The sequence below is a fragment of the Podarcis muralis genome, chromosome 13 (assembly GCF_964188315.1).
Source record: "Podarcis muralis chromosome 13, rPodMur119.hap1.1, whole genome shotgun sequence".
NCBI classification, from domain to species: domain Eukaryota; kingdom Metazoa; phylum Chordata; class Lepidosauria; order Squamata; family Lacertidae; genus Podarcis; species Podarcis muralis.
This window is the reverse complement of record NC_135667.1, coordinates 5,145,435-5,207,121: the sequence shown is the minus strand read 5'-3', so window position 1 is coordinate 5,207,121 and position 61,687 is coordinate 5,145,435. Positions and strand designations below refer to the sequence as shown.

The window sequence follows — 61,687 nt, the reverse complement described above, 5'->3', positions numbered from 1 at the left end:
AGCTGAAGAACAGGTAAGAAATCTAATCAGTAAACGAAATACTGCACAAAAAGAACAACAGAAAGACGAGAGACGACAACCTTTAGACTGAAACAGACAAATCTGACCACCACCACCCAATTTTAAATCAAGCATATAATATTATAATTTTATGCTCAGACAGAAACTACAAAGCAAAGAGAAGGGGTTGACTTCCGCTGGATCTAGCTTACTGGTCCCTCTTAGCCAGGCATCACCTCCCTTCTAAACCACCTCTGATCCACATTCTAAGTGTGCTAGATAAATGGGGATACTTTCAGGGAGTTTTTAAAACTCTTTAAGTTAATCCTCACCTCTGAGACCTTGTTTTACCCAGACCGTTATGCTGGTGACATCCAAACAGCTCCTCCCTTCTCTGCAAGAACCTCCCCTGCCCCATTGCACTTGTTGTGGCTTCACCACGGAGTGTGAAATGGGTACAATTTCAGTTACCTGTCCTCCAAACAGATAATAGCAGAGATCAAGATCTGTAGCAGAGGCATTCCTACACTCGGAAAATTAAAAAGCCCATGACTTTTACAGCATTTGAGACTAGATCGTCATCACCAATATTGCAGGCACAGAAAACCCATGGAGAAATTGACTCCTGCCAATGCATAATGAAGTTCTCCATCCATCTCCTTTTCTGCACTATGCAGGGAACACAAATCTTAATAGCTGCATTTACCTTTTCACTTATTTGACAACCTGTCAAGCTGCGCCCTGTCCCACCCTAGGTAACTTCCTCCGAAGAAGCCCCAGGATGCCCAGAGCCAGGAGATTTCGGTGAGCAGACAGAGTCCAACTCTGGCAATGATCAGAAGACTTTTGCGTCCAGAGAGAGACCGGACCCCCGAAACATGTCTCTAGAGGTTTCCAAAGAAGGACTTCTGGGATGGGTCCCTAACTCTTCTGGAACAGAAGAACCATCTCTCAAGACATTCAGGCTAGCTGGCAAAGGAATGTGTGCCTAAGAGCCCAAAGTAGAGCTACTCGTGAGTAAAGGGTTCTTGGGGAGAGAGTTCCCCACCCCCACCCCAAAAAAAGGGAAAGAAAAGTGCACTGGAAAATGTGAGGTAACAGTCACTAGCTGACAAGGACTTGTAACCTAGGTGTTGCAAACCTCAGGATGAATGTTCAGGAGGCATTGTATAACCTCTGCCCAATGTTCAAGCATGGAAGCTCTCTCCTGTTGTTGTTGTTTAGTCATTTAGTCGTGTCCGCCTCTTCGTGACCCCCTGGACCAGAGCACGCCAGGCACTTCTGTCTTCCACTGCCTCCCGCAGTTTGGTCAGACTTATGCTGGTAGCTTCGAGAACACTATCCAACCATCTCGTCCTCTGTCGTCCCCTTCTCCTTGGGCCCTCCATCTTTCCCAACATCAGGGTCTTTTCCAGGGAGTCTTCTCTTCTCATGAGGAGGCCAAAGTATTGGAGCCTCAGCTTCAGGATCTGTCCTTCCAGTGAGCACTCAGGGCTGATTTCCTTCAGAATGGAGAGGTTGGATCTTCTTGCAATCCATGGGACTCTCAAGAGTCTCCTCCAGCACCATAATTCAAAAGCATCCATTCTTCGGCGATCAGCCTTCTTTATGGTCCAGCTTTCACTTCCATACATCAGCTCTCTCCTAAATTCTGCTTTTCGGATTCCACTTACTCCTGACCGGTGTCAATGAATTTCTGACCCCCGTCTGTCATTGACCCAGGCACGGCGGGGCTTAACTTGCCCTCTCTGCCCAAGTTTTGACCCAGTTGGAGCAGAACACTATCAAAGTTCTTGTGAACTTGCTCTCTCTCACACACCAAGAGATGTACATATATACCAAGTTCTGAAACACAAGAGCATTTCAAGTTTAAAACATGCAGCATGCGACATCTGAACATGAGAGCCTTCTTTCTGGGTTCCAGGAATTATTTCCAAAATAAATATTTCAATCATACTTTGATAAGTTACGACACATTATTGCGCCGTGAATCTCTCGCACATGTCTTCACCTGTCAGCTACGTTGGAGAGAATGCGTTTGGGAATAAGACGCATGCCAGAGACATTCCCTTGCACCACTCTCTGCCCCTCCTGTGATATGTGTTGTGCCTGATGCTGAGGCCTTCTGCCAGATCTCTTCCTCCACTTCACGATCCGAGAGCAGGGAACTTAGGCAATTGTAGACTCTGGAATTAATGGTCTTATTGGGGATGGGCGTGCAGGCCTATCCGCCTTGGTAGCTCACTCCATAGAGCGTGAGGCTCTTAATCTCAAGGTGGTGGGTTCGAGCCCCACATTGGACAAAAGTTTCCTGCATTGTAGGGGGTTGGACTAGATGACCCTGGCGGTCCCTTCCAGCTCTACAATTCCATGATTCTATGATCTGCACCGAAGTCCCACTCTGGTGGCACCAGAGGGAAAACAGATTCAACGGCAGGCAGGAATTCCCCCGACACACACTAAACAGGACAAGAAAAACTTTTACTGTCTCTCAAAGGTTCTGGCTGAATGAATGAATGATTTGGTATAGAAACACATAACAGCAACAGGATCCCCTCTTGCTTCTCTCCCTACAGCAGTTGCCTTCTTCCTCTTAAAAAGCTTTAGCAAAAACTCACTGCTGGTGTCGGGAATAGCGAGCGGCAGAGCTGATGTTTGAAGGGTTATCAGAGAAGGAGGTGTGCCTCTGAACACCCACCGCTGGGAATCCCAAGTGGGGAAAGGGCAGTTTCCCTCAGGTCCTGCTGGCAGTCTTCTTAGGAATTATCTCGCTGGTCACTGCGAGAAGGGGATGGTGAAGCGGATGGGTCTCCAGCCTGATCCAGTGGGGCTCTGAGCATGCTAATGGAATGCAACAAGTTTATAATCAAATTAAGGGCACTGGTAATAAAACCCTGCTTTAGCACCAGCCAGACATGAATCAATCCTACTAGACCCAAGACAATCCCAATTATTAAGAGCACAGAGGCTGGTCAAATACAGAGAAGTCAGAAGTCCGAATGGCCAATGTGATGACTGGGTGATGTATCTGGGGTGCTTTTGAGTGCAAGAAGGCATTTAACATGAAATTAGGGGGTGGACAAGTCTCTCAATTCTGTTTCTCTCTGTTTCTCATTTTCCAGTCTTCAGTACACATCTCCACATGTTTGCAGGATATTTTTTTTAAAGTCCCCACGAAAATTCATCAGCATCTCTCCTAATGCACATCTTTTTGTAAGCAATTTCTGTCCCTCAAATATTGTGAATTCTTATAACCAATTTCCTTTAACATGGTGCATTTCTGTACGCTATTTTCAGCAACACATGAATAATTATGAACTTTTCCTCCTAAGACACACCTCTTTTTGTTTGGGGGGGGGGGAGGCATTGCAATATTCAGAAAAGTGCAAATTCCAAAGGATAGCTGTGCTGTGGTCTGCATATTGTTGCATATTTCTTCCCCAGCCCTACAAGGAATCGAAAGATGCAGAAAGACTCGATAAAAAGATGGAGGGTTGATGAAGTGGGACATTCAAGATGGAGGAGAGTTAAAGTCATGTGGGACAAAGTGAGGGGCGCAGGGATATAGAAGAGAAGAATAACAGCCTTGATGAAAGGAGAAATCAGATTATTTTTATGGCTATCAGCAATGTAACGATTGCAGGAATGGGAAGAATCACAGGAAAATAATTATGTTAAGGGACAGAGGACTAGAAGATTTCAACAGCATGGACTGGAACGGGAGACAGGGGAAATAAGAAGGAATGACTTGAGATCTCCAGCAGAAAACTCAACCGCCTCTCTCCTGTTGCCTCCACCTACTCTAAAAACCTGTTTCTTAACTATAAGAACTAAAGGGAGTCCACAGATGAACAAGCACCTTTCAAATCAAGGTTTCTTTCAATACAGCTATTCCCCTTTGGAGTAAAGTGTTGGGATGCTCTTTGCCTGAATCTTCCTTTTCTTTTTAATGCTGCAAAGTCAGAAAGCACGCCCTCATAAACCGACCCTGCCGTTTCCATCCGTTGACTCAAGGCAAAATGGCCGGCTGTCGAGGTCTCTCTCTTCGAAGCAAATGGAGGGAGGTACAAACAAGCGCCATCGGTTGAGGCTTGTTCCTTGGCACCCCTAATTCTTAGGAGCCCAGCCACAAAGACAGAAGGTTAAGGTCTGTTTCTGTGCCGAAACAGAACCACCTCCAAGTCCAAATGCGGTCTCACAATTCCAAAAAATTTCCAGTACATAGAGAACTACGTGTCCAGGGAATGGTTAGAGTGGAACTTCTTCCTAAAGTCTGGATTTCTATGTATAAAAAACTGGGAGGGGGGCGTTCAATCATACAAGCTCCTGCATGCCACCTAAAATGGTATAACCCAGACCCACAGCGTTGTATCCAAATGTTGGCCCTTGTCAGAGCAGACCCAATGAAATCAATGGACATGACTCGCTTTGTTTCATTGATTTCAATGGCTCTACTCAGAGTTAATAGTTAGTTGGATACAGCCTAGATTGACCATCGCAGCACATAGGGACATAGCCAATTTTCACGGCAAAAGTGTGTTCTGAATGCCCCCCGTGCAGAACGAGCCGCGGACTGCCTCTCTGCCACCTATGCTAATTCTCCTCCTAAGCTCCTCCTTCCTTCTGGAACGTTCCCAGCAAGAGAGATGGCAGCTATAGCGTTTAACCCTGGGACTCAAAAGTTATAAGGCTCTCTTGCACAGTTGCTACCCCACCTCCAGATGAGCTCCTTACATGCAGCTCAGACAGGTGTGAGGGTTGGCTTAATCCCTTCTCCGCTTCCCCCAACATGCCAGTTACAAGATCACGGCCGGGGAGACGGGGAGGAAGAAGAGCAAAGCAGAACAATTGAACTGTACTAGCTCAGATCCAGCACCTAGTCATGCTTTTTAGTCATCTCGATAAATCAACAGAACTTCTAAATCCCATCTGTTTTAATGGGGTGAAAACGTGACTTAACTTTGGCTGGTCCGAGCCCACCAACTGCATCTACTGAAGGAAGTGAAATATATACACTCCCAATCCCAACAGGCAAAAATGACCACTAAGGAGATTATCCCCCGCCCCCATCCTATTCCAAAATATACAATGCCGGGCGCTGGGCATCACATTTTCCATCACTGAGCCAAATTCCTGCAGGATCCACGAAACACAATGTTCACTCTCTTCCCCCAAAATTCCATCCTTCATTTCTTGTCCCCTCTGGTTCCTTTTGGTCTACTCTCTACCCACCAGCTCATCACACACCTCCTAAGGAAATAAAAATCCCCCCTCCTTTCTCTTTTACACGCTCCATTTTTCTCACGGCACCTAACATTGGAGACTGCAACGAAACAGGCAAAAGAGCAGCCATGAGGAAAAGGAGGAAATTGAAGGTGTTCCATCTCCTGGTCTCCCTTGACTGAACTCTTGTCCCAGTCGTGAACCCTAAAAGCAGACCTTCTCTTGTCCACCCCCACCCCCCCGCTTTCTTTATTGGCTTAACCCACTAGGACATGGGCTGGGGGGACCACAAAGGGTTTGGAGGGGGTTCCCGGTTCCTTCTCCAGCCCCGATCCGGGGACGCATGCCCACACCACACTCGTCAGCCTACAGGCGCCACACTCTTACCGAGACTTGGTCCGCAAGCTACTTCCAGCGCTTCCGAAAAACAGAAGCAAAAAAATATATATATTTCTATCCCAGCCGCTAAATCCGAGGGAGCGGAACGAAAACCAGGAACCGGATAGCGATGAAGCAACTCCAACAGAAGGCAAATGCCAAAAGTCAACCCCAGAGTTCACCATCCGTTCCAGGGACACTGGCTTGGAGAAATGGGGTTTGCCCCGGCACCACAGAGCTCCTCTCCCCGCCCCAGATCTTCCCTGTGGGGCACAGGGAATACGGGGCACCGGTGGCCACTGGGTGCTGGGTCCCTCTCAGGTCCAAGAGCAACACACTGGAGCTGTAATACCTGGGTGTTCGTGATCTGTCAAGGCTGGTGCTTGGCGTGGGGGGAGCAGCGCGATCAGGAGGGGGAGGGGGCTGGATTTTTGTTTTTTTTATAAACCCATAATCCACGTTCGCTGTCTCTTACAGCTAATCAGATTAGGTTCTCATGGAGGGGGAAGGTGGAGAGCGGGGAGGGAGGGAGAGGCCATGACAGCCATGTGTCCATGGGTGCCCGGGGAGGAGGGGGGGCGAGGTTTGCAGTCCACAGCCCGGGAGGTTCAGATGTGGCAAGTCAGGAAGATGAGAGCATCTTGGGGTGAAGGCTGGTTGTAAGAGTGGAGTGTGTGAAGTGTGCATAGTTAAGTGTGCTGGGGGGGCGTGTGCAAAGGATGGGGTGCTGGTGTGAATTTGGGGAGGAGGAAAAGAAGAGAGGGGGGGCAAAGGCTCACACAACAGGAAGCGGAGCAATGCAGCAGGGGGCAGAGTCTCCAATGCACAGCGATGACCAGGACATTTTGAGAAGAGGACTCCGGCAGGTGAATACTTCTTTCCTTTGCATAGCAACCCGAGGAAGGCTTGGAGGAGAACAGAGTCCGAGAACGCTCTAGTCAGGACATTTGAGTTGTCTTGCTTGTGTGTTCTGTGCAAAGGAAGCAACAACTGACAAGCAATGAGGGGGTTAACAGAGATGTCAAAGGAGGTAAAGGGTAGTTAACGGGAGGCAAGGACAGGCGGGAAGCAGTTATCAAGCGCAGGTAAGAGATTTTGCAATCTGGAGGCCGCCTGTGTTGCAAAAGCCTTGGGATGTTGCTGGTGCCTCCGTGGCTCATCCTACGGCTTGCGTGACAACACTGTTGGCTGTAGGGATGGGGCGTGGGGCTGATGTGTGGAGCCCCACCACCACCACTGGGGTAGCTTCTTAGACTTCCATTTCTATCATACGAGGAGGGGGGTGTTTCAAAGGAAGAGCTTGGGAGGTCTGCATTTAAGGGCAGCTATGTTTGAAAGCAGTGGACGCGGGTGGCGCTGTGGGTAAAACCTCAGCGCCTAGGACTTGCCGATCGTCAGGTCGGCGGTTCGAATCCCTGCGGCGGGGTGCGCTCCCGTCGTTCGGTCCCAGCGCCTGCCAACCTAGCAGTTCGAAAGCACCCCCGGGTGCAAGTAGATAAATAGGGACCGCTTACCAGCGGGAAGGTAAACGGCGTTTCCGTGTGCTGCGCTGGCTTGCCAGATGCAGCTTGTCACGCTGGCCACGTGACCCGGAAGTGTCTGCGGACAGCGCTGGCTCCCGGCCTCTAGAGTGAGATGAGCGCACAACCCTAGAGTCTGGCAAGACTGGCCCGTATGGGCAGGGGTACCTTTACCTTTATGTTTGAAAGCAGACCTGCAAAAAGCACTCGGAACAGGTAGGTGGCATTTGCACCAAGAAGACCTGTGAAAGTGTGGGCCCTGTGAATTATGTCGCTTTCCGTGGAGAACTGCCAAGGCTCCAACTGCTTAAAGACTCTGAGGATGGGAACTGTGAACTCCTCCCCGGAGTCATCAAGCAGCAACTGCACAAGCAGGAACGCAAAAGGAGGTTTTTTTTCTGCTCTGGCATTCAAGAAAAGGTTTCCTGAAATAAACAAGTGAGGGAGATTCACGGGGAAAGAACTGCGGTGCAGCCAGCCTTATAGCTAAGAGCAGACCCCAGGGAAGCCTCCTCTCACCACTAGGCATCCAGCACACACCCGTCCAGGGAGGACCTCTTTTTTTTTTTTGCTCTAGGAAATACCGATTAGAGCAATAAAGTCTTCTGGAACTGAAGTCTCCAGTGTTTAGAGGAAAGTGTGCTATTTACCCGGGCACATGCTTGTTGATGTGATTTTTATTTGGAGGGAGGTCACACATTGAAATGACAGCAGGGAATATGTGCACACGCGCTTGTGTCTCTCACGCACAATCTTGCACCCACTGGTGAGAATGCCTGTGGGTTAAACCAGAGAGCCTAGGACTTGCCAATTGGAAGGTCGGCGGTTCAAATCCCCGTGACGGGGTGAGCTCCAGTTGCTCGGTCCCTGCTCCCGCCAATCTAGCAGTTCGAAAGCACGTCAAAGTGCAAGTAGATAAATAGGTACCACTCTGGCGGGAAGGTAAACAGCGTTTCCGTGTGCTGCTCTGGTTCGCCAGAAGTGGCTTAGTCATGCTGGCCACATGACCCGGAAGCTGTACACCGGCTCCCTTGGCCAATAAAGCAAGATGAGCGCCACAACTCCAGTGTCGGTCACGACTGGACCTAATGGTCAGGGGTCCATTTACCTTTAAAGCATAAAAGATGGCTGTGTATATTCCAGGACTGCGAGAAAGGCTGAATTTCACAAATGGCCTCGCAACTGAACTAACCACCAGCAGAAACAGCATCTTTTGGTCTCCCAGGAATTCTGCACCCCAAATTTCTTTTGGGGCAGAAAAAACTTCAAGGATTCCAACAGAAATGTTGCCATGGGAAGGAAAGGGGTTGGGTCTTTGCTTAATGTCAACAGATACGGCAGAGGGAAGGTAATGCCGTGAGCAGGGAGGAAAATAGCTTTTATTTCCTTTGACGGTGGCAGGAAGCCAAACAGAGAGAAAGAGAAAGAGAGATACGGAAACCGACTGCTCAATATTCCTTTATTTTAAAAAATAATAACAGTGATAATACAAAAATAATTAACTGTGCAAAAAGAGAGTCAACTTACACTGCAAAGCCAGGTGTGTCTAAAACAGCACACTCAGAACAAAGCACTTAAAACTTCAGGATGCAGCGTGTTGGGAAAGAGGCCCAGAAAGGTTTCGTTAAGGCAGGGAAGGCCTCTCGCCCCCTGCAACCTCCCACATGCACAACTGCAACCAAGCTGCTTTGACGGGTGAACCAGGTTGCCTTGAATCATCGGCCTCCTCTCTCCAGAGAACGAAATGGCTGAAGTTGACTTGAGGAAGGGAGATGGGGAGGAGGGCAGGAGGAGGGACGGATGCAAAGGGCACGGAGCCCAGCGAGGGCCGTCGCCTTTTGCTGGGAATAAGTAAAAAAGAGGAGCTGGTGTTCCTGCCACCTCAAGTCTCTCAAAGCTGCAGGGTTTAAGAGAAGGTTTTGTTTTTCCAAAAAAAAGCAAACCCACAAAATCCAACACGCACATTCCATTTTTTAAAAGGCAACATTTTAGACTCCAGGTTGGAGCAAATGGTTGGAGGGTAAAACTAGAGATTAAGGCGGGGGCTTCAAACCAGAGAGCAGCTCCCAGACACCCCACCAGAGGCCCAGACAGGTCAGGGAAGGGGAGGGGGAAGGTCAGCGTGGTAAGGAATAAACAGTCCAGCTGCGCCAAATATCATCGCCACACGCCGCCGCCGCCTCCTCTGCTGGTGCGAGGGTTCAAGGCAGGCGTGCTGGAGGGCTTCTTCCCAGCTTTGGCGGCGGCCTGGGGTCTCTCGCGCCCAAACCCTGAAGCACCTACGCGGCGTGCAGAGGCCATCTGAAGAAGGAAGAGGGGGTGAATGACAGTGGCTTTTGACAGACACCCGTTCCTCGATATCGACAGACCAAAACCTCCTATAAGATTTAAGCTTTCTGCTCCCTGGTTCGTTAACCTGCCTCCCCACCCCTTCTCCGCTGTTCCTGAAAATTAAAGAGCAACTCCTACCTCAGAATTTCTCCCGCCCCTTCCAAAAGAATGGCGCGCGTTACCTCTTTCCTCATGGCGTCAATCAGCTTGGGGTTGGGGTTCCGGCGCGCTTGCAGATTTGCATCGCCTTTGGCATCTGTCCTGAAGCAAAAACACCCCCACCAAAAGGAAAAAAAGAAAGGGAAGAAGATGGGAATGCTTCTTCAGAACAGAACCTAGGCATCCTGACCCTGCCGCCCACCAAAATCCTGTACAAAATCCTGCAGTAACAGCAGCAAGAATATTATTGGCCCAAAAATGGAAGCAAGAAGAACTACCAGCATTAGAAGAATGGAGGATGAAATTGATGGACTACGCAGAATTAGACAAGCTAACAGGAAGGATCCGAGACCGGCGGGACCAGAGGTAAATTTACTGAGTATATGAAAAGTATTTGTGATGATCAGATTACGTTTGTAGGACAACAAGAAGTTCTGTGAGGAGTAATTTAAGAAATATTTAAAAATGGAAAGGGAGAAATGATTTGCTAGAAAATGTAAAGGCAATATTAAGTTAAGAATTGCAGGAGAAATAATCAAGGCGGAAGGCTATCAGAGATGCTGAAGGAAATCCAAACAAGGACATATGTATAATAATTTGTGTGGTATGTCTTAAAAAAATTTGCATGCTAAAAATTAATAAAAAAATATTATAAAAACAAAAACAAAATCCTGTACAATGAAATTCAGGCCCCTTCTATAAAAAACCAGGAAACCCTAAAGCCTGTATCTTTCCTCTGCCCTGCACCGCAGAGGGCATTTCTTGAGGAGCCCTGTCCAAATCCTGACACCCCCCAAAAAAGAGGTTGTTCTCAGGAAAATACACACACCCCACACACACCTCAGCCTTACCCATTCTGGCCTATCTCGCGCAAGTATTTATACAGGTCCTCTGGAGAAGGCACAGCCCTGCCTTTGGCCTGGTGGTGCCTCAGCAGGCGTGAAACTTCAGCGACCTGTTTTGGGGACAGGATTCCCCCCTCGTGGGCTGCGGAGGAAAAAGGGAGAAAATCAATCAATCTTTATTACGGTCCAGAGACCCAACAAATCATTACAAATCAATACACAATTCATACAGCCTACCTCCAGGTTAAACAAGCATTTTGTTTAGAATATAGGGCTCATTTGTTCTTGCAACCACCAATAAAAACTTTGCCACTGCTAACCTTCTAGCATTTGTCCGGTCTTCCAGTAGGAACCTGACATAGTGAGCCTCTGATTTTCCCGGGAAAGGTACCAGCAAGGGTAGTATCAGTTCAGCCCTGGCTTGCTCATATTTTGCAGGTTCAGGGAATGGGCCCACAGAATTCATACTAGAGGGGTATCCACTGCCACTCATGGGGTAGCCAGACACCAGGGTTTTGCCTTGGGTGCAAAGGGGCAGGGCTGCTTCCGGGTTCAAGCAGCCTGGCCTGGCCTACCTACCTTTGAGCAAAGGTACTTTGGTTTTGTGGACGGCAGTACTGCTGGGCTGCTGGATGTGAATGGTGCTGGCAGACGCCTGGGCCGGATCCCACAGGGCTGTGGACCGTTCGTGGTAGGACAGCGACGTGCCTGGAAAGGAAGTCGGGAAGATTTTGAGCGCTGGTTCTTTATTTACTTGCACCCAGGCCAAAGAGGCAGTCCCCACCTGCAGGCTTACAGTCTAAAAAATCAAAGCAAAAGCCCGCAGTGCACAAGCGAAAGGCAGCAGGGAGGGAAGAGGAAAATCAAAATGGAAACACAGCCACTGGTTTCTAAACACTTGTTGCAACCGTGACTGGTTGGCACAGCTCAGGGGCAGGAGGTGCGTCTGGCAAAGCTGGTGAAATGAGCCCCCTGAGCGCTGTCTCCCCCCACTGCAGCAACTGGATGGCGGCTGTGAGAGGGAGAGACCCACAGAAGGCAGGAAGGTGGAAAGCTGTTCTGAGTCTGAATAACTGGTCTCTCTAGATCAGAACTGTCTCTGCTAACTGGCAGAAGCTCTCCAGGGTACTGATCTCAGAGTAAGAGTCGAGGAAGATCACTAGCAGCAGTCCAGTGCTCTGCAAACCCTGAATGCCCTTCCAGCCACTGCCTTGAACATGCCAGCGACCACCACCCATAGGGAGATGCACCACCCCCGGGTGTTAGGATATAGTTCCGTTCCACCTTAAAAGGGAACAGGCAGGACTGTTGTGTGTCACATGCCGGTTTACTTCCAGCACTTGCTGGGAACTTCCGTTTTGTATACTGCTTTTGCTTCCTGCTGTTTTGCTGGAGATGAAGGGAAGCAGACATGTTTTCCTTTGTTCCTGAACTATGCTGAATAAAATGCTGTACATCATGCTTACACATTTCTCTGTCCACCTCTTCTGCTGTGAGAAGATTTACACACTCTGCTGATAGAGCGTACATGGGTCTCTAAACGTATCTGAGGCTCGTGTCGCTGATTGATGCTGTTCCAAGGGAGACCGACTGCCGGCCGGTGGCTGGAGCCAGCTGGGGGACTGCCTGATGCCCCCATCTTCCCAGCAGTATCCCAACAACAGGTGGGCGCAGCAAGGGGTTGGGGAGCGAGCGAGGGACAGCCAGGAGCCACAAGAGGACCGCAGAGCTCCCTTGTGCAGAAGGAGAAGGGGCCTGGGGCCTGCTCTTACCGTACTGCGTCTGGTTCGTGGCAGGTGGTGGGCTGTCCGTGGAGACTCCTTCCTGCTTCTGCGCAGCAGTTTCATATGCAGAGCGGTCCAAAATCTGGAGAGTGGTGAGGAGACAGGAGTTAGGTGTGCATCCTTCCCTCCCTCCTACACACCCATCTCCTCCTTGGCCAAAGGAATCAACAAGGAAGCGGTCTCCTAAGACGTTTATGCTACAGAAATAATTAACAGCCAAGGATTCACTGTGGGTAAGAACTGAAGATTGAAATAAAATAAAGTACGCCTAGAATAAGTGTCTTTCAAGCAACCTGATTAAAAACAAAATATTTATATTTAACACCAGCATGATGCACTTAAAACTTATTAGAGTCACTTAAAACTGAATTATGTCCCATCTTACCATGAGTCAAAGGGTGCTTTTCTGTGTAAAAAAGAGCCACTATCAGGATTCTGAAGCTAAGTACAGTCGTACCTTGGTTTTCGAAGAGCTTAGTTCTTGAACGTTTTGGCTCCAGAACGTCGCAAACCCGGAAGTGAGTGTTCCGGTTTGTGAACTATTTTTGGAAGCCGAACGTCCGATGGGGCTTCCACGGCTTCCGATTGGCTGCAGGAGCTTCCTGCAGCCTATCAAAAATCATGCTTTGGTTTCTGAACGTTTTGGAAGTCGAATGGACTACCAGAACGGGTTCCGTTCAACTTCTAAGGTACAACTGTATTATAAAAGGATGCAAGCCACACATTACATACCCTCCAACATTCCTCAGATGACAATAGGGCATCTCTCTCTCTTTCACACACACACACACACACACACACACACACACACACACACACAGACTCTCCTCGACCCCCCCATTTTTATGTCCCCACAGAGCATTTCCTATCAGAAGAAGGGTGAGGGCGGCTACACCAAAATGATGCACTTCCAGATGAGACGGCTTGATTTGAAATCAGCCCAGCCTGCGAGGAAGGACTCCCATCATCACAGCTCCCTCCCACCCCTACAGACTGAAAAGAGAAAGAGCAGAGATTAGGATCACAGCGACACACACCAAACGCAAGTAGTAATTCAAGTCGGGCTGAGGCACTTGAGCTCCACCCTCCAAACTGCTCTGCTGGAGGGTCTCTCCCTCGTGGCCTGCTGCCTCAGTCACGGTCTCATCTGTGTCATCCGTGAACGGGTGCTCTGCCAGGTTATCAGGGTGGAAAGGCAGACCTGAAGCAGGCGAGAGAGAGAGAGAGAAACAGAGAAATATGGGAGGCCCAGGTTTAAATATCTGCTCAGTTGCAAAAGCCCACTGTGGGCAAATCACTTGCTGCTTTCAGTCCCCTTGCATTTTAACTTTCTTTTTTAAAAACCACCTATTTCCAGGTAAAATTCAGCGATTCTTCAACTGTGATTCCTGCACTGCAGGGCTTGGACTAGATGACCCTACAATTTCTATGTCAATGTGGGTTAAACCACAGAGCCTAGGACTTGCCGATCAGAAGGTCAGCGGTTTGAATCCCCGCAACGGGGTGAGCTCCCGTTGCTCGGTCCCAGCTCCTGCCAACCTAGCAGTTCGAAAGCACATCAAAGTGCAAGTGGATAAATAGGTACCGCTCCAGCAGGAAGGTAAAGGGCATTTCCGTGCGCTGCTCTGGTTCGCCAGAAGCGGCTTAGTCACGCTGGCCACATGACCCGGAAGCTGTACGCCGGCTCCCTCGACCAGTAAAGCGAGATGAGCGCCACAACCCCAGAGTCTGTCACGACTGGACCTAATGGTCAGGGGTCCCTTTACCTTTATGCCTTTATGAAGGGCAGCCATGCGGATAAAATATTTCCACAGCATGAATGCAAGTCAAAGAAGAGAAATTGACGGGCCTGACACTTTGGCCTATATATGCTTTCAAAAAAGTTGCAGTTGTTCCACAATGACATGAACAAAAGTCCTCACAATGGGTGGTATTAAGTGGCGCTACGTTTTACTCGCGAGCAGATCCATTGAAATTACTGGACTTGACCCAAGGCGCACCTGCTACAGAGCTGTCCACCTGCGGTTCCAGCTGCTGGAAGCCCGGCTGGCTGAGGAGGCTGTAGTTGAAAACGTGGCTGAACTCCGAGGAGAGACGCCCCATGTCTGGGAGCAAGGGGAGCAGATGGCGGTAAGCATCCTGCAGGGACTTCTCGGGGGCATCCGGTGGACCCCGTGAAGAGCTGCGCTGGGCGGCAGGCTGGAGGGGGACTGCCTGCGCCCACACCGACCCCTCGCAGTCCCCCGCCCCTTGGCTGCTCCCAAGAGATTCCGCCTTCTGGGTCTTCGCCAGCGATTCGGAGGGCTGCGGAAGCTCCAGGTTGGAGGGGGTGTCCTATGGAAGGAGGGTAAGGGGTTAAAAGACAGCAAGCTCCGAAGGCAGCACTGCTCAGTCCCCTCCCCCTCAATAAAGCACCCTGCAGCTAAAAGGAAAGTACCGTATTTTTCGCTCTATAAGACGCACCAGACCACAAGACGCACCTAGTTTTTGGAGGAGGAAAACAAGAAAAAAAATATTCTGAATCTCAGAAGCCAGAACAGCAAGAGGGATCGCTGCGCAGTGAAAGCAGCAACCCCTCTTGCTGTTCAGGCTTTTGGGATAGCTGCGCAGCCTGCATTCGCTCCATAAGACGGACACACATTTCCCCTTACTTTTTAGGAGGGGAAAAGTGAGTCTTATAGAGCAAAAAATACGGTAGTCGTTCTTCACGCAATGGAAACTGAGCAGCAACATGAATCTCTTCTTAACGAAGAATTGAGCAACAAATCTACAGGGTTCTTAGAGCCTGGTGGATTTTACAAAGGATCTGCTCAAAGGCAAGGGAGCTCTGGAAATTTTGCAACGTTGACCTTGCTGCGATTCACCAGTGTTCGAATCCCCACTTAAGCCATGAAGCACAATGGATGCCTGGATCAGTCGCTGCCCCTCAGCCTAACCTACCTCACAGGGTTATTGCGAAGATAAAATGGGGGCGGGGGGAGAGAGAGCCCTGCACACGACCTTGAGCTCCCCGGAGGAAAAAGTGGCATTAAAATGCAATAAATAAGCTAACTAGGTTGTGGGATATTGAACGCCAAGAACTAACAGTAGCAGCAGAGAAAACATGCTCCCCTCTTTATTTTCAACTTTCTTGGGCACATGAAACTAACCACAATTACCTTGAATTTCTGCTTAACCCTCAAGAAAGAAGGGCGTTTTCGCTGGCCAGGTTTAATTCAAATCCATCCAACCTCCTTTGGGGAAGGTTCTCAGGCAGGGGGGAAGGAGAAAGAACTTGCCCAGGTGAAGACCACCTGGTGGAAACCCTTACACATATGGTTCTTAATTGTAAACTGTATGCTGATCTCCGCCAGCAATTTCTAGAACAACTCTGTATCCCCAAATGGAAACCAGTCAGAGGTCATACATTTTCTATTACTGGGGAATGATCAGGATCTCACCAAGTTAGTGGCTAAATATCTCTATTTGGTTTTTTGTCGTCGAAATACACTGCCAACGTCTGGTCTCCCTGGAGACCAAGAGATGTGACGATAGACTGCTCTGCCTCCTTTTTTTAAGCAAATGTTTTGTGCCACTGGGGAAGTGGTAATTCTGCATTGATTTGTTTTGGATGCTGTATGTGATGCCAATAAAGGTTTTACGATTGTTGTTGTTTAGTCGTTTAGTCGTGTCCGACTCTTCGTGACCCCATGGACCAGAGCACGCCAGGCACTCCTGTCTTCCACTGCCTCCCGTAGTTTGGTCAAACTCATGCTGGTAGCTTCGAGAACACTGTCCCACCATCTCGTCCTCCGTCGTCCCCTTCTCCTTGTGCCCTCCATCTTTCCCAGCATCAGTGTCTTCTCCAGGGAGTCTTCTCTTCTCATGAGGTGGCCAAAGTACTGGAGCCTCAGCTTCAGGATCTGTCCTTCCAGTGAGCACTCAGGGCTGATTTCCTTCAGGATGGAGAGGTTTGATCTTCTTGCAGTCCATGGGACTCTCAAGAGTCTCCTCCAGCACCATCATTCAAAAGTATCCATTCTTCGGCGATCAGCCTTCTTGATGGTCCAGCTCTCACTTCCATACATCACTACTGGGAAAACCATGGCTTTAACTATACGGACCTTTGTTGGCAAGGTGACGTCTCTACTTCTCAAGATGCTGTCTAGGCCTGTCATTGCCCTTCTCCCAAGAAGCAGGCGTCTTTTAATTTCGTGGCTGCTGTCACCATCTGCAGTGATCATGGAGCCCAAGAAAGTAAAATCTTTTTTACGATACAATACGAATAAATAAACTGACCAGGATAGTGTTGTGAAGCTGCTACTGCAGGTGAGGCTTCGGAAGGTGGGGGAAACTGGTCTAAGGTCACTCAGTGAGTTCCAAGCCCAAGAGTCAAACCAAGAATCCGAAGCTCATTCTCCCAGCCCCGCCTTCACCACCCTTCAGATGCTTCAGAAGAGCGGAGCAATGTGGTTCAGGTAAGACACAGTGTTCACGTACGGCAAAGGGATGTGGGGGCAGGAGTCAGTTTTAGCAGTTACTAGAATCATAGAATCATAGAGTTGGAAGAGACCACAAGGGCCATCGAGTCCAACCCCCTGCCAAGCAGGAAACACCATCAGAGCACTCCTGACATATGCTTGTCAAGCCTCTGCTTAAAGACCTCCAAAGAAGGAGACTCCACCACACTCCTTGGCAGCAGCAAATTCCACTGTCGAACAGCTCTTACTGTCAGGAAGTTCTTCCTAATGTTTAGGTGGAATCTTCTTTCTTGTAGTTTGGATCCATTGCTCCGTGTCCGCTTCTCTGGAGCAGCAGAAAACAACCTTTCTCCCTCCTCTATACTAAATCGTGAAGCTGAGGCTCCAATACTTTGGCCACCTCATGAGAAGAGAAGATTCCCTGGAAAAGACCCTGATGTTGGGAAAGATGGGGGGCACAAGGAGAAGGGGACAGCAGAGGACGAGATGGTGGGACAGTGTTCTCGAAGCGACCAGCATGAGTCTGACCAAACTGCGGGAGGCAGTGGAAGACAGGAGGGCCTGGCGTGCTCTGGTCCAGGGGGTCACGAAGAGCCGGACACAACTAAACAACAACAACAATAGTAGTCGCTGCTGCCACACACCCCCCAAGCTGACGCCTTCTAAAACTCCCAGCCACGGCTGAACTCCAAGGAGAGACACCCCATGTCCAGAAGAAAGGGAAGCAAGTGGCGGTAGTTGCCAGCTGGGAGTTGCAGTTTGGAATGCTAGGAAGCCGCCAGCTTCAGAAAGGCTGATGCCGAAGAACAAGCCTTGCTGAAGAATAACCAGGCATGGCTTGTGCCAAGGCAAGTCCTACTTCAAACTTTTTTAGTTGCGATGGGAGTGACAGCCCAAAACATCTGGGCAGTGGGTTTTTTTTTTAAAAAAAAAAAATTATTTTCTGTTTTCCCACGTGGGCAGTGTTGTGTTGGCAAAGGCTGCCCTCACCACTCTTCTCCTCAAGCATTTACGTTTCCAGTTAGGGTCAAAGCCAGGAGTGACAGGAGTGAGGACAGCTCTGCTTACGGTGCCAAGGAGGCTCTCACCTGCTGATGCTGCTGCTGGGCTTTGGTGTCGGGCTGTGGGGAGGCTGGGCTGCCACTGGTGAAGAGGCGCAGGGCCTCGTTCCAGTGCGCCTTCATCATAGCCTGGAACTGGCTCATCATCTCCGCTCGCTGCATCTCCAGCCGCCGAGACTTGGCCTGCAGTTCCCGAATCTCCTCTTGCTGCTTGGAGATCCTGGGTGGGGTTATGGGATAGATGGGAAAGACACCATGGTTCTAGGACAGCCTTCCACATCATGGAAACAGTTTCATAATATTCAACATGGTGATATATGGCAAATATATGGCAAATCACGATGTGTGTGCATGTGCTTCTCTCCTGAGTTGTGTCGCCCCATTGCACTGAACTATAAAATAACAGTTAAGGTAAAGGTAAAGGGACCCCTGACCGTTAGGTCCAGTCGTGGCCGACTCTGGGGTTGCGGCGCTCATCTCGCTTTATTGGCCAAGGGAGCCGGCGTACAGCTTCCGGGTCCTGTGGCCAGCATGACTAAGCCAGAGCAGTGCATGGAAATGCCGTTTACCTTCCTGCCAGAAGGCAGTATCTACTTGCACTTTGACGTGCTTTCAAACTGCTAAGTTGGCAGGAGCAGGGACCGAGCAACGGGAGCTCACCCCGTCATTGCGGGGATTTGAACCGCCGACCTTCTGATCGTCAAGTCCTAGGCTCTGTGGTTTAACCCACAGCGCCACCCGCGTCCCTCCACTGTACATAGTTCCATCCTTATTTGAGACATTGTGATATATTGATATACCGCGACGTTTAGCTGGTGATATATCGCAATGTTGAAAACCAGACACTGCCCAGCCCTCCTTCCCCTTCTCTCTGGCTCCACACACATCTTCCCCAGCACCCCCAGAAAGACCTCCCCCTCGCCCCGCTTCCAGGCACCTGCACTCGTAGTCCTCCGCCAGGTGCCTCTGCCTCTCCTCCCTCTCCGCCAGGTCGGCTTTGAACTGGGCTAACTGGCTGGCCAGCTCTTTCTCGTGGTGGCCGCTCAGCTCCAGCAGCTGCTTCCTGCCAAGGGAAGGAAAGGGGTCAGACTCCGAAAACAAGAACTTCTGGTTTAAAGCCAAGACGCTGACAGCTCCCCAAGCAGCAGCAGATCTGGGAAAAGGCAGGGATGGGCTCGAGAAGGAGCCATCTTGAATCCACTCATCCTCACTCCGTTTCCCTAGCACAGTCATTAACTGAGGGCAGGGAACCTTAGGGAAAGGCTTTATTATGAAAGCAAGGGGAAGCTCTTCCCCCCTCCCCACCTGTCTCAAGATAAAGCCAGTGGCTGGCTTGATCTAACAAGAGAACACGAGAAGAGCCCGGGCCCTAAGGAAGTCAGATTATCCTCCAACAGGGCCAGGGCCTTCTCAGTGATGGCTCCGACCTGGTGGAAGGCTCTGTCCCGTGAGACCAGGGCCCTGCAGGATTTAACTTCCTTCCGCAGGGCCTGTAAGATAGAGCTATTCCGCCTGGCTTTCAACTTGAACTTAGCCTGATCTTTTATTCCCCTTCCTTCCCTCCCCCTCCCCTTTTTATGAAGATTACCCGCCGCTCTGGGATCCCACAGCTAATTCTCCCCTGGTCTCATCGCTGGCCCAAATACGACTAACTTAGCCAGCTAGCCCTGGTGATCATCTAATGTTTATTGGATGGATTTCCCTCCCAAATTGATTTTTGAATTCTGAATTTATTGTTCACGTTTTATACTGTATTTTATGCTGTTTTTTGTTGCATCAATTAAGTGTTTTAAATCAGTAGTTAGCTGCCCTGAGCCTGGTTTTCTGAACCGGGAAGAGCGGGGTATAAATAAAAATTTATTATTATTATTATTATTATTATTATTATTATTATTAGATCACGGCCCACCTGCTCCACATTCTGTTCTCACAAGCAGCCGTTGCCTGTGGGAAACCCGCAAGCGTACCTATCATGGCTAGTAGCCATCGACAGCCCTCTCCTTCTCCTCCTTTAAGTTGTTTAATCCTCTTTTATACAAGTCAATGGCTATCACTGCCTTTTATGGAAGCGAGTTCCACAGTTCCAGCTATGCACTGCATGAAAAGGTATTTTTCGCCCTATAGGACGCACTTTTTCCCCTCCAAAAATGAAGGGGAAATGTGTGTGCGTCCTATGGGGCGAATGCAGGCTTTCGCTGAAGCCTGGAGAGCGAGAGGGGTCGGTGCGCACTGACCCCTCTCGCTCTCCAGGCTTCAGGAAGCTATCCGCAAGCCTTGGGAGCCCGCGGGAGTTCCTGCCGGGCTCCCATGGCTTGCGGAGAGCTGTCTCTATCCCGAAGCCTGGGGCGCGCTGAGCAGTCGCCCCTCGGGCTTCGGGTAGCTCTGCGCAAGCCGCGGGAGCCCTCCCACGGCTTGCGGAGAGCTGCCTCTATCCCGAAGCCTGGGGCGTGCTGAGCAGTCGCGCCCCGGGCTTCGGGTAGCTCTCCGCAAGTCGTGGGAGGGCTCCCACGGCTTGCGGAGAGCAGCCTGTTCTGGGGGCTGGGGGGGGGAAATAAAATTTTATTTCTTTATTTTCCCCCCAAAAGAACTAGGTGCGCCCTATGGGGCGAAAAATACGGTACTTTCTTTTCTTTGTCCCAAATCTCCGTTTTGAATGTTATGAGATGGGAGGGACTTTGCTTTATGCCATGCATAATTTTATAAACCTCTATCACGTCTCCAGAGCCAGGAAGGAGAGCTGGCTATCTGGGCTGGCATCTAAGGACAGGGGTTCCCTCTCGCTTGGCACAGAAGGGCCTAGAGCCCCGCCCCACCTGTGCTGCTCCCTCATGCTGCTCATCTGGCGCAAGCTCTCCTCGTGAACTTCAGCCATGCGCTCCGTCACCCGCTGCTCTAAGGCCACCTTCAGCTCCGACTCCAGCTTCACCTTCTGTGCCTCGTAACGTGCCTACGTGCAAAAGGGGGCGGGGTGGGGATGGAAGGGGAAATCACTTCAAGCTTCTAGTGTTGCATCTAAGACTTGACACGCTCCTAGTCCTCAAGGAGCTGGCAAAGGCCAGGTACAAAGACTTCAGCTGAAGGTGAAAGCCCTTGAATCAAAGAGGTACATGTACCAAACTGAGCTCAATGGGACTGCTGTATCTTTAACATCATTATTAGGAGTAATTCTTTATTAGTCATGTTTTTCCCATGATGTTTTATCACGTTTTTGATATTCTGTTGGGAGCCACCCTGAGTGGCTGGGGAAACCCAGCCAGATGGGCAGGGTATAAATAATAAAATTATTATTATTATTATTATTAGCCATAGCAACTCGATAACTGGGCGAGTGGTGCATGACGTCCGTCATCAGAGTTCCAGCACTGGCAATCACGGAGCTGCAACAGCAGGGAGAAGCTGCAGCAATCAAAACTCCTCCTTTCTCAGCACAATTCAAAGTGTTGGTGCTGACCTTGAAAGCCCTAAACGGCCTCGGTTCCTGTATACCTGAAGGAGCGTCTCCACCCCCATCGTTCAGCCCAGACCCTGAGGTCCAGCTCCGAGGGCCTTCTGGTGGTTCCCTTGCTGAGAGAAGTGAGGTTACAGGGAACCAGGCAGAGGGCCTTCTCGGTGGTGGCACCCGCCCTGTTGAACGCCCTCTCATCAGATGTCAAGGCAATAACCAACTATTTTACTTTTAAAAGACAACTGAAGGCGGTGCGGTTTAGGGAAGTTTTTAATGTCTGATGCTGTATTGTTTTTAATATTCAGTTGGAAGCCGCCCACAGTGGCTGAGGAAACCCAGCCAGATGGGCGGGGTATAAATAATAAATTATTATTATTATTATTATTATTATTATTATTATTATTATTATTATTATTATTATTATTATTATTATTATCCCCAGCCACTCTGGGCAGCTTCCAACACATTATTAAAATGCAGTAATGCATCAAACATTAAAAGCTTCCCTAAACAGGGCTGCCTTCATATGTCTTCTAAAAGTCTGGTAGTTGTTTAACTACGCACTGCATGGAAGAGGACTTCCTTTTGCGCAAAACGTCTGAACTCTGATATTTGCTGTGGTCCCCCCACCCACCCCAAAAGCAGCACCCTCGCTTGGGAAGGCCGCTGCCCACCTTACCTTGACCAAACTCATCTCCATCTTCAGGTTGTCTCTCTCTCGGCGCATGGCCTCCAGCTCAGCCTCCAGCCCTTGAACTTCCGACTGCACGGAGGCCAGGACACGCTGGGCGTCGGACGCTTTCTGAGCTTCGCGCTGGGCCACTGCCTAGACAAGGGGTGAAGAGGAGAAGTAGGGTGGGCACTGAATAATAATAAATAATAATAATAATAATAATAATAATAATAATAATAATAATAATAGAAGAAGAAGAAGGAGTTTGGATTTGATATCCCGCTTTATCACTACCCGAAGGCATCTCAAAGCAGCTAACATTCTCCTTTCCCTTCCTTCCACAACAAACACTCTGTGAGGTGAGTGGGGCTGAGAGACTTCAGAGAAGTGTGACTGGCCCAAGGTCACCCAGCAGCTGCAGGTGGAGGAGCGGAGACGCGAACCCGGTTCACCAGATTACGAATCTACTGCTCTTAACCACTATACAGTGGTGCCTCGCAAGACGAAATTAATTCGTTCCGCGAGTTTTGTCGTCTTGCGATTTTTTTCGTCTTGCGAAGCACGGTGTCGGGAAAGTTTTGGGAAAGCTTCAAAAACCTCAAAAAGCTTTAAAAACCTCAAAAAAGGCTACCACACCGCGTTCTATGAGTTGCTCCTCGAAGTCAAGTCGCAACTGTATTAACGGTGTTAAGAAAAAGGAAACAAACTTGCAAGACGTTTCCGTCTTGTGAAGCAAGCCCATAGGGAAAATCGTCTTGCGAAGCAACTCAAAAAACAAAAAACCCTTTCGTCTAGCGAGTTTTTTGTCTTGCGAGGCATTCGCCTTGCGAGGTACCACTGTACCACACTCCCTGCCCATCTGGCTGGGCTTCCAACAAAATATTAAAATACAGTAATCCATCAAACATTAAAAGCTTCCCTAAACAGGGCTGCCTTCAGATGTCTTCTAAAAGTCTGGTAGTTGTTGTTCTCTTTGACATCTGGTGAAAGAAGCAGCTGAGACTCCAAGCACCCCACCACCACCTCCTCACAGAGCCTGCCTCCCAATTGCATTCCAAGCTTGCGGTGTTCTGTGCCCCCCACACCTCCCCCCCCCCGGCCGCATCCTCTCCCTGAGCAACAAATACCATTGAAAGCCCCGTCTGAACCGTCCCAGATTTTCATGGGCAACTCTGAAGCAACCTGGGTTCTGCCTAAATGTGAGGGGAAGGATTCGTCCCCCTGGGGAAATCCCTTCTCATCGCTGCCCCTCCCTCCAAAAGCAAGGCTCTCAGGGCAACCTGCTCAATGGCTGCATGAAAATAACAACATAAAATCTGCGCGGCAGCTGGATCAGTTCGCTATTCGTCTCGAAGGGGGAGAGAGGCAAGACGGCTTCGCCTTCCAGCCTGTTCCCACTTGGGACTGGCCACCTGCGTATATATTGTGCAGAACTAGGAATTAGGAATTAACTCAAACAAAGCAGAGGCCTGGAGCCTCCCAGATCATCTGCCGTTGCTTTCCGCTCATCACAAACGCCATGTTTAGACTATGTCAGGTGGGAATAATCTGAATCCAGAATTATAAGGCTGACTACAGAAGAAAGAAAAGAGTGGCAGAAAAGAACGAAGGCTTTTATTTTATTCCTAGCAAAATGGTTTCTTATGCTACTTAAAAGGTAAAGGGACCCCTGACCATTAGGTCCAGTCGTGGCCGACTCTGGGGTTGCGGCGCTCATCTCGCTTTATTGGCTGAGGGAGCCGGCGTACAGCTTCCGGGTCATGTGGCCAGCATGACTAAGCCACTTCTGGCGAACCAGAGCAGCGCACGGAAACGCCGTTTACCTTCCCGCTGGAGCGGTACCTATTTATCTACTTGCACTTTGACGTGCTTTCGAACTGCTAGGTTGGCAGGAGCAGGGACTGAGCAACGGGAGCTCACCCCGTCGCGGGGATTCAAACCGCCAACCTTCCGATCGGCAAGCCCTAGGCTCTGTGGTTTAACCCACAGCGCCACCCGCGTCCCTTATGCTACTTAAGATCATCTAAATTTGCACCCTCTGTTGTTGTTTTTTCCCTCTGGCAGGCCTCCTGTGGCTTTAGGGATGACCCAAGAGGCAGAAATCCAACAATTGCCTTCTCTGGCGCAGTGTTTGGAAAAGCTTTACCCGATGAATCGCTGCCAGTGAAGTGGTAGAATAAGGCGCACACAGAAGCCGCGCCGGCAAAAACAGGGAAATCCTGAGTGACACCAAACTGATCTCCCCCCTTTCCCACTCCTCCCCTAAGCTGCTGCCTCAGATCACGGATCCATCTAGTGCAGTGCTACCTACACTGACAGGCAGCCACTCTCCAAGGTTGGAGGTAGGGGACATTCGCAACCCAACCTAGAAAGGAATGTAAGAAGTGCCTGTCTGCTGGATCAGGCTAATGGCCCACGCAGTCCACCATCCTGTTCTCACCGTGGCCAAGCCAGATGATTGTGGGATAAGCCACCAGGACTGAATCACGGCTGGCTAGCTATTTATCTACCCAATTTGTATACAGTGGTACCTCGGGTTAAGTACTTAGTTCGTTCCAGAGGTTCGTTCTTAACCTGAAACTGTTCTTAACCTGAAGCACCACTTTAGCTCATGGGGCCTCCCGCTGCTGCCGTGCCACCGGAGCACGATTTCTGTTCTCATCCTGAAGCAAAGTTCTTAACCTGAAGCACTATTTCTGGGTTAGTGGAGTCTGCAACCTGAATCGTATGTAACCTGAAGCGTATGTAACCCGAGGTACTGCCATTCATCTGAACATCACAGGGTGGTTCATGGCAACAAACCCCTCCAGGTTAAGAGACAGGATGCTGCCTCCGAAAACTAGTTGCAAGAGAACACAAGGGGGAGCAGGCTAGTATAACGACACCAACCCTGTGGCAACGCAGGGTTAGAGAAGACCATTGGCCTAGTCTATCAGGTGCTGTTCACCTGACGCTCTGTGGTGGCAAAACAATCATTTGGGGAGTAAACGCATTGCAAGGCCTGCCTTAGCTATTAAAGGGGACAACACAGGAGCGGCAAGTCACAGGAGTCAGATGAGGGACGTTTGCTGGAATCCTGCTTCTGAGCAGCAGAATATTTTTAAAGCTTTTCTCTGAATCACTCAGGACTAGAAACCTTAAAAATTAAAGATCACAGACAAGATCTGATTTCTGCAGGATCTGATTTCTTTCCGCAGGGCCTGTAAGACAGAGTTGTTCCGCCTGGCCTTTGGCTTGGAGCCAATTTGATTCCCTCCCTCTCTTTCTTTTTTCTTTTCCTTCTCCTTCTTCAATGAGGCTACATTTTAATATTTTAATGTTCCATTATTTTAATGTTGTATTTTATTTTTGTTTTTAAGTTGTAATCATTCTTCTTGTTTTTATTATTGCTTGTAAGCCGCTCTGAGCCCGGCCTTGGCTGGGGAGGGCAGGGTATAAATAAAAAATTATTATTATTATTATTATTATTATGATGATGATGATGATGATGGAAATAAGAGCAGCATTTGTAAAATACTTTTCAGAATTGTATAAGAAAGGGAAGGAAAAAAATTGTAAAATAGAGGAATATATCTTTGACTTGCAAATTGCAAGACAAGGAGAACTGTGACTTTAAGGAGGAATGGGAACTTTTTACAAATTATTTAAAAAGACAACAAAATGAATTGGACCCCTTGGCAGGTTTTGAATAAACATACACAAATTTGTTGGTTGACAACATGATGGATAGATATGTAAGGATATGTACAATTTTATAATATGCAGAGGAAATGTGGGAAGAGAAATCAGGGAGAGGAGCTGAGGAAAGTCCTTGGTGGGGGAGGAAGGGAGGGGGGAATAATGCACGTGACTATATGGTTTGATAATTTGTTATGTGGAAATTGATCAACAAATTTATTTATTTATTTAAAAAAATTAAAAATTAAAGGGCTCCTTGAAACAGAAAAGTGAGCAAAAGCAGCAGGGGCTTTGGTGTGTGTGATTAAACCAGATCTGGAGCCATGGATATTGTTTTCTGAAGTTCTTTCCTAGTCCTGTTAACCAAGATTAGACGTGGACCCGCAGGTAACAGCTGGCCCACGTACGCACACAGCCAAACCAGAATGAGACATCTCTACCCCACAACTCACAGACTGGGAAGGCTGCTGCCGCCGCGGCCTGCGCTTTTCCTCCGTAGGGTGGGGATTTCTTCCATAGGGCGGTAGTTCTTCCCAGCCTTGGGATTCCATGGCAAGCAAGGCCTCCCCTGCCTCTGTGCTCCGGGTAAGAGGCTATGGTGCGAAGGCGGAGCCAGAGTCAGCCCCGCCTACTAGGCAGAAAAGGCCACGCCTCTCCTGAAGGGGTTTCCTTACAGAAGGACTGTGGCCCTTCCTTGTGCTGGAATACTGCAGCCGAGCGGCCAGGTAAGAAACCCTACTGATAAAGTACTCAAAGCCCTACTTATTTTTCTACAGCAGTCCCAGAAATTGAGCTGCTCTTCTCCATATTGAGCCTGCCTGCTACAGCCTCAGTAAAAAAATGAAGGCAGGAGTCTGGAGTAGGACAGCCGGGTGGGGCTGAGTCCTTCTGAAAGAGGGCCAAGAGAGGGTAGGAGAGATTGAAAAGGGGATAGGAATATAGGATGCTGCCTTGTCTGAGCTTATATTGTAAGCTCAGGAGGGGAGGAGCCATCCTATGCACACTGAAGAGCATTGTTTAAATGATAAAAATAGTATTTACCCGTGGAATTTGGTGAGAATTGCTTGCTAGCAAGTAAGCTCAGGATTGCAACCAGCTCTCTTTTAAAAAATTGTCCAAAATTGAACTACAGTGGTACCTTGGTTTACAAACTTAATCCGTTCCGGAAATCTGTTCTTAAACCAAAGCGTTCTTAAACCAAGGTGTGCTTTCCCGTACCAGCAGGGGACTCTATTTACAAACGGAACACCCTCAACAGGAAGCGGAACATGTTCTGCTTCCAAGGCAAAGTTCACAAACCAAAACACCTACTTCCAGGTTTGCAGCGTTCTTAATCCAAGTTTAGGCTTATTCTCAAATTTAGGCTTAATCTCAAGTGTAGGCTTATTCTCAAGTTAACCTACTAAGTTTCCAACTCCACTCACAGCCCACAGTTAATAGAACTGGCACAATGCTTTTACTTTAACATTTGCTAATGCTAACGCCGATGCCAGAATGTCTGTGTTATCAATTACTGTTTCCTGTGAACGGTCACAGGCTGACCTCTCTACATCCCATTTCCTTTGGCCATGCCATTTACAATGACTGGCGACAAGAACCATGTATATATTTAAGTGCAACTATGGGTAATAACTTCAGAGGGTGTCCATGGGTTCTAGTGTAAGAAACTGCCTGCGAGGCAAAGCTTTTGATCAGGGGTCAGCAAACTTTTTCAGCAGGGGGCCGGTCCACTGCCCTCAGTCATTGTGGTGGGCCAGACTATATTTTTTTGGGGGGGGGAAATGAACGAATTCCTATGCCCCACAAATAACCCAGAGATGCATTTTAAATAAAAGGACACATTCTACTCATGTAAAAACACGCTGATTCCCAGACCATCTGTGGGCTGGATTTAGAAGGAGATTGGGCCAGATCCGGCCCCCGGGCCATAGTTTGCCTACCCATGCTTTTGATTGTGCTCTGAAATGGGGAGGGAAACCGCTCCTGCAAGGGGTTCAGAAGGCCTGGGAGGAGCCTCTCACTCTCTCACCTTCTCCTTGTCCAGCTGGGAGCGGCTCTCCTCCTGCAGGACCTGCTGCTGCTGCTCCAGCTGCCTCTCGCGCTGGGCCCAAGCCTTCTGCTGCTCCTCCAGCGTGGCCCGCAGGGTCTCCTGCTGCCGGCGCTCCAGGTTCCACTCCGCCTCCAGGCTGCGCACCTGCCGGCGCTCCTCCTCCAAGTCGCAAGAGAGCCTGGACCTCTCCTCCTCCTGAGCGGATGGAAGGGGGACGGGGCGCACTTGTCAGCTCTGATGCGAGAAAGGTCTCGGGGGGTCCAATTCCTGAGCCCAGAACGATGCCCCGAGAAGGGCATTAATGGGAGGCGCCAGGCAACTCCCTGTGGCGTTTGAGAGTCAGCAGCCTCTTGCCCCCCAAAAGTGGGGCTCTTTTCAGCTCTCATGGTGATAGGGCCAGATGATGGGGGGCAGAAAGAAGACAGGGCTCCTGTACCTTTAATAGCAGAGCGGAAGAAGAATTTCAGCAGGTGTGGGTTGTTTTCCTCTTCTGCGCTCCTATTAAAGGGGCAGGGGCCACTGGAAAGGTGAAGGGCTACTGGGAGGCCATTCTATGCTTACTCCTAAGCTCCACTGAGCCCAATGGGGCTTACGCCCTGGATTAGAGGACTGCACCCCACAGGAGCAGGGGCTTGGGAAGGTTCAGGGAAGGTGATTCTTACCAGAGCCTCCTTCTCTTTGCAGAACTGATTGGCCGCTTGCTGCTCCTGGCTGAGGGCAGACAAGGCTTGTGTGAGGCGCTCTTCCACCTCCGAGATTTTCTAAAGGAAAGAAGAGTTAGCCATTTCCCGAAGACAGAGGGGGCCCCCAGCTGCGTCCTTCCTAGACCATTGTGTTTTATGATTTTCCTGATATTGTAAGTGACCCAGAACTGGTCTGTGACCATAATAACCACCCCCAAAGATACCTTAACGGGCTTTTGGTCTGTGACCGTTATAATAAAATTCTATTCTATCCTTCCTAGACCCGGGGTGATGGGTTGCTGGTTCCGTCCAGGCCTGCCTGGGACATTTCGCTGCCTGAAGCAAAAGGCAAGTTGGTGCCCCCCCCTTAGCCCATCCCAGAGAGAGACGTCAACCAGACTGAGAGCGAATCTCAATGGGAGAGATTCAGCAGCCCCCGAGCCTATTATTATTATTATTACTATTATTCTGATTTATAGACCTTTTATCAAAAGACCCCAGGACGGTGTACAACATTAAGGAGACATTTTACGGAGCACCATGATAAAGGCATAATAAAAAGCACCATGATAAAGTACAGTGGTACCTCGGGTTACATACGCTTCAGGTTACAGACTCCGCTAACCCAGAAATATTGCCTCGGGTTAAGAACTTTGCTTCAGGATGAGAACAGAAATCGTGCGGCTGCAACAGCGGGAGGCCCCATTAGATAAAGTGGTGCTTCAGGTTAAGAACAGTTTCAGGTTAAGAACGGACCTCCGGAACGAATTAAGTACGTAACCAGAGGTACCACTGTAATCATAATAACAGTCTCCCCCAATAGATTATTTAATGGCCAAAGGACTGAGTAAAAGAGGATCTTTTTGCCTGGTGCCTAAAGACATAATGATGTCGCCAGGTGAGCCTCTCGGGCGAGAGCATTCCACACATGGGAGCCACCACCGAAAAGGCCTGTTCTCGTGTTGCCACCCATCAAACCTCTCAGGGAGGGGGACACAGAGAAGAGCCTCAGGCGACAAGCACAGGGTCCTGTGTGGCATATGTAGCTCTGACCACCAGCACAGAAAAGAGGGGGGGGTTGTGCACAAGAGCAACAGGGAGGGGGCTGCCCCATTCTGCCTCATAGTTGATCCAGCGCGGCTGCAAAATACAGAGTGCCTCTCTCCAAATTTCCTGGCGGCCCCATGCGCCTGCCTACCGATGGGCGAAGCTGGAACCCCGCCCTCTTGCTGCCCTGCTGAGATCCGTGGCCCAAAACCCCACCTCCGTCTGCTTCCCCAGCGCCTGCTCAAGCCCTTCCTTCTCCGTCTGCAGCCTGCGTAGCGTCGCCGTTCGCTCAGCCTCGTGCCGGTTCCAGCCTTCCACCACTTTGGCCAGGGTCTGTGGAAAGGAGAATGAGAGGCTCAACTGGCTGTCTCCCCCCGCTCCCACCCCTGCAGGGATCCAGGGGGTTCCCCAGCTGTCAAGAGATCCCTCGCTCGCTGGGCAGGGAGAGAGAACTGGTGTATTGTCGAAACTGTAGTCAATTTTCCACTCTGTTCCCTGGAAGGCCATCTTTCTGGCCTGGACTCAACCACTGCTTGCTTGCTTGCTTGCAAAGGGCTTGTTCTGAACTGACCAGCTGGGGGCTCAATTCCATTCCAGAGGTAAATACTCAATATGAGGGTTGTTCTTGTTTCCTTTACATGCAGAGGTGACTAGAGCATTGAGACTCCAGCAACTGCACCTTTGGGACCTGTACAATGAACCTGAGAGCCCGAGCAAGGCAGGGGAGCTCTCTGGGAAAAACCCGAGATCCTTGTTCAAGCCTTGGATGCAATTTGACAGTGCCTAGTTTGTTTTCGGTTGCGAGTTTGCTAATATTAATATTGTTTTGTGGGTTATGAGAGCTGTAAAGGTAAAGGTAAAGGTACCCCTGCCCATACGGGCCAGTCTTGCCAGACTCTGGGGTTGTGCGCCCATCTCACTCAAGAGGCCGGGGGCCAGCGCTGTCCGGAGACACTTCCGGGTCACGTGGCCAGCGTGACAAAGCTGCATCTGGCGAGCCAGCGCAGCACACGGAACGCCGTTTACCTTCCCGCTATAAAGCGGTCCCTATTTATCTACTTGCACCCGGGAGTGCTTTCGAACTGCTAGGTTGGCAGGCGCTGGGACCGAGCAACGGGAGCTCACCCCGCTGCGGGGATTCGAACCCCCGACCTTTCAATCGGCAAGCCCTAGGCGCTGAGGCTTTTACCCACAGCGCCACCCGCATCCCCTATGAGAGCTGTAAGGCTTTGTGAATCTTATAATATGACCTTCGTTGTGGCTCTGCCATTTTGCTTATTTTTTTAGCTGTTTCATTAACAGCGTTTTATAGGAGGTCCTCATTTCGCTGGTGATTTGCAATTGCTTTACTGAGGATTTGTTCATTATTCTATTGGATCCATGTTGCAATTGTGATGCTACGTTATTGTTTGTAAGCTGCTTTGTGATACGTGTACGAGTCGAAAGTGGCCTAGAAATAGAATGAATGAATGGGTTATGTTGCTGCCCTGGGGGGGTGCTGCAAGTCCTGCCTTTGAAACAGCCCCAATCATCAGGCTTTACTGAAAAGAGCATTCAGGGGTGCAGTAGGGAGGTGCTACTGTCAGTGTGGGGAGCCTTTGGTCCTCCAGACGCTGCTGAACTACAGCTCCCATCATCCCCAACTATTGGGCCGTGCTTTGCTGGGACTGGTGGGCGTTGTAGTTCAGCTGGGAGGGCCAAAGGTTCCTGCACCCCAGGGGTCAGGAGATTGTAAAGAACTGCCCTCCCTGCAGTTGCTAAGACCAGCAGCTGCTACATGTAAAAATGTTGAAAGGAGCTCTGCCAGATGAGGCCCATCTAGTCCACCATCCTCTTCTCTTTTTTTTTTTAAAAGATATTTATTAAGATTTTACAGAATGAAAAACCAAAAAAAGAAAAATACAAAATAAAAATAGTTAAAAAACAATTCCATCTTTCCATCACTTGTTTTTCATTTGCTTGTTTCCCAGACCTCCTCACACCTCCCTTTTTTGTATTCCAATTCAATTTATTAGTTCAGCAAATCCTTTCCCTCTTTGTTTATCCTAGTCTTTAATTTTAAAATATTATAACATTAAATTTTTACGTGTTAATACTCCATTTTTTCATATTCCTTATAGCGTTATAGCTAAAAACCACTTAACTTTTTATCCAACCTCATTCTAACATTCATTAATTTTACAATATTTCTGTAGATAGTCTTTAAATTTCTTCCAATCTTCTTCCACCGACTCTTCTCCCTGGTCTACCATCCTCTTCTCACTGTGGTCCACAAGCAGAACCTGACCACAGCAGCAGCAGCAGCAGCGCTCTCCTCACCTGCACTCCCCAGTCCCTTGTATTCAGAGGCCTCCTGCCTCTATGCCCTGGGTTGCCCATGGCTCCAGCAATGATGCTCCAACTCCAAGCCACCTGCCGCTGCTGCTGCTCCTGGGCAGCCTGTCTCCGGGCATCTCGGCCACCCACCCACTCACCCACCTGTCGTGTCGAAGGCTCACCTTATCCAGCTGCTCTATCATGCTGTCTTTCTTCTTGTCCGCCGAGACGGCGACGGCCAGCTGCTGCTGCAGCTCCAGGATGCGATTCTGCAAGGCGTGGATGTGCCGCTCGCAGTGCTGGGTGGGAGGAAGCGGTCAAGAATTCAGTGGCTGTGGAAGGGAAGGGTGAAGTATTTGGGCTAGGGCAGGTAGGAAATGATTCTTGTGGAAGAGGCAACTCAAGTCCGGGCTCCTTTCCAAGAACCCCCACTGATGCACCATTCTTCCAAGTTCTCCCCACCCCCATCTCCACCCCACCACAGTCCTGAGCGATGGAAACTTTGATATCAGTCAAACCCTAACAGCTAAAATGAAAGATGAAGATTTCCGGGACGTGAGCCACGCTTGGGGATTATTCAGGAGGGCATGCCTTACTTCTGCCCTGTTTATATTCTCTTATAAATACAGGTCTTCAGTCGCTACTTCACTCCTGTCCTACACGGAGCACCCTGCTCAGGGGAAGTGGAGTTCTCCTCTGCCTCCAAGAGCAGAATACAGTGGTGCCCCGCAAGACGAATGCCTCGCAAGACGAAAAACTCGCTAGACGAAAGGGTTTTCCGTTTTTTGAGTCGTTCCGCAAGACGAATTTCCCTATGGGCTTGCTTTGCAAGATGAAACGTCTTGCGAGTTCTTGCGAGTTTGTTTCCTTTTTCTTAAAGCCGCTAAGCCGTTAATAGCCGCTAAGCCGTTAATAGCCACTAAGCCGCTAATAGCCGTGCTTCGCAAGACGAAAAAACCGCAAGACGAAGAGACTCACGGAACAGATTAATTTTGTCTTGCGAGGCACCACTGTATGTCCCCTCTGTGGCAGACAGAAGCAAGCCTTTGGAAGGAAACAGTCTCCCCCATCCCGCCCCAGACTTGGCTGTCTTGGGTTAGCCTAGGGCAGCAGGGAGGACTCTTTGGCCTGCGAATATGATGAGACCCACCAGGCCTCCCTATTGGGTCCAGCTGCTTCCACCTGATGTCAGGGCTTTGCAAGAGGTGACAGTCAGCTGATTGACCAGAGCTTTGTAGGCTGTACCTTTGCCCATCATGCTGGGCCAAACCGGGGGGGGGGGGGGAGGAATAGTGTTCTGGCCAGTGGCCAGACCTTGTTGCCCACATCTGGGTCCAGTGGCTGATAGTGGGGATGAGCAACAGGGAACACTTCGTGCCAGTTCCCAGAAACTCCCCCCAATACAGATAAGCATAATTAGTATTTACAGCAATCATAATAATTCAGCAAAACAATAGACTTGCAGCTCAGCTACAAAACAAAACATTTTTTGTTTTTTTTAGTGTTTATATTATTAACTTGTAAGATGTGGATTTGTTTTGTGTTTTTTTAGTTGTTGCTTTTTTAGTTTTTCAAATGTTGGTTTTTGTGTGTTGTGTATTGTTATTTTTCGATATTTTTCGTGTTGTTGTTGTTGTGTGGGAAATACTAATAAAATTTATTTGATTAAAAAAAAAAAGATTTGCAGCTGAGCTATCTATGACTTGGCAGCAGATCCATTTTCAGCAGTACTACAGCTATAGTACTCGTAGCAGATCAATCCCCTGTAAAAAAAAACAAAAAAACCCACAGGAGAATAAAAATGTGTTTAATTGGGCTTGGAAGAGAGCCAGCGATAGTATCACTTGCATCTCAGGGCGGACCTGCCCATCTGTTACGATATTAGTGGCCCTCAAGCCCCACTGAGGGGGCTTCTTGGGCTAGGGAGCCTTGAATCAGGAAGGCTTTCCCGAGGCAGACCTGTCTGGGCCCGATTCATATGACTTTTCAGTGTCACAATATACTCCCAGGCCTCGTTAAACTGGGACTGGAGTTGCTTTTAGCCAGCCGGACGTCCGTTGAGATGTCGCACCTGCTTCTACCACCTTCCTGCAGTACCACTGCAAGTTGCCACGTCCCAGCAAGTGGTCCGTTCTCCTCCCACCCAGACACACTCATCACAACGCTGTGTTACATGCAGCGTTTGTAGCAGAGGGACTGGCATCCCTGCCTGTCGTGCTGCGGACCTGAGCCTGACTCCTAGGTTGGCCGCGCACCTTTGGGGGGGCGCATAGCTGAACGGTCGGGCACCTGGTTTGGATACAGCGGGGACCACCCTGTGGCAAATGCGCCACCGAAATGTAGCCTGGCGTGAATCAGCCTGGGGTGCCCAAGGAATGAGAGTTCCAAGTGTATTCAGTGCATGTGTGTGTGTGTGTGTGTGTGTGTGTTGGGGCTCAAGCATGGAGCAAAAAAGCCCTAATAGATGGGTGCCTCTAGAAGGGGGGAAAGCTCTTTTAAACTCTTTTAAAAAAGTAAGCCCTGGTGTTCAGGGGCTGCTCAAAAGGACGTAACTCCTTTGCATGGGCAACGCTATGGGGAAGAAGCCGCTTGACCCACACACTCCCAGAAAGGCCGAGATTTGAGTCCTCCAGAATATTTCTCCCAGGAAGCTCCAGGACTTTCTGGAACAGCTCTCAGAGCCCTGGAGCTTACTTTGGGTTCCCGGCAGCACCTGGGCCAGGCAGAGCAGGCTCCTGCGTTCTAATAGGCTTAGAGGGCTAAATTGAGCCTCGGGAGGGGGCCGGCTAGCCCTCCACCCACCCCAGCAAGCGGCTTAAAGCCGGGCAAGGCGCTCGGCAGCAATATCACCAAGGTCAGGCTTGTTCCACCGGCACGTGGGCTGGGTCTGCGGCACGCCAGCGCCTCCTCCTGGTCAGGGCTGGCCTCCTCCCCTCATCATCGCCACCACCCACTCCGCTCCCTTGTCCTCCGGAAGATGGTTAGGACAAGAGAGGAGGAGAAGATAGAGGCAGGAAGCAGTCAGGATTCTGTTTGGAAGGAGGCTGGAGCTGAACACAATCTGGAGGGCAGGGGGATAACAATGACAAGAGTGGGTACTTGAGAGCACTCCTTTAAAATGCACCGGAGAGTGGATTAAAAGCAAGGGTTGAGCACAAATGAGGTGCCTGCGCCTTTTTTGCACAGCCTAAGAGCTGCCTAGGGACGCGAGTGGTGCTGTGGGTTAAACCACAGAGCCTAGGGCTTGCCGATCAGAAGGTCGGCGGTTCAAATCCCTGCAACGGGGTGAGCTCCCGTTGCTCAGTCCCTGCTCCTGCCAACCTAGCAGTTCGAAAGCACGTCAAAGTGCAAGTAGATAAATAGGTACCGCTCCGGCGGGAAGGTAAACGGCATTTCCATGCGTTGCTCTGGTTCGCCAGAAGCGGCTTAGTCATGCTGGCCACATGAGCGGTACGCCAGCTCCCTCGGCCAATAAAGCGAGATGAGCGCCGCAACCCCAGAGTCGGCCACGACTGGACCTAATGGTCAGGGGTCCCTTTACCTAAAAAGAACTTCCCCTTGAGCAGGTCTCTGAATGTTGGAAGTTTAGGATGGACAAAAGGAGCACACAGTTAAACTACAGAACTCCCTCCCAGAGGAGACAGCGATGGCCAGCAACCCAGATGACTTTAAAAGAGGATTAGACAAATTCACTGCGGAGAGGGCTCGCAATGGCTGTGCTCTGCCTCCAGAATTTGAGGAAGCAAATACCAGTTGCTAGAAATCACAGGAAGGGAGGGTGGCCGCGCTCCAATCCTGCTCGCAGGTTTCCCACAGGGATCTGGTCGGCCAGTGTGAGAACAGGATGTTGGACTAGATGGGAGCTGGCCTGATCTAGCAGGTTTTTATTAGGTTATCTGCAAAGAATGCTGCACTATGTGGGCTTCGGTCCAATCCAGCAAGGCACTTCATATATTCATGACCATGAGTGCCGACTCAAGAGCAACTGACACAAGTGAGGAATTATTTCACCCTTCGAAAGATTCTGTGTTAGGCATTCCTGTATTCTGAAAACTACCGTATTTTTCACTCTATAAGACGCACTGGACCACAAGACACACCTAGTTTTTGGAGGAGGAAAACAAGAAAAAAAATATTCAGAATCTCAGAAGCCAGAACAGCAAGAGGGATCGCTGTGCAGTGAAAGCAGCAATCCCTCTTGCTGTTCTGGCTTCTGGGATAGCTGCGCAGCCTGCATTCGCTCCATAAGACGCACACACATTTCCCCTTACTTTTTAGGAGGGGAAAAGTGAGTTTTATAGAGCAAAAAATACGGTAATTGCTGGGCCACTGGAAACTAGTGAGACCAAAACCCAACAGGGAAAGTAGACCACACCCAAAGACTTTAGCCTAGAATCATAGAATCATAGAGTTGGAAGAGACCACAAGGGCCATCGAGTCCAACCCCCTGCCAAGCAGGAAACACCATCAGAGCACTCCTGACATATGGTTGTCAAGCCTGTCCACCCCAGCTTAAAGAGGGGGGGGAAGAGTAGATATTCCCCACCTATTGTGAAAAGAGCAGGTGCCCATATCCATGCTAGTGAAGCTGGAGCTATTATTTTCTAGATGAGTTATTATGGTGTCACAAGTATACAGTCATGTCTAGGGCTATACAGGCTGTGTGAAGCTTAATAGATTCAAGTTCTGCCCCAGAACAGAGCCACATTCTGCATCCTGAATCATGGAAACCAAAGCAAAGTCTCATGGCCTCCTGCTGATTTTGCATAAAATTGTTTTTTTTAAAAAAAAAACACACCACCAAATCTATTTTTACTTGGCAAGCTTTTTGGAGGTGGGAGAAGAAACGGGTGCCACAGAGAACTCTGAAGATCTCCGGAAGTTCAGCTCCACTTTCCTTTGGCTGAAGATCAGGGCTGACACGAACACACAAACTCAGGCGTCGCTTCCTTGCAAATTCAGGAAACGCAGCCTTGATTTGACGGTGAAACCGGTGGACCCCAAAGGTGGTGCGCTTTTAAAGCAGAGGCTTTTCTGCAGGGTTTGGACACATATCAGGGATACGGCTGTTGCCCCTTCCAGCATTGTGATTCACTGAGATGAAGGGGCTGCTGAAAAGCAGCTCTACTGGATCCCTTTCCCCAGAGAAGTCAGGACTCCTGGTTTCTTTCGTGAAGAGGTTACAGTTCAGCAACAACCGCAGCTTGCAGCCCTGATCCCGTCTTCCTAACTGCCCATGGAACTCTGCCCATGTTGAAGGTGAATGTAGGGGGGCACGTGGATGGAAGGTCAGAAAGCTCATTATGGGCCATGATACCGGCTAAGTCCGAGTAGCTTTACTTAAAGTCGCAGGTCACATGACACTTACTTCATAGCCCCCCCTCCAGCCATACTGGTCCATCCTTCAAGCCTCTTTGGTTGCCTAATGCAAAGCAGTAATCCTGGCAATTAGGAAAGGCTCAGGTGAGAAGGGGGGGGTGGGAGGCCGCTGGGCCAATGGACTAGGCTGCGATTTTCACTAGACACCGGCCTGCGTGGAATATTTTCCCCGGCAAAGAAATCCTCAAGCAGTTGGATGTCTTTGTTTAGGGCAATGGTTCTCGGAGGGTGTGGCAGGAGAGGATGGCAGGTGTGGCAGGAAGATTCAAGGACAATCAAACAAACATTTCAGTGTAGTATAGTATCAAAAAATTAATTTCTTTTTGCAAATCTTTTCAAAATGAAAGCAAGAACATCCAGGTGATACTGAGGACATTCCTAATTGTGATCTGTTCATTTTCCAATGCATTTCTTATCAGTAAAAAAATCAGTGTGGCAAATTTTTATTTGTTCATCGCGTTTTTATCGTGTTTTTAACATTCTGTTGGGAGCCGCCCAGAGTGGCTGAGGAAACCCAGTCAGATGGGCAGGGTATAAATAATGACAATATTAAAGGTAAAGGTACCCCTGCCCGTACGGGCCAGTCGTGTCCGACTCTAGGGTTGTGCGCCCATCTCACTTAAGAGGCCGGGGGCCAGCGCTGTCCGGAGACACTTCCGGGTCACGTGGCCAACGTGACGAAGCTGTTCTGGCGAGCCAGCACCAGTGCAGCACACAGAAACGCCGTTTACTTTCCCGCTATAAAGCGGTACCTATTTATCTATTTGCACTTAGGGGTGCTTTCGAACTGCTAGGTGGGCAGGAGCTGGGACCAAAAGACGGGAGCTCACCCCGCCGCAGGGATTCGAACCGCCGACCATACGATCGGCAAGTCCTAGGCACTGAGGTTTTACCCACAGCGCCACCCGCGTCCCTTAATAACAATAGTAATAATTGTTTAATTATTTAATTATTTAATTAATTACTACTACTACTAATAATAATAAAATTTTATTTATATCCCGCCCTCCCCAGCCAAAGCCAGGCTCAGAGCGGCTAACAATAGTAAAAGTAACACGCTTTACATAAAATCACAATCAATTAATTGAAATACATTCTAAAATCAATTCATTGCCTTGCTGTAATCTATCTTTGACCTTTGATAATGCCTGTGACTTTTAAAAGCAATTTGGGGGGAAAAGAGGACAGAGCAGACCCAGTCCTAGCAGCCACCGGTTCCCTCATTCTCCCGCAATCCTTTGTGAATCCTTCAGGCAGGCTCCCCAGCTGTCAGGTGCCACTCACCTTTCGCCGGGCTTGCTCTTTGTCCAAAGAATCCTTCAGCAGGTGGGAGTCGGCATATGGCGGATGCTCACGGAGTTGGCCCATGCGCAGACTGGTGTAGCGGGGAAATAGTTGCTCGAAGCCAGCTAGGGAGCCAGGAGGAGAGACCTCCTGCAGGGGCCTGGCGCTAAGGGGACAAATGGAAAGGAGACATGAAGGCAACAGAGGCTCCTTCAAAACCAGCCACAATCAATCCCTCCACCCTCCTGACACTCTTTAGCTTCCGGCATCTTCTATCCCCAAGATGCCAGGAAATGCCAGGACAAGGACCCAGGAGTTCTAGAGCCTGCTCTCTCTCAACGTGTAAGGGTTGGCTGAAGCACTTCCTGGCCTTTCACCCCAAGGGCTGTCGTCTGTCTACTGATCCTCCTTTTACAATATTGCTCCTATCCTGGGGTCTCTGCATTTCTCTATCGTGGGTAACTTCTGGCCCACAGGCCTCATTAGCTGGGCCTTAGGGACACGGGTGGCGCTGTGGGTTAAACCACAGAGCCTAGGACTTGCCGATCAGAAGGTCGGCGGTTCGAATCCCCACAACGGGGTGACCTCCCATTGCTCCGTCCCTGCTCCTGCCAATCTAGCAGTTTGAAAGCACGTCAAAGTGCAAGTAGATAAATAGGTACCGTTCCAGCGGGAAGGTAAACGGCATTTCCGTGCGCTGCTCTGGTTCGCCAGAAGCGGCTTAGTCATGCTGGCCACTTGATCCGGAAGCTGTACGCCGGCTCCCTCGGCCAATAAAGCGAGATGAGCGCCACAACCCCAGAGTCGTCCACGACTGGACCTCATGGTCAGGGGTCCCTTTACCTTTTAGGACTTTGTTTGGCCAAGCCTTGCCCACCTGTTCCACCTCACAATGTGAGGTGCAGGTACAGGCAGGACTGAGCCAAAAAGGGGGGGCTGCAGGCGCTGCAAATCAGGCGCACCTGCAAAGCCCTGCATGGCGCACTGTGAAGCCCTGACAATCAGCTGGTTGTTGGTGCTTAAGCGCCTACACTGCTCTATGCAAGAACAGCTGATATTCGGGACTGGCACAGAGCTCTGTGTGGTGCTTTAAAGCTGATCCACAGGGTTTCAAAGTGTAGCGCAGGCTCTATGCTAGCCCAGGGGTTAGGGAATCACATCACTGTGATGTCATGTGATTGATAAGTTGGTGACCTGCAGAGGGTAGTGGAGTTAAGGGATCTGGCCCACCAGCCAGATCCAGTTCCCCACCTCTGCTCTCTAGAACCGTGCACTCCAAAGATAAGCTTTGTATGAGATCATCTACCCTAGCTTTGAATTATGGTGCTGGAGGAGACTCTTGAGAGTCCCATGGACTGCAAGAAGATCATACCTATCCATTCTGAAGGAAATCAGCCCTGAGTGCTCACTGGAAGGACAGAATCTGAAGCTGAGGCTCCAGTACTTTGGCCACCTCATGAGAAGAGATGACTCCCTGGAAAAGACCCTGATGTTGGGAAAGATGGAGGGCGCAAGGAGAAGGGGACGGCGGAGGACGAGATGGTGGGACAGTGTTCTCGAAGCTACCAGCATGGGTTTGACTAAACTGCAGGAGGCAGTGGAAGACGGGAGTGCCTGGCGTGCTCTGGTCCAGGGGGTCACGAAGAGTCGGTCACGGCTAAACAACAGCACCCTAGCTAAAGGGAAGGCACCCCCATTCATCCTTCAAATGTGTGAGGAAGCAAATTCTGATCTGCACGCAACACTGAACCATGGTTTCTCATGACATTCATGAGCCTCTGAATGAACCCAGCAGAACCAATCAGAAACTCATACACATTACCAAGACTCAGGACTGAACCAAGGTTTATGTAGCATGCAAACCAAGCCATGGTTGTCAAAGGCCCCCAATGATTTAAAAAAAACAGCATGTGGCGAGACATCAAGGCTCCTCGACAGAAACTGAAATTCACCCAAGAGCTTAAATGGGGTTGTTTATCTGTCTCCTGAGATGAAGCTGCTTCTGGCTGGGAAGAGCTGTGTAGCAGGAACCCCTCAAGGCTATAATAGCAACTGACCCAGAGCAAATGCTCTTTTTTCGGTCGGTACGCATCAGTATAGCATACTGCTACCTCTTTTTCCCTGCCACCATCTCACTGCCACCGCTTCTCCCAGAAGGTGCTTTGGCAATCGTAAGGATCGCGCCCAAATGCCTCTGCTCTGGCACGACTTTTATGATCCTCAGGCACCTTCCTGGAATGTGCTTTGGCGCTCAAAGGGTTGCACTAAAGCACCTCCGAGAGGCTGTGCCTTCCGCAGCGCAGCAGGACCTATTTTTCTTTTTAGAAAAACACACCAACCGCTGCCCAGAGCCTAGGAAGTCTGTTCATGTCCTGAGATGAACTTACTTGAGCAAGGCTGTCGTGCTGTCACTCTCAAAGGAGTCATCGTCTTTCCGCTCAAAAGTCCGCAGTGCCACAGCATCCCCTGCAGGCAGAGAGGGGGAAATTGTTGTCTGCAGGTCGGAAGCAGCTTTGGGGGTGAAGGGAGAACCGGCTCCGATTTTGGTATAAGGCCACTTCCAGTGTTCCTGCTTGGGAGGCTGGCTAGAGAGAACCTGCTATAGATTCAGAGGTGAGATGAGAGATCAAGAGGTGGGTGGCAGTGGAAGTGTGCCATGCAGGGAAGTGAGTAAAAAGGACCAGGATTAGGGGAGCCACTCCAAAGGGATGTCTGGTTGGACCATGTTCCCCCACAGTGTGGTGTAGTGGTTAAGAGCGGTGGACTCGTAATCTGGTGAACCAGGTTCAATTCCCCGCTCCTCCACGTGCAGCTGCTGGGTGACCTTGGGCCAGTCACGCTTCTTTGAAGTCTCTCAGCCCCACTCACCTCACAGAGTGTTTGTTGTGGGGGAGGAAGGGAAAGGAGAATGTTAGCCGCTTTGAGACTCCTGAAGGGGAGTGAAAGGCGGGATATCAAATCCAAACTCTATCAAATCCAAAAAGCTTTTTTTTAATCCTATTTTTGGTACCCCCTTCATGGATCACTGCCTTGCCGTGGCGAAGGGGCTTGAACTATGGCAAGTTCTTAAAGAAATGGGGGTGCCTGATCACCTCATCTGTCTCCTGAGAAATCTCTATGTGGGACAAGAAGCTACAGTTAGAACTGGATATGGAACAACTGATTGGTTCAAAATTGGGAAAGGAGTACGACAAGGCTGTATATTGTCTCCCTGCTTATTTAACTTATATGCAGAATTCATCATGCGAAAGGCTGGGCTGGATGAATCCCTAGCCGGAATTAAGATCGCCGGAAGAAATATCAACAACCTCAGATATGCAGATGACACAACCTTGATGGCAGAAAGTGAGGAGGAATTAAATAACTTTTTAATGAGGGTGAAAGAGGAGAGCACAAAATATAGTCTGAAGCTCAACATCAAAAAAACCAAGATCATGGCCACTGGGCCCATCACCTCCTGGCAAATAGAAGGGGAAGAAATGGAGGCAGTGAGAGATTTTACTTTCTTGGGCTCCATGATCACTGCAGATGGTGACAGCAGCCACGAAATTAAAAGACGCCTGCTTCTTGGGAGAAAAGCAATGACAAACCTAGACAGCATCTTAAAAAGCAGAGACATCACCTTGCCAACAAAGGGCTGTATAGTTAAAGCTATGGTTTTCCCAGTAGTGATGTATGGAAGTGAGAGCTGGACCATAAAGAAGGCTGATCGCCGAAGAATGGATGCTTTTGAATTCTGGTGCTGGAGGAGACTCTTGAGAGTCCCATGGACTGCAAGAAGATCAAACCTATCCATTCTTAAGGAAATCAGCCCTGAGTGCTCACTGGAAGGACAGATCCTGAAGCTGAGACTCCAATACTTCTCACCTCGTGAGAAGAGAAGACTCCCTGGAAAAGACCCTGATGTTGGGAAAGATGGAGGGCCCAAGGAGAAGGGGACGGCAGAGGACGAGATGGTGGGACAGTGTTCTCAAAGCTACCAGCATGAGTTTGACCAAACTGCGGGAGGCAGTGGAAGACAGGAGGGCCTGGCGTGCTCTGGTCCATGGGGTCACAAAGAGTCGGACATGACTAAACGACAACAAAAATTTTGGTACTCTCACCATGAGCAGCATCCCTGGACCCACGGAGCATGCCTTGCAGATGGCAGCGCACGTTCTCCATCTCAGAGATGTGGCGGGACTCGACGGCAGGTCCCTGCAGGAGAGAATGAAAGAGGCCTGGGTATTTTATCCTGCGTCTCCAGCCTCTCCCCAGCCACATGACCTCTCCTCCTCACCTTCCTGTAGGTGCTGGCCTCCACGCTGGTCGAGAGTCGGTGGCTGAGCTCCTCCGCCAGAGTGTCCAGATCTACTTCCGGGGCCTCCGCTTCCCTGGAGAGGCCCAAGCTGTGCTGATTCTCCAGGTGGGAGCGGGCCTGAGCCTCTGCCTGCCGGCTCTGGTGCAGCGAGGCATAGAGCTGCGCCGTCACCTGGGAGGTATAGGGGGTGCCCGCCTGAGAGGAAGGGACCTTTTGCCCTGGGGTGGCAGGAGCCGAGGGTGGCAGCAGCTCCATGTCGCTCAGAAGATCCTCGCTGTGGATGGAGGAGCTCAAAGTCCTGCAGGCACTCTTGTCGGCCATGGGTACAGTTGGAGGTGGTGGTTCCAAAGCCTTTGCCCAAGCCGGGCAGGCTGCAGGAGTTCTGTGCTCAGAAGCCCAGAGTCTTTGTCATAATGCGGAGTGTCCCGTGACAACAGGACTCCGAGAGATGGAAGGTGCTTTCAGACATGCTGGACCATCCAGAGTGCCGGCAAGGAGATGCTGGAAGGAGAGGCCTCGCCTGGGGCTGCAGGAACAGGACTGGGCAGGTGGTGCTCTCAGTTGATGCCCTGAAGAGAAAACATGCCGTTAGGGGCATAGAATGAGCTTACAGAAGGACAACGGGAAGAACACAGGTGACATCAGGAGTCGGATCCCAGCTGAAGAAAAGCCCTGCCCTGCGCCACTGCTAGCCTTTGCCCTGTATGGTGGCGTTAGTCCCCATTTCCTGGTGGGCACAGGGACGCGGGTGGCGCTGTGGGTAAATGCCTCAGCGCCTAGGGCTTGCCGATCGAAAGGTCGGCGGTTCGAATCCCCGCGGCGGGGTGCGCTCCCGTTGCTCGGTCCCAGCGCCTGCCAACCTAGCAGTTCGAAAGCACCCCTGGGTGCAAGTAGATAAATAGGGACCGCTTACTGGCGGGAAGGTAAACGGCGTTTCCGTGTGCTGCGCTGGTGCTGGCTCGCCAGAGCAGCTTCGTCACGCTGGCCACGTGACCCGGAAGTGTCTCCGGACAGCGCTGGCCCCCGGCCTCTTGAGTGAGATGGGAGCACAACCCTAGAGTCTGTCAAGACTGGCCCGTATGGGCAGGGGTACCTTTACCTTTTACCTGGTGGGCACATGGCAAGAGTTCAACTCCTACTTGGTTTAAGCTCTATGGATCCAGGGAACCTGGGTGGGTCTCTCCCCCCACCCAGGCTGCTGGACTATAAGTCCCATCAGCCACAGCCAGTGCCCAGGGGCAATGGGATCTGTAGTCCAGCAACATCTGGAGGGTCCTGCTCCACCAGCCCCCCACTCCTGCCCTAGAGGGATCCCTCTTCTTGCCCCTTAAAGCTCCCCACTCACTTTCTGAAAACTGAAAACAACCCCAAGCATGCCTCCCCCCACATCACACACTCTCTTCCCCTTTAAGCGCCCCCACCTCAGTTTTAATGGCAGGCCCCCTCCTAAAATTCCCACCCCCAAATCCCCCTGGAGCTCCACCCACAATGCTCTGGCCCCGCCCACACCTGCCCCCCCGCCTCGCACCTGCCACAGGCCCCGCCCACACTGCGCTCCCCTCCCCCAAAAAACGTTGAGGTAAATCCTAATTCTCTCTCTCTTTCTCACACACACACACCCCCGCGGACCCGGTTCTTTCCCGCCTTTTTAAACGCCCTCGCGCCCCTTCCGTCCCGCGCTCGCCCACCTCTAGGCCGCGCCGCCCGCCCTCAAAAATAGCACACACAAAAAAATACAAAACCCAAACCAACCAACGCTTGGTTTTCATTTGGCTTAGGCCAACGCAACTCCTGGCAACCACCTTGGCAGGGAGGGCGGGGAGGCCGCCGCCGCCATTTTGCTTGAGGGCAAGAGCGCGCCGGGCGGGGGGCGGGGAAAGAGAAAAGCGCGCGTGCGCGAGCCGCCGAACGAGACGCGGGCGGGCGGAAGCGCGGTGACAAGAGCACGCGCCGAGCGGTGGACCAATCAGCGCGCGCGCATGCCCTACCGCGCTCTCTCGCGCTCTCTCCTCCCGGAAGTATAAGAGGATTCGGAAGCTGCCGGGCAGGGAGGGGGTTGCCATAGAGACGAAGGTGAGACTCCGGTATTGAGGGATGGGGGCGGGGGCTGTAGGCCCCGGAGGGTCTTCAATACGGGGAGCCCGCTGAGGGGCCAAAACGGCGACCATCCTTCCTGATGGGAATCGGAGGCTGACCCCGGCAATGTCCCCGCTGCCCACCCACCCCCTCTCCGTCCCCACAGTGAGCGGTGAGGGGAGCAGGGCGCGTTTAACTTCCCCACTTTCGAATTCCAAAAGTGAGGGGTGCTAAACAGATGTAACATGACTTGGGAATCCAAAAGAGATTTTGGTTAAAGTGACACAATTTAGTTTTGCTGGGTAAGTAAAAAGTGTGTAATATTGCATAGAAATCATTCAAAATGATTGCCAAACACTTACATTGTTATTGTTATTTAGCATTGCCTAACATTTTCAGAAGGTTGAAAATTAAAATTAATGCTTTCTGAAAGCAGTTTATGTGCTTCTTCCATCAAACATGAAAACACTCTGGCTCATGCCAGCGAGCCCAGCTTCACCCAGGGCAGTGGAGGTGGAGGGGACTTTCAACCTACCTCTGCCCAGGCAGCAACCCAAAGATGTGGGCTGGATCCCCCCCCACACACACACTGCCTTGTACCCCCCCCCCAATTGTTTTCATAGGTTTGTTAGTAATGGTGAATGGGTGCCAATTGCAAGTAAATACAGTGGTGCCTCGCAAGACGAAAATAATCCGTTCCGCGAGTCTCTTCGTCTAGCGGTTTTTTCATCTTGCGAAGCAACCCGCTTAGCAGATTAGCGCTATTAGCGGCTTAGCGGCTAAAAGGCTATTAGCGGCTTAGAAAAAGGGGGGGGAGCGAAAAAAATCGCAAGGCTCGCAAGACGATTCCGTCTTGCGAAGCAAGCCCATAGGGAAAATCGTCTTGCGAAGCAACTCAAAAACGGAAAACCCTTTCGTCTAGCGGGTTTTTCGTCTTGCGGGGCACCACTGTATTAGGTAAGCCTTGGCCGATTCAAATGTTTACTAAATACAAGAAAAATAAACATTCACAGATCACTCTCCAGGGCATCAGAAAATTTTCTGGGGCAAACAGTTTTTTCTAGACACACGTATTAGCCTGTACAACTAACCCTAAATTGCCTAGGAAATTTTCTGGGAAGCCAACATTGCTGGCACCACTCCTGCCAAGAGCCACGTCTCTCTTTTTGGTGCCCCAAAAGGAGGTCATGGGTGGGGGGGATGCCTTGTGGGGACACACACCTTTCCTGACCCCACTAAATGCCTCCACAAGCAATTGGACCTGGTGATGGGTGGGATCTCTGTATCCATGCCAGGTGTGCATGATGGATTCCCCGCTTTCCTTGCAGATGACGGTGCATAATTTGTACATATTTGACCGCAATGGAATCTGCCTGCACTATAGTGAGTGGAACCGGAAGAAGCAAGCTGGCATCTCTAAAGACGAGGTGAGACTTTAGGCTTGAGATATGGATGCCAAGGCTTAAGCCTGCTAAGGACATAGTGTTATAAGAATTTTAAGGTCTCAAATATGGAGTAAATATTCATAAATGCACACATATCTAAATATACGATATGTCTGAAATAGTATCAGAGAGCAATCCTGAAGCCATTTTGACTCTCCCAGTGGCCTCAAATATTCCTCTGCAGTAAGGGAGGCAAATGGGGAAAGTCTTTTTGCTTGCAAATCCTGACTTTGAATAGGTGTATGAATAGGGTGATCCAGCGACCTGGATTCAGGAACTAAAGTATTAACCATTACAAAAGAATAACCAGTCTTCCACTGCAGTCAATGACCATTATCAGGTATCCTGGCAGGCAGGATTTCTGCTGTAGACCGCCTCCTCCTGTGATGTATGCATGATGTTTTGGGTGGTCTTGGGCTACAGGGTGGGCAATTTCAATAGTCTATATAAGGGCTTGCACACCATTGTTCAGGGTTCTCCTCCCTCCTGCATGTGGTGAGTGGGGACCCTGTTGCAACAGTTCCTTGAATAAAGATCAGGCTTACTAGCCGCTTTGCTTCTCAATATACTCTGGTTGGCCTCTGTTTTTTTCTCCTACCGATAGGGAACTCACTTAAGGACTCTATATGGGCTCCGTAATACCCCATAAGGGAAAGGGAGCAATTTTTTACTTATAACTATAGGAAGAGCCCTGCTGGATCAGGCCAGTGACCTATCCTGTTCTCACAATGGCCAATCAGATGTTTCAGTGGGAAACTCACAAACAGGATTCAAGCACAAGATCCCTCTCCCCTCCTGCTGCTTCCAGCAAATGGTATTCAGAAGCATTGCTGCCTCTGACCATGGAGGCAGACAATAGGCATCATGGCTAGAGTCAGTTGATAGCCCTTCTCCTCCAAGAGTTTGTCTAATCCTCTTTTTAAACCATCTGTTGGTTGGTGGCCATCACTGCCTCCTGTGGGAGCGAGTTCCATAGTTTAACTATGCAGTGCACCAGTCTCTTACTGGGATCTTTAAAGCCCTAAACGGCCTCGGTCCTGTATGCCTGAAGGAGCGTCTCCACCCCCATCGTTCAGCCTGGACACCGAGATCCAGCGCCGAGGGCCTTCTGGCGGTTCCCTCATTGCGAGAAGTGAGGTTACAGGGAACCAGACAGAGGGCCTTCTCTGGAGTGGCGCCCGCCCTGTGAAACGCCCTCCCTTCAGATGTGAAGGAAATAAGCAGCTATCTTCTTTCTAAAAGACATCTGAAGGCAGCCCTGTTCAGGGAATTTTTTAATATTTAATGCTGTATTGTTTTAAACGCTTGATTGGGAGCCGCCCAGAGTGGCTGGGGAAACTCAGCCAGATGGGCGGGGTATAAATAATAAATAATAATAATTATTAATATTATTATTATTAATCTCTGCCCACCCACTCTAGATTTGGGCGTGGGGGGGGAGCCTGTTCAGAGGTGAGGGAAACCAAACTGCAGTGTTCTGCAAGTTACTTAGTTTCTACCTCGGTTAATCTTGCGTGGTGCAGAGCCTTGAAATGATGGCTCTGTTCCAAGTGGGCACAACTAAGCTGGCAAGTAATTTTTTTAAAAGTGTGATGCTTAAACTAAGTGAAAGATTAATCAGCAGCTGTGCAGTGATATCCTGACTACCTTTTCTGCCCATTTAAAACCACCACCAGCAAACCCACTTTAGCTTCCCAGTGCTTCTTCAAACCAGGGATAGGAACAGCTTTGCGCTGGCTGCCTTCCTCCTGCCATTGAAGAGCGAAAGCAGGAGTAAGTACAGTCGTATCTTGGAAGTCGAACGGAATCCATTCCGGAACTTGGTTTGACTTCCAAAACGTTCAGAAACCAAAGCGTGGCTTCTGATTGGCTGCAGGAAGCTCCAGTCCGCTCCGGACGTTCGGCTTTCAAAAATAATTCGAAAACCGGAACACTCACTTTGGGTTTTGATTGTTTGGGAGCCGATTTGTTCGGGAGCCAAGGCATTTGAGATCCAAGGTATGACTGCAGCGATCTCTCCCCTAGCTGGAAAAAGAATAGAAAGCTGCCTTATATCCTGGATCCATGCAGCTCAGTCAAGTCCGAGGCCATTCCTAGGCCCATGTGCTTTGCCCCTGATCAGGACACACAGTTGAAATAGTGTTCCAGTGCCCTCTTCCTTATTTGGAGGAGAGCAGAGCGCTGTGGGTAGGCGCTGTTTTGCCTTGGAGGAACTTCTGCCCCAGGTAAGCCAGCAAAGGGGAATCATTCTTGTGCCACAGAATGACAATACACATTCAGCAGAGGAGAAGGGGGAAATGTGAGGATGTTTTCCTTTTATGCAACATTGCAAGCCTGTTCTAAGACACATTTAGCACTGTGAGCGTGGCAGGGACCCTGAAGTGTAAAGTGTAATTCTTCCATGGAAGGGGATTGTTCAGCAACATCACACTTCTAAGGTAAAGGTAAAGGGGCCCCTGACCATTAGGTCCAGTCGTGACCGACTATGGGCACTCATCTCGCTTTATTGGCCGAGGGAGCTGGCGTACAGCTTCCGGGTCATGTGGCCAGCATGACTAAGCCGCTTCTGGCGAACCAGAGCAGCGCACGGAAACGCTGTTTACCTTCCCGCTGGAGTGGTACCTATTTATCTACTTGCACTGGCGTGCTTTCAAACTGCTAGGTTGGCAGGAGGAGGGAACGAGCAACGGGAGCTCGCCCCGTCGCGGAGATTTGAACCGCCGACCTTCTGATCGGCAAGTCCTAGGCTCTGTGGTTTAACCCACAGCACCACCTGCTGTGCATGGGGCAGGGAGAGGGAAGGGTGTGAGTAAAAAGAAAAGTTCAAAAGCTTCCTAGCTTGAATGATACTATGAGTTTAGCAGCCTTTAGCAGCTGCCACTTTCTAATTTGGGGGATTCCGGTGTTGAAGCTTCCAGGGGAACAGCAAGCTCCATATGGGGAAGTTCTGCTGGTTATGTGACTTTGGGTGATTCACATCAGATAAGACGTTCTGTTTCTTGAAGAGGCGCTCAAGAGGCCAGAGGATTACATTCAGTAACCAACCATTAGAAATTCCCCCTAGTAAAGTTGGTCTTTGTGAAGCAATCATCTCTACAGTACAGTGGTACCTCGGGTTACATACGCTTCAGGTTACAGACTCCGCTAACCCAGAAATAGTGCTTCAGGTTAAGAACTTTGCTTCAGGATGAGAACAGAAATCGTGCTCCGGCGGCGCGGCAGCAGCAGGAGGCCCCATTAGCTAAAGTGGTGCTTCAGGTTAAGAACAGTTTCAGATTAAGTACGGACCTCGGGAACGAATTAAGTACTTAACCCGAGGTACCACTGTATATTCCTAGATTCAGCTTCAGAAGGAATATTTTGTATTTTGGGGTTTTTTAGTGAGTTAGTTTTGGCTATGATGCAAGTCTGCTTTGCACATGTTATGGGTTAACTTTCCTAGGCACTACTGTTGCTGTAACATATCGTACCCTAATGTCTATCAGTTGCATTGATTACAGTGGTGCCTCGCAAGACGAATGCCTCGCAAGACAAAAAACTCGCTAGACGAAAGGGTTTTTTGTTTTTTGAGCTGCTTCGCAAGACGATTTTCCCTATGGGCTTGCTTCGCAAGATGGAAACGTCTTGCAAGTTTGTTTCCTTTTTCTTAACACCGTTAATACAGTTGCGACTTGACTTCGAGGAGCAACTCATAGAACGCGGTGTGGTAGCCTTTTTTGAGGTTTTTAAAGACTTTGGTGATTTTTGAAGCTTTTCCAAAACTTTCCCGACACCGTGCTTCGCAAGACGAAAAAAACCGCAAGACGACAAAACTCGCAGAACGAATTAATTTCGTCTTGCGAGGCACCACTGTATCTCTTAAGGGTCCCGTTGGCTTTGTCTGTGGTTTCTGTGCCATGGATGTCCTTGTACGGTTAGCCACAGGGTGGCGCCAGAGCAGAGCAAATGAGCATGACGGAGTTCTTCATCCTTGCCATGGAATCTCACCCCATTCTCCCTGTGAACACATTCATTTTCTTTCTCTCTCTCTCCCTCCCTCCCTGCAGGAGTTCAAGCTGATGTATGGCATGCTCTTCTCCATCCGCTCCTTCGTTAGCAAGATGAGCCCTGTGGACATGTATCCTTTCTGCTTAAACAGCAGCCTCAAAAGTATCACTCTTGCGGTTTTTTGACAGAGGGAGCCTGACTGAATCCTTTTTCATTCACGTGGAGTGGGGGAACTAGCATTATCTACCATATTTTTCGCTCTATAGGACGCACTTTCCCCCCTCCAAAAACTAAGGGGAAATGTGTGTGCATCCTATAGAGCGAATGCAGGCTGCGTGGCTAAGTCCAAAGCTGCGCAGCGCTCCGTCTCGCTGTTCTAGCTTGGGGTTAGCTGCGCAAAGCCTCCGGAGGGCAGCGGGGTGCCTTCATCCCGCTGCCCTGCGGAGGCTACAAAGGCTGTCCCTGCAGACAGAATGGTGCGGAGCACTCCGTCTCACTGTTCTAGCTTGCGGATGGCTGCGCAAAGCCTTCACCCCGCTACGCTGCAGAGGCTACGAAGGCTGTATGAAGGTGGGGGGAAGGCTGCAATGCTTCCCCCCACCACCAGCCCCACAAGCTCAGAGGGCAGCGGGAAGGTGGCGCGCCGCCTCTGCGCTGCTCCCCGACCTGGTTTGGAGGCTGGCGGTGGGGGAAAGCAGTGCTTCCCCCCCCCCCCCGCCAGCCCCAAAGAGCAGGTCGAAAGGAACCCAAAGCCTCCGGAGCCCAGCGGGAGCTCCAGCTGAGCTCCAGAGGCTTCGGGTGAACGCACCTTGAACGCACCTTGTTTTAGAGGGGGAGAACAAGAAAAAAAATGTCCCCCCCCCCCCGTTCTCCCCCTCCTATGGTCCGGTGCGTCCTATAGAGCGAAAAATACGGTCCTTAAGGAGTAAAACTTGTTTGGGAGGGAGGGGGCTTAGCCTGCTGCCTTTGCCTGGCGTCTCCTTCCTCCAGTTCTCCTTAATTCCTTGCACCCCAGGAAAGACGGCTTCCTCGCCTTCCAGACCAGCAAGTACAAGCTTCACTACTATGAGACGCCCACGGGACTCAAGGTGGTGATGAACACAGACTTAGGGGTGGGCAACATCCGAGATATCCTGCATCAGATCTACAGCTATGTGAGTCGGAATTGGGGGGGGGGTGCCACCTCCTCCCCTGCTCCCCATCCCATGATAATCCCTAGGATGGCTCTCCTGTGTACAGATACCCTCCAAACGACTCTGCAGTGAAGGAAGAGGAGTATTCACATGGCACCCGCTGCCACCGCCGCTCATTTGCTAAATGGTTCTGCGTAAACACCAAAGCTATGTTCGCATAAGCAAAGGCATAATAATAATTTATTATTTATACCCCACCCATCTGGCTGGGTCCCCCCAGCCACTCTGGGCGACAAAACACTAAAATACAATAACCTATTAAACATTAAAAGCTTCCCTAAACAGGGCTGCCTTTAGATGTCTTCTAAAAGTTTGGTAGTTATTTTTCTCTTTGACATCTGGTGGGAGGGCGTTCCACAGGGCGGGCGCCACTACCAAGAAGGCCCCCTGCCTGGTTCCCTGTAACTTGGCTTCTCGCAGCGAGGGAATCGCCAGAAGGTCCTTGGTGCTGGACCTAAGTGTCCGGGCTGGACGATGGAGGTGGAGACACTCCTTCAGGTATACTGAACCGAGGCCGTAGCAAGCGCAGGTCCTAGAGGGGTTATTCCCCCAGCCGCCTCCAATCTGGCGCCTTCCAGACGTTGTCCTGCAATGCCCACCATCACTTTCACTGACCCTCGGTTGCGCTGGTTGGGGTTGATGGAGGCTGGGAGTCCAGCAACAGCTGGAGGCCACCGGGAGGGTGTGTCCTACAGCAGCCGTCCTCAACCGTGGGTCTCTAGATGCTGTTGGACTACAACTCCCATCATACCTGAAGCAGGGCCAGGTATGATGGGACTTCTAGTCCAAGAATGTCTGAGGACCCAGGCTGGGAAAGCTGATTATTGTGTACGGTGGAGATATTAGCGGGGAGAGGGATATGCCTCTGGTTTCTAAAGAGGGTCTGATTTGGCCCCCACCAGCCTGTTGCCTTCCTGATATTTGGGGCTGCAACTCCCACCCCCCAGTTCAAACTGCCTGGAGGGCGCCAGGCTGGGGAAGGGTGAGCTAAGGTTTTGTTATGTTTTCAGGCCTTTGGTTAATAGCACTAGAAGTTAACCATGGGTAATTTCTGTTAACTATGGGCATGTTATCAGAATGGCGGGGGGGGGGGGCAGGGAGTGGTTTATGTACAGTCATACCTTGGATCTCAAACACCTTGGCTCCCAAACAATCAAAACCCGGAAGTGAGTGTTCCGGTTTTTGAATGTTCTTTTGCAAGCCGAATTCCCGACGGGCTTCCGCAGCTTCCGATTGGCTGCAGGAGCTTCCTGCAGCCAATCAGAAGCCGCGCTTTGGTTTCTGAACATTTTGGAATTCGAACGGACTTCTGGAACGGATTCTGTTTGACTTCCAAGATGTGACTGTATAGTGATTATGAATGCAGTATTTAAATTTTGTTATTTTTCCCCAGTACTGAATTTTTTCTGTTGGTGTACTTTTTATATTTTATGGGTAAATTGAGTAAAAAATGAGAGAGAGAGAGAGAGGTAGCAGCAGGTGAAATAGATCAACTGGTCAGGCCAAAGCTCTGTATATTTTTTGTTAAACAGCAGTTACCTGATTTTGAGAGACCACCAGATTAGGGTTTAGGGGTGCAGCCTTTCAGAAAGGAGCCCAGACTCCTGCTTCCTCTGGGCCTTTCATTCATCTCCTCCAGTGCATTTGCCCCCTTCCTTGTCCAGCTGCACTTCACTCCAGCAGTTGCTTTGACTCAGTGGTTGCCAACATGCCAAAACAGACGGGAGTCCTTTATTTCCCACTTCTGTGTTGGCAGCAGGGAGAGTGGTACTCTTAGGGTATCTGCTGCTGTCCTGAGAGAAGTGTGAATGATCCCAAAGTAAGAACGAAACATCAGTCACTGGGGTTAGTCAAAATAGAAATCTCTTTTGGAGCGGCAGGTCTCCCAATGTTTGTTTTTCATTTCCCCTGAAGCTGTTTCAGTTGGGGTCCAGAGGGGAGGAGGGGTATTCTCATCTCACTGACCTCGTGATTCTCCTTTCAACCAGCTTCTTCCCTCTCCTCCCTAGATCTACGTGGAGTATGTGGTCAAAAACCCTCTGTGCAGCTTGAACGAGAACATCCAGAGCGAGCTCTTTCGGAGCAAGCTGGACAGCTTCATCCGTGGGCTGCCCTTCTTCTCAGCTCGGGCAGGCTAAGTGGTGCGGGTGGGTGCTTGCCTTTTCCCGTTCCGTTGCTGTAAATACTACAGTTCCCACGATGCACGTGGAGTAGTGTCTGGCAGCGAGCTTGGCACTTTCTTCTGGGTGTGCCATCGTCAGAACAACAGTCATTCCCTGCACCTCAACCATAACGGACTTGTGGCCCAAACCAGAACTCTGAGCTTGGATACCTTTTGGACAGTGGCTTTCTCCGCAGTGCTTTCCTCCGTTCCCTCCACCGCCCCTTGACCCACGGCTCCACCTTTTGTCCCATTGCGTATTCCCCTTTGGTTGGGACCCCAAGAGCCCCTCTTCCTTCCCCTCCTGACCATGGCACACAGTCCTTTGCCAGCCCAGGCCTCTTCCTTTCTATTTATAGAGCTTTGCCTCATCCCTTTCTTCCCCCTCTGCCCCCCAAACTCCTATTTATAGCCAGTCTCTTCTCTTGCCTTTCCAGTCCAGTGCTCTCCCAGCCTGGGCATGACATCAAGTGCCCCGGGGCTAGGGGGGGTGCTGCTTGGACGCAGCGGAAGATGCAGCGGCACGTCCTTCCCAAACGCATCTCGCGAAAAGACGGGCCAGCAATCCAGCTTCACGTTTCCGCCACCAGGAAAGGTCGGCGAGCATCACAGGTCGAGAAGAGAGCTGTACGTTTCTTTTTTGCTGGATCCACCTTTCGTGAATTAAACAAAATGAGATCAGAAGTTGCTTTGATCACCCTTGGCCCACCCTAGGACTCTCTGGGCGTTGCTGGTTAACTCTGTTGCCATTGCCCCCCAGACTGTGTTATGTTTGCAATGGCTACTGGGCCACCTCCACAAAAACCCCTATGTCAAGATGAGAGTCTCAGCTTCTTGGTCGCCCTGCAAACCAGACGCCGAAGGCCAGCGAGGCAGCAGCTCTTCTTCAAATTGGACTAACCGGCTCGTTAAATCGTCGGTCTCAAGTTCTTGCGTCACACGGGGCTTTTTACCTCCTCGGGCTTCGATGTTCAGAGAAGGGAAGCAAAGCGAAAGCATCAGCAGATACACCTCCAGGCCAGAAATTAAGTGCCTGGGTTAACCACCGTCTCGCTTTCCCCCACCCCCCTTGAAAGGCCACGGCCAGTTGCGCCCTTCCCTTACTCGCTGTGGTTGATTCTGAACGTTTTAAGCTCTGGGAGTTCTGTGTGTGATTCAAGCTTGTTTCCCGCTTCTTTAAACGCGAGCTGATTAAAAAAATTATGTCTCTTGTTCTCTCTTGTCATGATCGATGTTGCATGCTTTGAAAGGTTTCATATTGCCGTGCTGGTGATCTCGGTCCATTAAATGGTATAAAACCTTAGCCTGGAGATGCATCCAATTAAATGCCCCTCAAGGTCACTTGGTGGGTGGCTTGGACTTGCATTCAAGGGCTGGCGAAATGGCATTGTTGAAGCATGACATAAGAAGCTGCTGCTGGATCAGACCAGTGGCCCATCTAGTCCGGCCACCCAGATGTCAGTGGGAAACCCACAGGCAAGAGCCCTCTCCCCTCCTGTGGCACCCTGCGGCTGGCATTCAGGAGCATAACCCATGACAGTGGGCTAGGTGCTCCAGTGGCCTGATCCAGCAGTCTCTTCTTATGATAACCTCTCTCATGCCCTGGTGCCCTCCCTCCCAAAGAGGAGGCTTATTTATATTTCTTTAGAATACTTACACCCTGCTCTTCTAAGCGGCTTACAAAAGATTGTCAAAACAAGATGACCCTTGAATCTTGTAAAGGTAAAGGGACCCCTGACCGTAAGGTCCAGCCATGGGCGACTCTGGGGTTGCGGCGCTCATCTCGCTTTATTGGCCAAGGGAGCTGGCATACAGCTTCCGGGTCTTGAGGCCAGCATGACAAAGCCGCTTCTGCCGAACTAGAGCAGCGCACGGAAACGCCGTTTACCTTCCCGCTGGAGCGGTACCTATTTATCTACTTGCACTTTGACATGCTTTGGAACTGCTAGGTTGGCAGGAGCAGGGACCGAGCAATGGGAGCTCACCCCGTCACGAGGATTCGAACCGCTGACCTTCTGATCGGCAAGCCCTAGGCTCTGTGGTTTAACCCACAGCGCCACCTGTGTCCCTTGAATCTAGTACAGGCACATAAATCACAAAGGTGTCCTATGGGGACCAGGATTGTGCACATTTGCTGTGCACATGCAGACGGTTATGGGTGTCCCCTGGTGTCCCAGCTCGCACCCAGGACCGCTGAATGCCGGAAGTGTCTCAGCAAAGAAACGAGGGCAGGTCAGCTGCCAGGTATCTCCTGCCGCCAAAAGGCAGAGCAGAGCGCCCATCCTCCCTGCTGGGCTTTAGTGTCTGGCGGGGATTATCTTCGCTTAATCCCTCAGGACAACAAGGACAAGCAGGTAGCGAGGAGAGGGGAGCGGCATGTCTGAGAATCGAAAAACGCTGGCTGGATTCAGCCCTGTATTCTATAGAGCCGGGCCCAAGTTTTCCTCCTCCTCCTCCTCCTGAGAATGCCATCTCCTGGAACAGCTGACCCCATCTTCCTTTTTCAAATGAGCCTGCCTAAAATAAAACCTTGAAGTCACAATGGAAGTCCTGCTCTAAGTGAAGTCTTAAATCTCCCTGCTTTCAGAGCCCAGAAGACTACACCTCCAGGATCCTTCTCGTCAGGTTGCATGCCCCAAGACAGGACTAGCAAGCATGATTGATGACCCTCCAAGCATCAGGGTGCCCCTGGTTTGATCCTAGTTTATAAAGGTAACAACTCAGGATCTCGGCAGCGCCCCCTGGGTTATCGCCAGTGGCTCCCATTTATCCTCAGTGGCCTGAGCATAGAAACCTGGTGGTGCCTGTTCAGATAACCACAGTATTTTATTTTTAAACGTAATAAGATGTCTTTCACCACCCTTCCCCAACCTGGTACCCTTCAGATATTTTGGATTACAACTCCCATAATCCCCAACAGAATACAGCAGTGCTGATGGGAGTTGCTGTCAAAAATATCTTTAAGGTGCTGCGTTGTGAAGGCAGAAGGAAGGCTGTCTCAAGTCTGTCTCTTGGCAGAACTTTCTGCTGCCATTGAATGTCTGGACAGGTCCTTTGACTCACCCTGTTATTTTCACAGAAATGCCCACAGCCCATTGCGAAGGATTTATTCAGATAACCTCCACATGTTGTCTCAGTTTAGAAGTTGTAGTTGAGGTTGTTTTGCGGTTGGGGCTGGGGGGAGGGGAGGATGTAGCAAGGAGGACAAAAGGCATCGGTTTCCATATTCGTTGCATTTCTGCAGCCGTTCACCTTCTGCCCAAAAACTGCATTAACGTGTCTCACTGTTGCAAAATCATGTAATTTAGGTAATTCACACAATTACGTGCTGAACATTGTCATCAGAGTATTCCACCCCATTCACATCACTGCAAACGGGGACATGACAGCATATTGTTTGCAGACTGGATTGGTTTCTGTTTGGGACGTGGGGGCGAATCAGAGAATTTCCACTCCCGTTTCTGTTTTCGTCTAAATTTCCCCAACATCCCTAGGAAGGAGGAAGTCATCCTTTCTGTAAAGGTAAAGGACCCCTGACCATTAGGTCCAGTCGTTACCAACTCTGGGGTTGCGGCGCTCATCTCGCTTTATTGGCCGAGGGAGCCGGCGTACAGCTTCCAGGTCATGTGGCCAGCAGGACTGAGCCGCTTCTGGCGAACCAGAGCAGCGCACGGAAACGGCATTTCCCTTCCCGCTGAAGCGGTACCTATTTATCTACTTGCACTTTGACATGCTTTCGAACTGCTAGGTGGGCAGGAGCAGGGACCGAGCAACGGGAGCTCACCCCGTCGCGGGGATTCGAACCGCCGACCTTCTGATCGGCAAGTCCTAGGCTCTGTGGTTTAACCTACAGCGCCACCCGTGTCCCTTTCTGTACTGCAGAGTTAAACTGGGGAACTCGCTTCCACGGGAGGCAGCGATGGCTGCCAACTCAGATGACTTTCAAAGAGAAATCGGACAAATTCATAGTGAATAAAGCTATCGGCGGCAACCAGCCATGATGGTTATGTTGGGTCTCCACACTTGGGGGCAGTAAATGCTTCTGAATACCAGTTGCTGTGAGCCACAGGAGGAGAGAGGGCTGTTGCGCTCCGTTCCTTCCTTTAGGCTTCCGACTTGGGCATCTGGTTGGCCACTGTGAGATCAGGAAGCTGGACTAAGCGGGCTGTTATCTTAAGGAGGATAAATGCAGGGGTGAATCTGGATTTCCACATTGAGCTGGGGTTTGGCAGCATTTCTTCAGCAGGAGGACTCCACCCGTCGGCCCTTCCTCCTCCTGGGCCCTCCGTGCCACACGCCACTCGCCGATTTGCTCTCTTTTTATCTCCCCACCCGCCTGACACACATACCCATTAGCTTTCTGCTAATCCCAGTGAGCTGACCAGGTGGTGTTAGGCCAGAGGCAGGGTGCTTTGGGTGTGCTGAGAAGCTTTGAATTTTGCACAGTTCCCGAGTTTAATTCCTACAAAGCCCCAAATGGGAACGGCGTTGGTGGGGCCTGCCAGCACTTGGCCCAGCTGGGGTTTAACTCTTGGTAGTGTGTGCAGCTGTAGCGTCTAACTGCTGCCTTTGAGGGCACAGTGAGGACCTGGCAGGTGGGCAAAATTGTCAATTTCGGTTTTTCTCATTTTTCCCATCTGTTTGCAATTCTTTTTTTAAAAAAACCAGCATTTTAGTGGTTTGACTCTCCTAATAACACACATTTTTGTGTGCAGGTTTCCCTAATACAGTGGTACCTCGGGTTACATACGCTTCAGGTTACAGACTCTGCTAACCCAGAAATAGTGCTTCAGGTTAAGAACTTTGCTTCAGGATGAGAACAGAAATCGTGCTCCGGCAGCGTGGCAGCAGCAGGAGGCCCCATTAGCTAAAGTGGTGCTTCAGGTTAAGAACAGTTTCAGGTTAAGTACGGACCTCCGGAACAAATTAAGTACTTAACCTGAGGTACCACTGTATGTGCATATTAAAAGCCATATTTCCCCTTCTATTTATTTTTTCTTTAACATAATGCAACATTGCATGTTTTCATATGCATGCTCTCCCTTGACATGTGTGTTTTTGTACACACTGCTAGACAGGATAAATTGCATTGCAAAATTCGGAGACGTGCAGGTTTGGGAATTTGATTCGCGTATCATTTCAGAAAGTGCAAATTAGACTCAGTTCGCGTTTACAGGCAAATCTACCTGACTTCTTTCCCATCCCGAGTGGAGGCTCCTCAGTGGCTATGAGTACTTTTCCCCAACTCTGGCTGGTTCACCAGCTAGAGCCCCTTTGGGGCAGAGATGACGTAGACACTGTACTCCATGCTCTGATAACTTCCAGACTGGAGCCTAGCAGTGCCCCCTCTGCGTGGGGCTGCGACACAGAAACTCCAGTCGCTCCAAAATGCAGCCGCCAGATTACTGGTGGGGGTTTCCCTGTAGGTCTCATATAACCCCTGTTTTAAAACAGCTCCACTGGTGGCCAGTTCATTTCCAGACGCATTGGAAGGTGCTGGAGGGTTTAAAACCCTAAACAACTCAGGCCCCAAATATCTGAAAGACTGCCTCCTTCCTGAAGACCCGCTTGGGTGCTGAGTTAAGCAGAGTGGACCCTTTTGGTAGTTCCTCATGGACGCGGGTGGCGCTGTGGGTTAAACCACAGAGCCTAGGACTTGCCGATCAGAAAAGTTGGCGGTTCGAATCCCTGCGACGGGGTGAGCTCCCGTTGCTCAGTCCCTGCTCCTGTCAACCTAGCAGTTCATAAGCACGTCAAAGTGCAAGTAGATAAATAGGTATCGCTCTGGTGGGAAGTTAAAGCGTTTCTGTGCGCTGCTCTGGTTCGCCAGAAGCGGCTTTGTCATGCTGGCCACATGACCCGGAAGCTGTACACCTGCTCCCTTGGCCAGTAAAGCGAGATGAGCGGCGCAACCCCGGAGTCGGCCACGACTGGACTTAATGGTCAGGGGTCCCTTTACCTTTACCTGCCCACAGAGGCTCGGGGTGGCAGTCCAGGAAAGTGAAACCCCCTCCCTACAGAGGTGAAACCTGGCACCATCATACAGCTTCTGGCAAATGCTGAAGACATTCAGGGTCCCTTCCCAGTCTTCAGCTCTATGATTCTATGAAACTCTTTCCCCCTGCTTTTGACATTTGACGTGCATGTCTTTAAGACCAACTTCCTTTCTGTAAGTTGTTTTAAACATTTTCATACCACATTTTAATGTTGTAAGCCTTCCTTTACAGTGAAGGGCAGGTAATTAGTAATACAGTGGTACCTCGGGTTACATACGCTTCAGGTTACATACGCTTCAGGTTAGAGACTCGGCTAACCCAGAAATATTACCTCGGGTTAAGAACTTTGCTTCAGGATGAGAACAGAAATTGTGCTCCGGCAGCGGGAGGCCCCATTAGCTACAGCGGTACCTCAGGTTAAGAACGGACCTCCGGAACGAATTAAGTACTTAACCCGAGGTACCACTGTATTCTTTCTTTGTAGCTCTGACTCCTGCACATCGTTTCTCTTCCAGAAAATAAGGTAGTTCCCTCCCCAGGTGCCAATTTCCAACACGGGCGGCTAAAACCGTTTCGTAATGTGAACATAAAGCCTAAATTGGATTTATCATCCCACTTGCTCTCCTGCGTTGATGAAATCTGGCACCTGCGATGCACTTAGCACGGGAGGAGGATGAAAGGTGGGCTTCAAAGTTGTGCCTGGATTCCCTTCCGACGAATTTTGTGCCGTGCTTTCCGTCTTGCTGTGATTCCTTGACCAGCAGGGAAATAACACATCCCAAGGCAAGTGAGCCCTCCTGTTGCTTTCCTGGGCCTACGGCACCTTTCACGGGTCCTGAATTCCTGTTTCCGTGACCAGTGGTTACGTGGCCTTTCTCACTTGGGCGTCCACAAGCAGGAGTGTCGTGAAAAGAAAGAGGGAAGGAGGTGTCCCATCAAGGAAGACACATGGCACACCAGGAGCGTTGCTGCCGCCAGGGCTCCCGCTCTTTGGCATGCCAGAAGCGTGCGAGAGATCTCCCGCTGCAAATTCAACTGGTGGGGAGTCAGAACTACGAGGAAGGAATTAAGAGCGTCAGACGAGACCGTCCCAAACAGGGCGATGGGCTGTTGGGATAGGATATGGCGATTTAGGGGCATAGGGCAAGGAAAAGGGGAGGGTAGCGAGGGGGGGTGTCAGAGGCCATGCTTCACCAGCTGCCACGCCAGCAAATCCCCCACATGCTCCCTCCCCCGTGGGGAGGGAGGGAGGGAAGGGAGTGAGAAGGGAATCTCCGGGCATTAAGCACCGTGGCTCCGGCTAAGCCGCTGTCCTCGGCTCTGGTGCGGCAGGTGCCGCAGGGATCTCCGCCAGGCCTCCCCCAACCCCGGCAGAAGCCCCTCCAGGCATCATGTTTGCCAGCTCTTCGCGGGGAGGCCCGGCGCCCGCGGGCCGGGGGCCCGGGGGTGGGGGCAAGTTCAGCGTGGACGAACTCTACGGGCTGCCCAAGAAGACCAAAGGGGCGCGGGGGGAGAGCGTCCGGCGGCGGAGCCAAGCCAGCCAGGGAGGACAGATGGGGCGAGAGGGGCAGCCCCTGACCCCCGCCCAGGTGCTGGAGGCGGCCAGGTGTTTGATGGAGAGGCGGCGGCTCGAGAGCTACCTGCTGGAGGCCGGCATCAGCGCTGAGGAGCTGGAGAGCACACGCACCGGCATGGTGTACAGGTATGTGGCACTTTGGGGGGGGGGGCAAGCTAGTCAGAGGCTCAGGTGGTGCCTCGTGCCTTTCATGCGCAGCCGTCCTGAACCCCAGCATGTATCAGGGCGATGGTGGCAGCGTTGCTTTTAGTCCTTGCAAAACAAGTTCCCAGTCCTCAAGGAAATGGTGTTTTTTTTCTGTGAATGTGCTCATGGAAAACAGGGAGATGTTTCCAAGGCAATGTTGCTGTTCCTAATCACAGAACTGTAGAATTGGAAGGACCCAAACGGGTCATCTAGTTTGTGTTGTGAACTGCGCTGAGATCTGCGGATGGAGGGTGGTATTCAAATTTAATACGTAATAATAATAATAATGGGGCGTTAGGGTTGTTAGAGGAAGGGTTGAACCTCTGGAGGGGAACATGTCCTGCTCCGTCTGGGATAGCCTGTCCACCTCTGGTCCCCATCTGCACTCACCTCTCACCTGTGGCTCCTGGAAGCTGTCAGCGTGCGACTGCGGCCATACTATGGAACGGCT

The 61,687-nt window shown here is 50.4% G+C and overlaps 2 protein-coding genes across 7 annotated transcripts; one reads left to right on the top strand and one right to left on the bottom strand.

Annotated features, from left to right (window-relative positions):
- Nucleotides 1–8,566: 8,566 nt before the first annotated feature.
- CNTROB (centrobin, centriole duplication and spindle assembly protein) lies at nt 8,567–44,493 on the bottom strand. 4 transcript variants are annotated; one of them, XM_077916849.1, is made up of 20 exons: nt 44,369–44,493; nt 42,596–43,185; nt 42,420–42,513; nt 40,704–40,782; nt 38,317–38,482; nt 31,836–31,952; nt 29,554–29,670; nt 28,270–28,368; nt 27,587–27,802; nt 21,886–22,032; nt 20,575–20,708; nt 18,699–18,824; nt 17,789–17,981; nt 14,241–14,574; nt 13,278–13,441; nt 12,229–12,322; nt 11,036–11,164; nt 10,463–10,598; nt 9,635–9,713; nt 8,567–9,422 (listed from the first exon to the last, which is right to left on the bottom strand). In XM_077916849.1, exons 2-20 carry the CDS (start codon nt 42,935–42,937, stop codon nt 9,279–9,281), a joined length of 2,910 nt encoding a protein of 969 aa, XP_077772975.1. In that variant the 5' UTR covers nt 42,938–43,185; nt 44,369–44,493; the 3' UTR covers nt 8,567–9,278. The 4 variants fall into 4 exon arrangements, with proteins under 4 accessions (XP_077772975.1, XP_077772976.1, XP_077772977.1 ...); XM_077916850.1 differs by having other exon boundaries at nt 9,282–9,422; nt 9,635–9,708; XM_077916851.1 differs by lacking the exon at nt 8,567–9,422 and having other exon boundaries at nt 10,452–10,598.
- A 42-nt stretch (nt 44,494–44,535) lies between these two features.
- Nucleotides 44,536–54,692, top strand: TRAPPC1 (trafficking protein particle complex subunit 1). 3 transcript variants are annotated; one of them, XM_028702144.2, is made up of 6 exons: nt 44,536–44,689; nt 46,021–46,119; nt 50,184–50,254; nt 51,140–51,278; nt 53,327–53,464; nt 53,916–54,692. In XM_028702144.2, the coding sequence occupies exons 2-5, from the start codon at nt 46,021–46,023 to the stop codon at nt 53,453–53,455; spliced, it is 438 nt and encodes a 145-aa protein (XP_028557977.2). In that variant the 5' UTR covers nt 44,536–44,689; the 3' UTR covers nt 53,456–53,464; nt 53,916–54,692. The 3 variants fall into 3 exon arrangements, with proteins under 3 accessions (XP_028557977.2, XP_028557976.2, XP_077772979.1); XM_028702143.2 differs by having other exon boundaries at nt 53,327–54,692; XM_077916853.1 differs by lacking the exon at nt 44,536–44,689 and adding an exon at nt 44,885–44,994 and having other exon boundaries at nt 53,327–54,692.
- Nucleotides 54,693–61,687: the final 6,995 nt, after the last annotated feature.

Coding starts and splice junctions, on each gene's coding strand:
- CNTROB (XM_077916849.1), bottom strand. CDS start 42,937: ATGGCCGACAAGAGTGCCTGCAGGACTTTGAGCTCCTCCATCCACAGC. Junction 27,803..28,269: donor GCAAAGAGAAGGAGGCTCTG/GTAAGAATCACC, acceptor CCATCCGCTCAG/GAGGAGGAGAGGTCCAGGCT. Junction 9,714..10,462: donor CGCGAGATAGGCCAGAATGG/GTAAGGCTGAGG, acceptor TTTTTGCTTCAG/GACAGATGCCAAAGGCGATG.
- TRAPPC1 (XM_028702144.2), top strand. CDS start 46,021: ATGACGGTGCATAATTTGTACATATTTGACCGCAATGGAATCTGCCTG. Junction 50,255..51,139: donor AAGATGAGCCCTGTGGACAT/GTATCCTTTCTG, acceptor CTTGCACCCCAG/GAAAGACGGCTTCCTCGCCT. Junction 51,279..53,326: donor TGCATCAGATCTACAGCTAT/GTGAGTCGGAAT, acceptor TCTCCTCCCTAG/ATCTACGTGGAGTATGTGGT.